Source organism: Falco punctatus, assembly GCF_963210335.1.
Source record: "Falco punctatus genome assembly, chromosome: 3".
Classification (NCBI taxonomy): Eukaryota; Metazoa; Chordata; class Aves; order Falconiformes; family Falconidae; genus Falco; species Falco punctatus.
In genome coordinates this window covers 74,228,789-74,300,877 of record NC_137582.1, presented here as the reverse complement: position 1 = coordinate 74,300,877, position 72,089 = coordinate 74,228,789, and positions in this window count along the sequence as shown.

The following is a 72,089-nucleotide window of genomic DNA, read 5'->3' as shown; positions in this document are numbered from 1 at the left end:
TGTTTTTATTGACCTGAGTGGCACATTCATTGAGAAAGTAAAAAAAAAAAAAAAGGTTTTGTTGATTTTAGTCGAGCAAAGATATGGCCCTTATACAGTTATATTAACAACTATCTCTTGCTTTCGCTAATTTCTTCGGCTGTACTTTAGGTAGGACTTTGTATTAGAGCCATAGAAATGGGTACTGAGAAGAGTGGGACATATAATTAGATGCTATGACTGCATTGTTTGGTGAATGTGTAGTGAAAGGGAGTTACAGCAATTTACATCAGTTTAAAATCTAATCTTTTGCCTGAATTTATATCTATATATATACACACAAACATCCATTTATCCATCCATATGAATAAGACAGAACCTAAATTTATCTACAAATTCAAATTAATGATCCAAAAACAGGGAAAGAAGGAAAAAAAATTATACAATTCAGCATACTTTAAACAACTATGCTAAATCTTCAGGGCTCTGTAAAAAAGTTTATAAATGAAAACCAAACTTCCTTTTAAAGGCAATTCATGTCCCTCACGTCCGCACTATCCTAAGGTGGATGAGAAGCATGAGCAGACTCATGTCCCTTCATTTTAAATAAGTATGAAGTCAAGAGTTTAAGGGTTAACTCAAAGACATGTGTTTCACATAATACAGAGAAGAGGAAGAACAGGAAATTGGCAGCAAGGAGAACAACAAACCCTTAAGTTAATGTTGTGTTTAGAAGATAAATAATAGCAGGACAGAATAGTAGCAGGAAAGTAGTGCTTATACAACTTAAAACAAAGGTTTTAAAGGACTTGACAGCTGCTTCAGTTGCAGCAAATTCTTTTACAAAACTATACCTTTACAGGGTGGTTCCAGAAATATTTTGTTTTGAAGAACACTAACATGTTCATGTATGGCTAATGTAGACATCCTTTGCACATCTAGCGGTATCCAGCTGTCATGTCCATAGGAAAAACAGTCATGCACACTATTGCAAAACTCTAATAAGGGTGTTTTTCCTAAATCTAGACTTTTTTTCTGTGATTGCTTTTGTAATTATCTGATTTTTAGCATTTTATATCAATCCCTAACTAAGCTCAGGACCAAACTATTTTAATATAAACCAGAAATACTGATATACGATTAATCTTACAAATAATTAATTCAACAGATACATATTTGTTTTAATTGACCATAGACTGAGGTTGCAGATTGCTGGAGTTGGAAATGTACCTCTGTAGGCTTGTTCTTGTGTCCTCACGCACAACACCCAAGATATTGCACATAGTCTAATGCTGGTACTTCCCCAAGATACTACTGTTGAAGTCTTAACCCCAAATCGCTTGCAGTAAATTGTCAGTAAACAGAACAAAAATGTTTTGATGTTTATGAAAAGCTATCCTGAACTCTCTGAAGTTATGGTTTTTTCCAGATTGGTTTGGAAGTGTTTCAAATAGATCCTTTCTTGTGGGATTTGACTCTTCAGATTCCATCTCCAGACGCAAACCAGAAGTGGAGAAGATGTTTTAGAGCTTTAAAAATCATGGAAGTCAAAAGAAATTCTAGAAATCAATGCTACCAAAGAGAAGGGAGTTATGTTTTCCAAACTGATTTTTTTCACTCTAGTTTCATTCTGTCTTCCAGTCTTCATACCAACACAGAGGCAGTAATTTTTCCCCTGTCATACAGAGTTCTGAAAGAAACTGATTTCAGCATTTTAAGGCTGACCTGACTATTGGGGAACAGTCATTGGCTGAACTCTTCTCAGCTGGAGGATTGGCAGTTATAAATAGTCAAATGCTGGCTCATTTCCTTATTTTGTATGCTGTGTGGGCCCCCGCTAAATTATATACTGACTGTTTGTTGTGTATTGATTTTTTTGTTAAAATGCTCAGGAGGTTGCATGACTTCATTTCTACAGAGAAATGCTTCATGAAATCTTAATCTACATCAAAGTAGCTGCTACATTGTCAAAAAAAGAACTCACATTTCAATTCTTGCTATTCCAATTAAAATTATTTTAGTTTTCTTCTGCAATTTTTTTTTAATGTTAATTTTTTTCTTTAATCTTTATGTTTGCAAATTTGTCAGTAAATAGCAAGTTCACTGAGAAATCGTTCAATATTTTAATATAGACTGCAAACTCATTGAAAATGGTCTGCCACTGTAAGGGCTCCATTCTTGAACTAGTTTAAGAGTTTGCAAAGACATTGCGTTTCACTAAAGTTGTTCACTCATTCAACACAGATTTCCCTCCAGCATGCCACACAAAAATCTGCCTACTAACAGCAACAAATTAGTCTTCCCACTCACTATTTGATGCTCACATTTCAACAATTATTTTTTATTTGAATATCAGACATTGCTTAAAAGCTAACTGTACAGAGCAGAAAATTGTTCTTTCCTATAGTCTTCTATGATGATGAAAACTACTTTCTATGCAAGTAGCGAAGGTAGCCCCAGTGGTGGATGCATTACTGAAAAATATGAAAAATACATTTTTGTTTTTTTCTTCAGAGCTGTTAAAACATAGAATTATGGTGATGGGAGGGACTGATAGCCTCTCTATTTCCTGATTGTAGTTTGTAGTGAGAGAGAAACTTAGGATACTTCTTATGGGGGTTCATGTCCCCATTGAGAAAGAAGGATTCTGAATCTGAATGTCCTACAACTCCCTTCATAAATATTACACAACAGGAGCTTCCTCTTCCTTCTGAGAAAGAGCTGGTTAGGTGCCTGACTAGAGATGATCAGTCCTTTCTGCAAGCATCAGCAAAAGAGAGCCTCACTCCATGCTATAGTTAGATACTTGACACTAGATAGGACAACTCAAATGATACTGCTCACACCTACCATGAGTTTAGAGGATGCTGATGCCTTTGAAGGTGTTCTTTGCATGGTAGCAGCTGAGTGGGACAAAGCCCTAGAGCCAATACTCCCCCAGTATAAAGGAATCGCTACATTGACCATGTTGGCTTCCCCAGGAACTCCTAGGTAGGTGGGCGCTCTTCATCACTCTACAGGACACAGGCACAGAACATGCATGCTACGAAGGAAGTCCAGCCTATATTGTGTGGGGAATGAGGCAGGAGAAAGCAAAGGGGATGGTGGAAATGAGGAACAAAAATATGGCCTGTAAAGATATTCAGAAAGATGAAGGGATGTGGCAGGTTTGGCAGTAAGACAAGGGATGTTCTACCAGTGATAGTAACTGCACGGCAGGGCACAGAGCCTTGACATGCTTTTCCTTCTCTGGATCCCCAGGTCAGCTCTCAGGTTTATTTTGCAGAGGGGTCTCTAGCTGACAGTAGGACTTCTCTAACACTTCAGTCCCCGTTTACCTCTTTGAAGAGTGACTGATCTACTGAGACAGCCGTAACATCTCCCATTTGTAGGAGTACCATAAATAAAACACAAATTTCAAATTTGCAGTTTTGATTAACTTCAAAATGAAACCAAAGTTCCAGGTGTCAGAAATTCCCCATAGAACAAAACCTCTATTTTCCAACCCAGCTCAGTGAATTCATATGTTCTTATATTTTATTAAGCATAAAAGAAAGTAAGGTCTTCAAAAGTGTGGTGATGATTATTTCATTTCACTAACAATCTAAATTCTACCTCACATTCATGTTAAACTCCACCTAATAATTCAGAAACGCTCAAGCCCTCTTACATACATTTTTAATGTGAAGGAACAGACTTCTGCTCCAGACTTTCCCATTTTTGCTCTCTGTTTTAAAACAAAATGAAAATCCAGATTTTCACACTTTTCAGTCTTTGACTGCATACAGGTATTTAATCTTGGCATAGAACATGAACATTTCCTTTCTTGGGGACTACAGCTGAAGTTTCTAGTATCTTGATCCGCAATGTATTTGTGGATTCTGATTGCCAAATTATGATATATTGTTAAATACACACACTGACAGTGGTCTTACTATTCAGTTTTTGAGATACTGATGGGTGCATGGAATTAGAACTTGCCCTTTGGATTTATACCTAATATTACAGCAAAAAAAAAAAATTAGATTCAAGTTAAATAGTAATTTAAATGTGTATAAATGAAACAGTAACAAATTAATTAAAAAAGAAATAGAGTAATTTTAGAAGAATATTGTTCACCAATCTGTCACGACAAAAAAGGAAAAAGGACAATTGCGGATGCAAGGGAATGAGATGTTATTTAACTGGGAAGGAAAGAAGGGGAGAGAAAAAATGGAAATATTGTACAATCTGAATATATATAATAAAATATTAAGCTGCTAGCAGCACTTTAAATGGAGGGCCTTAATTCTGATTTATATATATAATTACTAAGCTTCCATAGGATCTTTTTTACATTCATTGAATTTCCATTGATTATTAAAAGCCTATTTATGTAAGGTGAGCAACTACACAGATGTTCTGTTTCTATTACATAGTTGTTAAACCTCAGTAAATACCTTTTTAGGAATGATTTGGTGTTTAATTAGCATAGAATAGCTCTCCTCTTAAAACTAAATTAAATCCCTGTTTGAGGCACTTAATTTAAAGTGTTAACAAAACGTGCATACCTGCAAGGTGGTAATTTCAGATTTGTGGTAGCAGTCAAGGTCTAGTAATTCTGCAATGCTGAAGGTCAGAAAGTCTGAACTCAGTTCTCAGCTAGGTGATTTTTAACCTAATTTGCCATGTACTCACACACAAACACAAGACAAAAAGTGATTATGCTGCTGTTATTTTTCATTCTTTAATTAATTTTGAAGTATAATCACTGAAGGAATCAGTAAAAATAACACAAAAATAGTTAGGCATTATTGGTTTTGTTGTTGTTATAATTTGAATGTGTTTCTGAATGTTTAGCCAAAACTAGTATTAGCCGAGGTTTCATTTAGTGTTTGAATGACTTTTTCATCTCAAGAAAATGAAAAATTCTTCAGTATGCCCAATGGGAATTTCCTTATATACTAAGCTTCCTTCTTTACCTTACAATATACACGAAGAGTGCATCAGGTCTGCTGCTATTTTTAAGACTTTCAAGTGTTAGAAACAGAAGTAAGAGCTAGAGAAGATCAGCACAATACAACTATGCACTTGAACTCAGAGCACATCAACCTATTTCTACCTTTATCATTAAACTTAAGGTGTAAGCTTTGATCAAGCCAGGTACTCAGGTGCAGAACTAAAGCTAAAAAGAGAAGGCTGAAGCCTCAAGTAGGTAGAGCTAAGAGAAACCCAAGACCACCCCACAGTGCTGTTGCAGATTGCCAAGTCTATAGGCACAGCGTCCTCTACTATCAGGAGACTGCCTGCCAAAAGGGACAAAACTTGCCAGAAGAGCATTCCTGGACCTAACCCGTAAACAACCATGTCAGCAGGGAAAAATCCCTACCCAGGCTTGCAACAGGTGACCCTGTACCCCCTGGATCCCTCTCTGTGGGAAAGGCTGTCACATAGCCAAAGGAGCAGGCAGTAGTGGCACTATCATACCTTTGGCAGCTCCTCCTAGGCCGCCATGGAGAGTACAGTTGAGCTATTTTCATGGAGAATTGTAGCCTTTTGGAATTTTTGTTTTCCTTCTAACTCAGAAAGTGAGAAAACACAGATTCTTAGAAGACAGAGCTTCCATTTTCCAGTAAGTTTAGTTCATATATGACAAAATATGCCCTATTTTGTTGAGAAAAAAGATTATCAATCAACCATCAAACCCAAACTATCTAGAGCTTCCACATGACATAAATTCATCTTGTGCATAATCATTCAGTCTTTTTAACCTGATCATCATCCTCCTTTGCCACTCCCACACCCACAGTTGTTTCAGGGAGGTAGGATGCAAGGCAGGAGCCTACCAGAGAAGGTACTACTGAGGACCAAGTGCTCCCAGGACTCCCAAGCTCACAAGTAGCTCATACAGAAAGCACCTGAGGTGCTGGGGATTTCCCATCACCCTCTAAAGCCACAAGAGCTTTATGGAGCCCCTTGGTCAGGCTCCTAAATGTAGTTATCCCCCTTTCTATTGCAAAGCAAAATTAGGGGCATTTTCATCTTGAACCACTTGACTTAGGCGGTGTGGGAGATTAAAGCCCAAGTGAGACTTTCTTTTGCCCTGGTAATCCATCTGCTTAGCACCAGGGGCACGGGCCAAACCACTCAAGTGCTGATGGTCTTCTGCAGACTGAATTTACATGAGCAATGCCTTCTGGTGTCCAAAATTAAAAGAGGAAAACCTATTTTTGCTGTTACTTTTAAAATTACATGAAATTAAGGTTGTGGGCAAGGGTATTTCAGAAGTGGAACTGAGCTTGTAAAGACAAAATAAGGTGAAGACTGTGCCTGACTAGCGTTTCTTAGGGTGAGGCATCACTCATAATATAGTGGGGAGAAGCTTTGGCAGAGGCCAAAAGGGAGGTAATCCCACATTTTGCAACATTAAAATGTATGTTGTACATCTGCTTATTTTAAAACATTCATAGTATTTTTTTATTAATAATGAATGCATCAGTTTAACTGATTTGAGACATTGTACTAGCCAAGGTTGTGTTATTGAAAACCAAAAAGAATATCAGGTAAGCTTTCAAAAGTCCAGTGCTGTGAGAACCTGAAGAAGGCAGCAAAAAGTATCACCCATTAATTTATGAATTTTATTTCAAGTTGCAGTGACATAAGTAACACCATCTTTTATTAAGCAGCAAAAGAAATATGTCTAATTATTGAACTGCAGACCATGATTATCATGATTTTTTAGGTCCTTCAAATCCCAAAACATCACCTGATTGATTATGAAAAGCTCACAAGATGTGTCTTATGCACATAACAAATCTTCCTGGATGACGCTTTGCAGAGTACACAAAGAGATCTTAATCCCAGATTTATTTATAAAACAGTCCTGGGAACTGGCTCCTCCAAACTAATTTTCTCAGCTACTTTACTTGGTTAATAAATAAATAAATAAAATGGCCCAAGCATTTTACTACATAACGTTAACAGAAGGAGTTTAAATAGATTTTAAACTAATACATGCTTGGTGTAAATATAAATATCTCTTTGTCACACTGCAGTTTGCTTTTTTGCCTGAGGCAGCTACATAAAAATATTAAGGATAAATGGGCTATTTCCTCAGCATCTGTGTATTTTTTATATAAGTGACAATTATCTGGATTGGAAAATAATTCCTATAAATGTACAGACCAGGCAAAATTTTTCTTTTGAAATGGAGACTGATATTTGCTCTTCAATCATCAATCTGTATTTTCATAAAGATGGGCATAATATCTGCAGCAATGCTAAGACTGGCAGCTCTGGACTACCACCAGTACATACCTTCTCCTCCCCATTGAGGATACACCAGAGAACATAGTAAAGGAGAAGCTAAGGTTATTGTGAGGAGTGGAAGACAAGGATAAAGATGTGTCTATAGGATGTGTCTATAGGCTGCATTGGACCTTTCATTTGTGTCATCCACTTCACATGTCAGTTGTCTAAACATACAGATGTTATTAGAAAAAGAAAACTGTTTGCAATTAGCTTCTTTGTCTGTGTTAGTTCAGAACTGAAGGAGAAACTTAAAAGCACTGTCAGTTTTTATGTCCCACCATTCCTGTAACTTTGTTACAGCTTCCACTTAGAAAAGAAAAAAAAGTTTCTGTAATAAGAAGTAAGAATGAGGGGTAAGATTAGAAATTATTTTTTTTTCCTTCTAAAATCTTGACCAGTGTTAAGCCTGGTGGAAAATTTTTCTTTTATCCTGACAGATTACTTAGAACTGAATCGTGCAAAGTTAAAAAAAAAAAATCTTATATGAGTTGTGAAAACTTCCACTCCTTATTTCCATATGTGTTTATGGTAGTAATAAAAGCCTGTAGTTTTAATAAGAAGCCATAGTAAATTTTTCAAGGCATTGCAAGCAGACCCAGTTCTTAAAGAACTACCCATGCTTTAAAGCTTAGTTATCTGCTTCAGAAATACCAGGGTGGATGACCATGTGTTTAGCTCCATGCTGCTGTGGGACCAAAGCTGCATAGGCTAGAGCCTAGGTAGGAGGGGAGATCTGGCAGTAAGGACCAAAGTCCTAGCCCAGGGGTCCTCAAACTATGGCCTGTGGGCCGGATACGGCCCCTCAGGGTCCTCAATCCAGCCCCCGGTATTTACAGACACCCACCCGCCGGGGGTTGGGGGGGAAAACCAAGCAGCCGCAGATGGCTGCCTGCCACTGCATCCGCGCGCCGGCCCCCTGGTTAAACAGTTTGAGGAGCCCTGGCCTAGACCATGCATGAGAAACACTGGAGTAAAGTATTGCAGCACGATGGTGGGGCTTACAGGAACAGGAGACATAGCAGGGCATGGGGAATAAAGTGAGAAGACAGCCAGCAGAAGATGATGCCTAGACCTAGACATCTGTTAGCAGACCATTACGTTCTCGAGTTATCCTAGGGAACAAAAGTGCAGGTCAACTCCTTACATACAAGGGTGCAGCAAAGTTGGCAAAACATTCAACCTTTCCAAACTAAGGGGTCTACAGCCTGGTTTGAATATGGCAGACTAGGGAGGACAGGCTACAAAATGAGAGGCCAAAACAAGTCCCAGCACAGCAGGACATATTGTTGAAAATGAAAGAAGAAAATGTGCACTTTCAGGTTCTTGGAGCTGACGGAAGGGGTGGAGGGCATTTAGAAGCACCAGAGGCTTGGATCCTGAAAATGTGCTGAGCAAAACAGGACAGGAGAGATGGACTTAGAACACAATGCCATTTGATTTAACCAGATATCAAACCTTTACTAAACAAACCTGATGCTCCTGTCCTTTCTTCAGTCCTGAATTTTTGTCTTTCTTCATTTCCTTCTTCTCTCTGACTTTTTTTTCCAGATTGTTCGTCTCTCTGTCTTAAGAAAAGTATTTTAGTGTGGTGATTTTTTTTTCCAGAGAGGTAAAAAAGCAAAAACAAAGGTGTGAGAAAGTACCAGAGACAGAATTTAAAATCTTTGCAATGTTTTTCTCCCACCTTTTGTGTGAATTTTCTTGTTGTGTCTTAAAGAAAAAGGAAATAAGACCTTCTAAGCCATCTCAACCAATAATTTCCTCTTCAGAACTTGCTCCTATCCTCCAAAAGGTACCATATTTTCATACAATCTAAAAAGCTATTAGAAGAAAAAATTGTCTTTATAAAGGAAAGGGAATAGAGACTAATAAGAAAATTGAGAACTCAGTAATTTTATTTTGTTAGCAGTTTTACTAATTTACTTGTTTTCTCTATGTTTAGTGAAAGGTCAAAGAAACTTTTAAGTCAGTATTTGCAATGAAAATGAGCTAGGTTAGATCTAGAACTTGGAAGCTCTCTCAACTCATCTAAGTCTTTAGTATAATGCAATTATGTTAACACCTTTAACCTGCTGAGCCAATTTGTTCTACCAAAATTAACAAACTTAACTATTAAACCTAACAAAGAAATGGCTGCATGTGAGAGGAATTAGGAAGGGAAAAGCATGTGTTCAGTGTTTCTAACTGTGGTTCACTGCTTGCCAAGAAGTTGCTCTGCAAGAAGACTTGAATGAAGATGTCACCAGATTTTAACTTTAGAGACATTTTACAGAAGCTTTGAAGTATATAAATAGATATACAGTGACCACCACAAGTATTAATAAAGACATTGCTGAATAAGCACTAAAGCCACATAAGTAGGTTTTAAAAACAAGGTCATCTCTTTATTTTTTTCACTGAGTGAAATAACTATTATTCCACTTTGCAGAGTTTATTCTGAGTTCTAGAAAGATCTATAAAACTGTTATTAACACTGGTATATTGATTACAAAATACTTCATCTGTTACTATCACCTGGAACAGATACAGAACAAAGTAAGCCCTGATGAATACTACATGCTCTCATTTTACAACTGATTATAAAATTTAAAAGGAAAAATGTCTATTCTTGTGACTATAGATAAAATTTCATTTCAACTACAACCAAAACATCGTTACTAACATAAGATACTTGAGTTAATCTGCTTTTTTCCACCGTGATCTATCTGACACTGTGTATGTTTAATGCTGTTTCCCAGTTTGTCTCTGAAACATAGCTTGGCTTAACAGCAGACTTTCTTGACTGATGGAATGAAACACGCAGTGGAAATCCTGTGCTGCTGAGCCAAAAGGAGAAAAAAATTTCTTACAGCATGTTTTAGTTTGGTTTCAATCAATCAAACAGAATTGTCAATGGAACAGTTAAATTTATTTATTTCCTTCAAATATTGCCACTAATTTAAGATTTAATCAGAAACTTGAAAGCAGTTTATGTGATATATTAGCAGGATTGTAAATATCATACTGCCTATCTCAAGAAAAACAAGCAAGCCTTTTATGTTAAAGGTTTTATAAATTAATCGGGTCACTGTGGACCTAATTTATAAAATTGTTAATAAGGATGACAGAGAAATTGGTCTTTTTACTTCCATAACTCAAATTCAAAATAACTAGCAAAAAAAGGTTAATGATAAATTAATGATAAAGCCAACTCCAACTCATAAAATAGGTAAATTACCCATTAGCTTATGTAACCTCGCATCTAAGAAATGGTTTTAGGATAAAAGTAAAACACGTACAGAATTCACTCTGTATTGTCAAGTATTCTCAAACAAAATAGGTTCAATAAAATACCTTCATATCATCAGATTCCTCAATAACCATTTTATATATCCAGATAAGTATGGATTCACCACACAAAACTCTCCAGATAGCTTTACCTGGTTCTATTATTGTATTCTGAATCTGATAACAAACCTTTGTTTTATATTTTATTTTATCTTCTAACTTTTCTCTTCGATTCCCATTGAGCATAGAGAACTTGCAAATTTCTGAAATGCCATTAAGTGCTTTGCATTTACTCCATCACAGAAGTAATCAGGTGCTTAAATTATCCAGCTTCCTTTGATTTCCTTTTGCTTCCTTTCTCCAGATACTGTGAAAGCTGCATGCACCCAAATGTTTGATCAAAGTTTCTGCAGAAACTAGTGAAAAATAAGATTGTGTACATTTTTTTTCAATAGAATCCAGGGTTAGCTAACAAATAACATTTTTCACATTGTATTATTACCTTGAAAAGTTTATGAAAATCCTAGGTTTTTTTCTGGCAGTTGTTTTTTCTAGTAGTGAATCCTATAGTTTAGAACAGCCTACCATTTCCATTGCAAAGTATTCTTCTGTTGCTTTTGGGATGTCAAAATTTAGCTGTTTGGATTGCCTTTTCTATGGTAGGTATCTGACTCCAGATACTCTTTTAGAAAAACTCAAGTCTTTCAACAAAAAAGCTTAACACTGTTCGGCTGATATAAGAAAATGCCAACATTCATATCACTGAGCTTTTCAGCATACTATAGCTTAGTTTCAGACCTGCATACATTAGGTAGAGCATCACTTCATTACTTTTTGTGTCAAGGCTATCTTCAGAACTCCAATTCAGCCAAATTAAAAGTATGCAAGTGAATGTACATACTTTCTTCAAACTAGGGAAGACCTTGAACACGCTTTGTCCAAGATGTATGGCATCTCTGGGCTTTCCCTGCTTACTAAGCTGGGTAAGCTGGTAAATAAAGCAATAAGACAAATAGTTTAGCAGAAATCAACTTGCCACTTAAGTAACCAGTGCAAGACTAGAGTGATTTGTAGTCATTACAAAACCAGTAGCTTTTAAGTAGGAGTTTAAATGAGGAAAAAATTAGCACATAGCACCAATGACCTTGAAGGAAAAATGGATAAGCGAGTGATCAAGACACTTGGTCGCAAGAATTTTACCACTGATGAGACTACTTGAGTAAGTGCTCATGGTCATGAACAAAGGATTGCAAAATTTAGCCTGAAGTTTGTAAACATGCACCAAACAAAAATTAGCAGCCTAATCCCTGCCAAAAGAAACATGAGGAAGATAAAAATATTAATTTAAAAGTTGCATTGAAACAATTAATTAATGATGATATTAAAAGATAAATATTAAAATAGAAGATAATAAAATATTTTAATTACATAATAAATGTAGTCATTACTCAATTTTAAAGTCTGTAATGTGCAATGTTATGTTACAGTGTAAAGTGTTTTTTTGTAAATTTTTGTAAATTTGTAATTTGTAAAATGTAAAAATTTGTAAATAATTTGTAAAGTTATTACTCAACCTTATTAAGTGAGGATGAATTAAGTCCTATAAATCATGTATAGGAAGAAAGTATATGTAAGCTTAAAGATAACATTATTGACATATAATGTATCTATTGCAATTGAATGAAAAATTGCATATTAGGAAAAAAAATCCAAACAGAACTCTTGAGTGTACATTAGATTTGCTGTAATTAAATTTTTGACTGTGGCTTATGATCTTCACAGCTAAATGTATATAATTCAGTTAGCTTTTTGAGCCCAGAGTCTGCTAGTTAATTGTTGCTTCAGAGCCAGTGAAGTGTAAAAGAGTTGTCAACATTGTTTGATTCAAGGTTTATATAGCTTAAAGAAGTATTTTGGCATATATAAATGTCAAATGGGAGCATTTTCTTTTGGATGAAGACTTGGCTTTCTTTCTTTCAGGACACAGAAAGTAAATCACCAGTGATATACAACTTAAGAAAAAGTCTCTGTGGGATGGGTGTGCAGGTCCTGCATTGATCCTATATTGTTGCCCAAATCCAAAATACAAATCTTCAAAACTGTTGGAGATGTCACCATCTCCAGAATTATTTCCATTGATATTTTCAGGTGTCTGTTACCATGAATGCCCCAACGTCATTACAAGACTTGCCTTGACTTCACAAACCAGAATTTATGTATTGTACCCAGCAAGACAGATTAGGTCTGATTTTTCAACACACCTTCCTTGGGTCAAGTTTGTTATTAAAGACAGATGGAGTAGTTCTCTGCATTTCATTCACAAACTAATGAACTCCTTGCAGAAGCATAAGATCAAAAATCCAATTATCACCTTTCTGAGGGCACATGAACCTAAATTTTCCCCCTTTAGTCACTTCAAGGCATTATATTCCATGAGTTAACATTCAAATATGTGGGTAGCAAAGGATCTTTAAAAATTCTCCACCCTTTGATGCTCTTCTGTTTTGCATGAGATGCCTCAGTACACATCAGACTTACTAGAAGGCAGGACTCTACATGAGTTAACGTATTGGGAGTTGCAAAAGCTGGAATCCCCTCTGCTAATGAATCCTTAACATCAAATACAGAAACTCTTATTTACATGAGGATGGGAACATAATACTGCAGTCCCTGGTCCTAATATTCTCTCATGAAATGAAGTTTCTTTCTGTATAACTGGGTTTGTGTAAAACTCAGCAAGCTAATATTACACCAACAAGCAAAAGCACCTTGCTTCGCCTCAACAAAATTTCTCCACTTTTTTTTTTTCCACTGAAAGAAACCTGGTGAGATTTCCTGTGTTTCAGTATTAATCCAAACCCAAAAAGGGTATTAATTTTTGTCACTGAGGTACAGAACACTTCAACTGAGCTAATGCTATTATCTACAAGGAATTATTTCAGTGTTCATGGAACTGGGCAGGTGCAAAACACTAGGGTGATATGTTTCAAAAGTTTGTGCTGACAGTACCAATTAATGTATAGGAGGGTACTGACAGCAATTAAGAATAGCCAACCATTATGACAGACATCTTACATTAATAAATTTGAATAAAACTGTACAATACATAATAGGCAAAATCTACAACTGTACTCAGATTCATTTTGTGTCTTATCTATAACTTCAAACATGTTAGAAAATACAGCAAAGATTTGATTAACTTTGAGGCATTAAAAAATATCTTCACACTAGAGTTATTTTTGACCAAGTGGAAAAAATAGTACAGAATCAGTATGAGATGTTAGCAAACAATTCCTCCAAAGAGACTGTAACATAAAAAATTATTATAGTCCTAATATAAATGAATTAAATATTTCAAAAAATATTACAAAGTAGGACGAGAGTACTGTAAATTTTTCCAACCATTTAACAATTGAAAAGGCCAGATAAGAATGAGTTTATGAGCAAAATACTTTGTGACTTCAATGTAAGTCATCACTTACTTGTTGCACATGTCGAACAAATAATATTCTTTCTCTCTGATCTTTCTAGAACTGGCTCTGTAGTAGTAGCACTCATGCAGTCCTGATGCAATGGCCCATGCAGCCATGATTGTAAAGTGATGCAGAGTACATGCCACACTAGCCTTGTCTATTGGAGAGATTAAAATCCCCTTAATGACTTTGTTAAACTGGTGTGAAGTTAGAATCTGAGTTTTAGTTTCCAGCTGATCTCTGGGTATCTTGAAATGAAGCATTTCCCTAGAATGTCTATGAATAAAGAGATTAATTCAGGAAAGAATGAGCTCTAACTGGGCTTAGAGTTTAAAGGGTCATTAAAAGTCAAGAGCCACCACGTGGAAGGCTAAATTACACATTGTGAAAACTAAGTTTCTCTTGAGAACTTCTGCAGGGACATTCAAGTTTTGCAATGTCAGCACAGAATATTTTGTAGAACTTTTTAACAGAAAATGTAACTCAAATATTCAGTTACTTCTAGATTATATACAGATGTATGACATCTCAATTAATTGCGTAATCAGTCCCCTACTTCCTCTTAATGCAAAGATAAGATTTAATATAGTCATAAAGGATGCTAGGTTACCCAATAAAGGCAAAGTGAAAAATGAAAAATGAGGAATATTGAACTACTTTAGAGATTCAGGAGAGAAGCTGAAATGAGCTGATACAGTCAGGGCAACAGTATGAAACCCTCCTGCAAAAATCTCCTGCATGAGGGATAAACAAATGGTCTTCAGAAAAATGTGGTAACTCACAAATTCTCAAACTCACTTACAACATATTGGTGATGGCAAGTATCTTGCCAAGATCCATAAATATAGGCATATATGCAAAGGTCCACATATACCAAATATATGTCTTAGTATATATCTATATATATGAAGATATATATAGATATGTCTATATCATACATATATATCAAGATACCAAGGACCTTGGTATCTTGCCAGGGTCCTACATTCTGTGAGGATAAGAGTCTATTGAATGGAAGTACATTTCTCTAATAATGAATTACTTTATTCAAGAATTATCTCATATTTAAACCATAGTTCTCTATACAAGGTATCATAATCACAAAGTGAATATTGATGTTGATCTAAGGTCTGTTAATGAACAGTTTTGGTTTGTTGCAGCCATCCACAAAAAGCCTTTTAAGGAAATTTAAACTGATAATAAATACCTTCATTTGTTTCAAATAAAAGTCAAAACTGACATGTGATATCCTTCAAACCTGCAAAATATCCATTCCACAAGGGAGAGAAATCTCATATAGGAGAAACAGAAAATATTGAAACAACAGATTCTTATTTAGCGAATGTGTTGCATATGCCAAATTTTACTAAGATCTCTACAAAATTAATATTTTATTAGTACTTAACTGAACAAAGTTTCCCAAGAAACACCTTTATTCTGTTTTCAAGATTTCCATCTTAGTATTTGCCTTCATCAATTTTTTTTATTCATCGAAAAGATGCTGGAAGAATTGATCATGACAAGACTATTCCAATGATAGTTCCACAGTTTTTGTTCCTTTTGGCCAAGCTGTAAATCATTTGGAATAACTACACATTTGGAAGGAGCGACTTAATCATAATATGATTTCTTATGTTTTAAAGCAGTGGAGATGACAGATTTTACAGGGGAAGGAACTACCCAGTGATGTGATTTTCCAAGAACCAGGGTTTCTTCTCATTCCTCCTAATAAACACCCAATCTCAATCTGAAAATGAGATGGAGAGTAGGGAACTACCTATGAGCATGTCAAATCTGGGCAATGTGTGATTGCTAAGAGAAGACATGAAGGCACTTAGAGGTATTTTCAGGTTAGAAGTCTTATGTGTTGTGGAGCTTAGGACATGCAGAATTCACTGCTAGCTAGCAGGAATTTAAAAGAAAAAATACTTTTTATTGTCATATTGTTTGGTTTAAGTCTTGCTTGTGGTCTTACATTGCTTTGTAGGCTGAATTTGTATTTTATACTGGTATCTTGTCACCATTCTCTTTACATGCTAAATAGTTTAAATATTTAATTCTTTCCTTATAATTTTTTCTTTAACAATGTTTAGGGTTTTTTTATTTTCAGGGGTCTCTAATCCTTCAACCTTTTATAGAAATGTGGATTCAATCTATATATTCTGCTGATTCACTATCAACATCATGAATACCTTACCCACAGTCATCATTTCCTATTATTGCTACTCTGCCGAATAATCTAAATGTCAGTTTACCCTCTTTTGATACAGCAACATACTGATGGTTTTTCTGTTATGAACCCTAAATCTTCTTTAACCTGTCCTCCTGGATGAAAACCTGTCTTCTGGCAGCAAATTCTTTTTATGGCATCATAGATGTCTGACTCTAATTTTGGCTGTGTTATAACACATTTTTGTATGAATGGACAAGTAAGCTGAATATGTCCATTTATCATCCAGTAAGCTGAATCTCTTTAAATTATTGTCTGTGATCTACAGTCTACCAATTTATGTCATATGTAAGCTTTATATACATTTTTAACTCATATTTAATTGAAGAGTCTAAAATAAAATACTGGTGAGAATTAATCCCTGAAAAGCCCCAACTGAAAAATCTCACTTTGATTTCCCTAATGACAAGTAAATTTTTTAATCCTTTGTTCCATCATGTTGCATCATTTTATGTTTGCTTTATTGGAGTTATATCATGGTTTTTTTTTCAGAATATCATGTGGTACTAATTCAAAACCTGTTCCTAATTCCACATACATTACATCTTAAGCAGTCATGTTTTCTCAACCAAAATTGTTACTCCTGTTAAAATTACAACAAACCTATCTGAAATCAAACGTTCATAAGACCTATTCATAGTCTATAGAAGGTAACTCAGGTTCTTACAAGGTTATACTTGTCCAATTTATTACTCATATGAAAAAAAAATAAATTCAACTGTATTTTTTACACTAGACATATTTTAACAGTGTAAAGCATTTGGCAATGCCCAATAAAAAGTGGAAACATGGAACAGAGGAGGGTAGCATTAAGCACTCTGCAGTATCTGTACAAAGTGAGGTAGCTCTTAAGTCTATTTCCCTGCATTTCAACTGAGCAGGCTTTCCCCTTGGTTGATCCCTTTTCTCTCCTACAGTTCTGCCACAAATTTACAGTTCTTTAAGTATGTGCTTGTGATGCAATATAACAAATAATTATTATGCCATAGTTTATTGATGATTTTGGTATCCTAAAATAGTATTTCTATGGCACTTCTATTTGTCCATTGTCAATAATAATGTATGAACTAACATAGATGTATCTTCTAGATGATATTAAACCAACTCATTTTTATTACAAAGCCAGATTTTTCTTAAATTTATCAATGTGGTAATGCCGCCAAGCCATAACACTAAACCATTTGACAATATAAATCAAAGTCCCTTTATCTTCCAATCCATCAGTACATTTCTTTGCTCAAAATGTATTGCCCTGGCAGTAGCAAATATGTGGGGAAAGCCAGCTACTGTAAAGATTTCCATCACTAATGTATTTTTTTTCAGGACAAGTAATACAGAAAGAAATACTCTGTGTAGGGGGTTGAGGGGTGTGTGAGAGAGAGATGCACTAAAATAGTTACTTTTTAAAATCAGTTTACTTTTCATTCTCATTTAATTTTAATTTTCATTTTACATATTACTTTGTCTTTAAAATTAATTTTGTTCCTTTTGTTCCTTATTAAAATAAGAAATTTTTCCAGCTTTAAAATTAATGCTGAATATCAACTTAAACCAACTTTATTTCATGTTTAGAAGGATTATTCCAGTCATAACTACCATTGCCAAATTCAGAAGAAACTCGCCAAGATACTAGCCTGAGGATCTAAGGAAGGATGGCAAAACAGGACTAGGCACTGAAGAAAGATGTAATTGCACAGCTTATGGCTATAATCTATGTCTTTTTTATAATAATTCAAAGTACAGAATTTCTCAATGCTGGGTGATCAACAAGACAATTCTTGTATCCTAATTCTAATGTTGTCCTCACTTTTTGTATCTTGGGAAAGAAATTGTTTCCTGCTCTTGGAGGGTAAGGTTCATTGTTAGATGCTTCCCATCAGTTTGTATGAGAAAAAAAACAACCCCTCAGTCTCTATTCATTTAGTTGAGGCTGAATTATTTCTACTGTAGAAGAAAATGCAGGCTTATGATTTTGCAATGTATGATTAATATCTATAGAGGTAGTATACAGGCACCAATTTTTAAGACTAATTAGATGTTGCCACACCCATCATTTCAAGGCTAAGGCAATTTAGGACTTAAAGTTGAGCAAGAAATCTTTTATGTTCCACTGAAGTTTTCAGGATTGCAAAATAATTCAGTTCAACAAACTGAGCTCATAAACTTTGCATTTTTGTGGAAAAATCAAAGACAAAACCCAAGGTCTTATCTCCATGTAACCAAACAGCCAGTATCCCACCCATATCCAAAGTTTCAAGCACTGCTTTCCTTGAATGCATCTAGAGCTTTGAAATTCATTTTCTTTCATAGCAAGTAAGTACCCTAAATGCTAGACAGTTCAACATTCTGGGGTTAGGTTTACTTTGATATGATAATACATATTTATTTCAAACAAATCAACACTGCCTCTAGTAAATGTGGTCCTCTCTTTCACTTGTTATCTATGAATGCCTATCATATCAGTTGCCTCTGAGAACAGGGGCACCCACCACACAAGTGAGCATGGTCTCAGGGTGCTTAGGCCAGTGATGGAACATTCTGATTTTAATACGTAAAATTCACCTCAGCATGAGGAAACCTTTTTTGACAATTTCCCACTCTTTTGCAAGCGATGACCAACAAAATCTGTTTGGTAGCCAGTGTCTAGATGAATTTGTCAGTGAGCAATAGGAATGAGATAGCTCCATGGGAGAATGAGCCAGGACTTGAGGTGACACTAGTGCAGGCAGGGCAGTAACTTCACCCACAGGGCACAGTCCCCCAAGATCTGAGCACAGCAGGTAGTGCAAGGTGTGGGTAAAAGGGTCCATAAACTGACAGCACTGAGTTTATTTCACCAGGGGTGGAAGTAGTGGTGATGCTCATGTTTTCATAAAGAAATAGTGATTATAACTGTAAGCAGATCAGTATGGAAAGATAGTAACTTATGTTTTCACCATTTGCCCAGAGCTCAAGTCACTTTTAGAAGTCCGCCACACTACATAGACAAGTGCATACATGTTGAGAGCTTGTAATGTGTTTCTGCTTGACCTTCCATTTGTGTTCTACCGCAGTTGACAGTCTATCCAGTGATGTCTATTTATCTTGCAGTTTCGTTTAGGCTACAGCCTGTAGTTTGCAACTATTATCTGTAGAAAGAGAAAATCCACTGGGCCAGTAAATCAGACAACTGTGCAGGAACTGCCTACAAAAGCTTGGGTATTTCTACCCTGATAACCTAATGTGGTCACTGGTGGAGTGAGCTGTGCCACATTTCTACCATGATGTAATCATTCATTATTATGAGCTCCACCACTGGGATATTGTCTACAGAGATATATTTCAATCAAATGTAGAAACGTCATGAAAGACAGACGCTACATCTTCTACCATATAGTAGTAGAACAGTTATCTCATGGATGAAGACATGTTCAAATGAAAACACCTTCTGAATCCAGTTCCAGCTCAAAGGAATCTAAGTTTAACAGAGTAATCTTCTATTTCACTCCTTGTCTTAAAAGTTCCCTTAAATTTACTTGTGGAAAATGTCTATAATTAACAAGATTATTCCTACAATGATTATTTGGCTTGTATATTTTTGTTCACTTGCTCTGATCTGAAGTGGCTTCATAACAGTAGAAAAATACTTATTGTCTTCGGGGGGGGGGTGATGTAGTTTACCATGGTAATTTATTTTTTCTTTATTGTATTTTATTTCCTCAATATGTTAAAAATCCATTTTTCAAAACTCTTTGCTGACCATTGCCCTGCCTAGAAAGTTTTGTTGATCATTAGAATTATCCTCATATTTACATGTTTAAATAATTTCACATGCATTTTTTTGCCCTTTCTAGACTGAAATCGAGTGGCATTTCAAGTCCCTTTTTGCAGTATGCAAAAGAACTTTCTGAAAAGAAAACTGATTGTATAATAGTCTTTAATACTTCTTCAGAGGACTTCAGCTGCTTGAGTTAAGGCTTCAAGTGGCACTGGTTTTAACTATAACGTGCTTTGCAGTTAAGCAGACCACATCTTAAAACAGCTTTTTAATCCCTGTGCTTATGCCTTTCTACCAGAAAGAATTGCCATTAAACTGTCTTCTGTTCCTACACATTTCACACTGCACAAATGACAGTATAACTTTCATATAAAAGAGAATGAGAACTAAAATGAAACCTCTAAAACACAGAATTTCATAGATATGTTGAACCATTTCACTGGCGTATCAGAAAGTACATAGTAACAATTGCACTAGTCAGTGGCAAACACTTTCTATAGGGTTCTTGTGATCTCTGGCACAGAAATGAAAGGAATAACATTAATCAAATGTCAGCATTCATCCAAGCAATGTGTTTTGTATTATCCAGAGTATTCTCTCTGTGACAATTATATCCAGGTTATCTTCTGCAATTTTGTACCTCAAGGTGGTGAATGTTTAAAAGGATAATACTAAGTCTCCATGTCTTTTTTTTGCCCCCCCCCCCAAGACCTTGATTTACTAGCAATACAAACTGCAATACAAATATACATATCAAGGGTCTACCAAAATCATTCAACCTCTGCAATGGTACCCCAAAATTGCCTAGATTGCTCTGAGGATAGTTCATCAAGGTCATAATCAAACGTAAGGTATAATCTGCTCAGAAAAAAAATAGAGACAATGGATACATGTGTCAAAAGGCTATAATTGAAGAAGCCTGAATGAGATAAGCTTATCAGGAAGTAGATGTTCAAGACCTTCACAACTCAGCCACCTTAGTCAGGTGCAGTTTTGTAGGTAAGGGAATAGGAGGACATTGACAAATTTGGCCAGGTGGTTTCTTTGTGGCACAGCTGTGTTTGAAGCTGTGCTGTGCTGAACTGAGCACCCAAGGGCTCGAGGCCACACAAATCCATTAGTGAGCTTGGAAAAACTTACCAGCTGTGGGCTTCAGCTTACAGCCACCTTGTACTAGAAGAGACACAGGACTTCTAAAAAAGCTGACTTGACCTTAGCTATCCTTACAGCTATTCTGTAGCTACATTAGCTATATTTTAAAACATGCTCACTTGAAAAATGCCACCCTCAATCATTTTTGTTTGTCTATATACTTCTGAAAACAACTTAGGACCATACTCCTGGCTTGCTTCTTATATCTTGTACAAGATATCTGGATCTTGCAGGATGCAAAAAACTGAAGTGAAAGGTCTCCAAACTTGACAAGGAATACAGTTAATCACTCCTTTTGGGTCTCTGCAGCAGAGAAACAGTCTTTTTTCTTGTTTCCTTACCTACTAACTCATGCAATTTGATGCAAACTGGTGTTTCCTGTACTTTCCTGTACTTCAGTTTATGGGTCGTAAATAAGTTCTGAAACAATTGGGTCACTGAAAATATCAGTCATTCAAGTATTAGGATATACTAGGATGCAAGTACCAAAATTTAAACACCTCCAATTTGTCTCTCAAAACAATCTACTATAATGATGACACACCAAAATCTTATCAGCAGAATATGTAACGTATTACTCCTCTCTATGCTGTGAAAGATACTTTTACTCCTGCATTATGTAGTACATTTACCTCAGATAAGAGGGGAAACTAAAAATGCCAAGGTGTTTGACTCCTTTTAGTCTTGTCCTGTTTCACTTTTTACATCACTACTATAGACCACATGCAGGCAGGACATTATAGCAACATAGCAAATTGATTTTTCAGGCTTCTGAATTCTCTGTGGTTTTCTAGCAGAACATCATAGTCCCAAATCAACTTTGAGGATTCCCTGTGGCAGGAATATTTCTCCACAGCATTGCACAAATGACAGACTTTTCCCAGTCACATACAGGCTTTCAAAGCAGGAGGAAGGAGAAACGGCCTAAGCACACCTATCTCTAGATGATAGATATATCTGAATAACAGCTTAAAAGTGTATTACATTGGTTACAAAAGTAATACAGAGCAATAATAGACTGCATGTCTCTGTATAAGAGAGGTTCTTTTCAGATGAAATACATAATGCAATAGTAAAAACTAAATTACTGTCAGGTTGATAATAAAAACAAGGATGAAACACTACAGAATGTTTTTTGTTATAAGAGATACCCATACACTTAATATTTGGGCAGATTCTGTGGTTTAGTTCCTCTTAAAGAAGGAATTTATGTGGCTTCAAATTGTTCAAGATACTTCTTTTCTTACAGTAATGTTCTATACCCTTGCTAAAATGAAACTCCTCAACTCTGAGGAGCAAACCTTCAATCTATAAGAAGCTACCAGAATATTTGATTCAGTTCACATTTTCTTTGCAAAAGCAGAAGTGGGAGTTCTGACAACATACTGTTCAAACCACGTTCAGCAACCTCAGAAAAGGAGCATAGTGCTCCTCCCTTCATAATGGGGCATAGAGCCTGTAGTGTAGGAGGCCGTATTCTCCTATATCACAGGAAAATATTCCTATGTAACAGAGGCTTCCTGCTGCCTGTGTTCTTGTCCTTGTACCCTTGACACAGAGCAATAGCTTTCCTAATTCTTGCTGGGTCCCAGTGAGGGCCCAGTTCATCAGCTGTTGAACTGGAATAGTCCAGGAGAGACCTGCAGCTGGGTACCTCACAGCTGGTGGTCAGAGCACTGCCCTGGAATGCCTGAGCCTCTGTCTCCAAGCAGATAAGGGAGCCCAAATGTAGGTGTTCTCCATGTCCAAGGGCTCACTAGCTGACTTTGAGACAGGGTTTACAGACAGACATACAGTCCTGAAATTAAACTGGTCATTCTGAAATTCATTGTATATGTAGTTTTGTTCATTCAATTAGATTAATATTCTGGGGAAATATTGGTTTGGTGCTTAGCTCAAAATGATGTCTGCATGCTTGTTTGTCTCAGTGTTCTGATTTCACTAACAAAGTCATAGTGAGAGAAAATTAAAAGGATTTCAGGAACTGGTACTTGCTTACCATTAGCTGTCAGCCAAAAAGTCAGATTTAAGTCCATTATTTTTATCTTTTTTTTGTTAATTTTGAGTTGGTACATCTTAGCACCACTCTACTTAAGTCTTAATCCTACAGAGTTATAAACTATTTTGAACTACCACTGTATAAATGGAAATACTCTATGAAATTTGGGATTTTAGTGTCAGAGTTCTTTATTGTTTAGAAATTAGACTACAGTGTATTATCTCATGTTTTCTCTACTACTAGTTCAACTCGATCAGATTGCTAATACTAGAGATAATACCAGGGGGAGTTATTCTTGGTCTGTTGCATTTCTTTTTTCTCATGCATTAGCTTTGCAAAAGATGTAAAATATGCCATAACAAGTCACCTATCAAAAAAAGGAATGAAGGAATAAAAGCAGGCTTTTATTGAAAAAAGAAAAAACTAAACCCAAAACCCTTCTGAATATGTTTCCTCACAGAATTTCAGTTTCAAAGGTAATGATTAGTACTTCTTTAGATTTTGATTAAAAGAGAGAATTGAGCACTGCATTGTTTCATTTTAGAGAGCATGTAACAACAAAAGTGCTGACACATTTTTCCCTATTCTGTGCCTTCTCACTTCCCCAAGCTTTCTGATGTCTTTCCAGTTTGGAGCTCCTGCTTAGATAAAACAGATGACTTTCTGGGCCTGCTTCTGCTAACAGCAGGCAGGAGCAACGGTGACTGATTGGTTGAAACATGAGGATTAATGGGTATTTATATTTCATTAAATTTTATGCTCACTGGAGAATAATGTATCACTCGCAGATATTGAAACATATGTCAACCCTATCCACTTACATATAATTCAATTTGACTTAAATGCATTGATCAAATTTTATTAAAGTCCAATATATCTTCCAAAAAGGCCTGCTAACACAATATTGCTGCTTCACATTCATCAGATAAAAGGAGGCAATTGTGTTGTAATTCCATTTATACCATTTTTCGGGAAAAGGGAGATTATTGTGAAGCGAACACTCATTACAAGGTGACTGGCACTGGCTGAAGGACTTGAGACTGAGATTATTAAGTGAATTCTCAAGTGGTGCCCTTTAGTTAAAATTACCCCAGGGTGGGTCATGCCTGTTTTCATCCCCAGTGGAAAAGAGAGATCAGCATTGTTAACACTATTATCCAGGAAAGTTTGCCATGCGAGATTTTGGAGTATGCTAAAAATTTATTCTTTTTTTTTCTTTTTTTTTTTTCCTTAAAGCTCAGTTGATGAATCATGTATAGCTGCCTTTTAAAAACTACTTTTCAGTATTTATTCCTCTCTTTTTTTCTCTACACCTCTCCCTTTTATTCATTTTTTGCAATTACTCTTGCTGTAATGATTGAGAAAAATATAAAATGTTAATTTCTTCAGTTCTGCCCAGAAAGGGAGAGTGTTTTATTAAAGGTCCTCTCTCAAAACAACCAGAGAAATAATGGGATGTTTCCCAAGTGTTTGGACTTAGACTCTTGCTTGCAGTTTGTACTGTGCAAAACAGAATTAAGAAGATGAGGTTTTAGCCCTCTTAACGAAAAGAAATAAAGACTATGTAAAGCTACGATCCAGCAGGGTTATTTTGTTCTTACTCTCAAAGTATAAGGGTTGGGGTGGTGGGTTGGTGTAATATGTCTTAGCAAGTTCTTAATTTGTTTCTGGCTCATGCATTGTCAGGGGCTAAACAGCGTGCACTCCCATATACAAGTAAGCATCTCAGCACAGGCCTTTCAAAGAAAAGGTCAATTCTAGTTTGGGAAAGAAAGAGCATTGACCAGGAATGTTCAGGATAAAATAAGGGAGTGTGAAAGTCTAGCTACTCTCAAGAAACCTAAAAAAAACATGCTTACATCATGTGGGACCAAAGCGCATCACCTGGTTAAAATCACTTTAAGATCACTTGGAACCTTACTTCAATAAGTATAATTTTTCTAATGTTAATTACTCTGTAAAGCTTCCCCCAAATAAGGAGAGTCTTACCCCCAACTAATGTTTCCTCCTTTTGCCATACATTTTTATTTCCCATAGGTGTTATCCTGCTCTGCTTTGACTATCAGCCTTCTCTTGTGAACACAGCAAAGATTACTGTACAGGTTTATTACAGTTTTGCCCAAAATAAAAACAATTTCAAAATCAATAGTTTTACTCAACTTATTTTAGAAGATCGGAACATTTCTATAAATAAAGAAGTACTTTATTAGAAGAAGTAAAACGTCTATGAATACTTCCCCAATATATTCGTTTTCTGGTCAGCTTTAATAAAGTTACTGTCCTGGTTTTTACAGATCAAGCAAACTTGAAGATAACTTTTCTCCATTCTTGGAAAAAAATGCATTTGTACAAACAGGATTTCATGCTTCAGAAGAAATTTCAGGTAACATCAAAATACCGGTATCTTCCTATTAGAAGAAAACCCTGCAAACCCATTAAAAATTATGCGAATCACCAGTGAGTCTCTTTTCCTGAAGCTGATGCTTCTGACAAGGCATTTAATCCTACTCTTCCAAACAGATATATTTTGCTTCTCCCCAAACAAAGTGAAGGCATTTTGTTCACTTGTGGAGGAAAGTGATTGCTCCTTTTTTCACTCTCTAAGATGTGCTGGTCAGGTCTGCTCCAAACTTGAAACCTTATAGCAGTTTGTGTATCTGAAAATAATTTTTCCCATTTTAGATAGTGAATGAGACAATTTCTTGACAATTAGTCAGTTCTGTCATCTGTATAACTTTAGGTTGTTTATCATGCAGTCCAAGCATTAGGACTTTCACAGGCACACTGGCAATGGTGGCAACATAGACTCTTTTTACCCTGATAAAATTAGCTGAACGCTTATCAAAAACACCTCCTAGAACTTCACATAGAGAATGGGTTTATGTAGGTCATATAAGCTCATATATTTGTGAACATATGCATTATCTTTAGTATGCCAAATTTTTATAAGCACTTCAGGAATAATGTGGTTTTACAAAAACAAGAGGAAAAAGATGAGTAAAATACTTTCATTTCGAGAGATCCTGAGGGGAATTACCAACAAGAAATGCAATTCACCTCTTTATGCAATTGGATCGATAGACATATGGTCCATGCTTTGTTGGGATTTTTGTAGTCCAGTAACTATTTGCCAGTGCAGCTCTTCAGATACTTCCAGATCAACATATTCTTCTATGTAAATGTTGTTTGAAATATGTTTGCAATATCACTTATATGGCCTCCAGAAGGGAACAAACCAGTGCAAGAGAATCTCCTACAACTGCTTCTGCACTATTGCTTTTGCTGGACCACAGCTTGAAGTTGAGGCACAAAGTTAACATTAAAATTCTTCTCACAGCTTGGAATCGTGGAACAGCCAAGGTGGGAAGGGTCTGTGGGAGATTACATTGTCAAACCTCCTGCTCCAAGAAGAGTCAGCTGTGAGAACAGGTCCGGTTTCTCAGGGCTTTATCTAGTCTGGTCTTGATAATCCCCAAGAATGGAGATTCCGCAGCCTCTTTGGGCAACCTGCTTTCCACAGGCTGCTGAAAACAAGCAAGCAAACATACAGGTATATATTGATAATATGACATACCCTATCAGTCAGATATTGAGGCTTAAAGGCAACATCCAAGGCACATTGCTGTGATTTAGCCTGTTGTGCCTAATAGGAAAACCACTCTGACAGCCCTGCTCCTCTGAAAGTATCAGCATTGCATCATATTGTGATTTAGTTAGAAGATGTGTGAGAAATACGCCTAAATGTGAGCTGCCTCTTCCCCTATTGCTGATAATTTAGTGATAAATATGTAAATGAAGAGCAGCCCCAGACAGCTCTTATATAGACATCCCTTTAAACAAGGATGGTCATTGCTTCTGCAATTCTTTGTACCATGGAGCCTATGCTGTTACTGCATCCAAGATGAGGTGCCTTTTTGGCAGAAGATAATTACATTTGCCTCTCTTTACTTTCACACCTCCTTCCTGAATGTCCATGACTTTTTCTCCTCTCCCAGTCCCCTCTCCCCAGCACAAACTGAGCAAAGCAATAAGTCTGACACAACTTCTGGAGAAAGGAATTTGGTCTTTCAGTTCCTTGGTCTTCCAGTTCCTATGTTTCTTTCTGTTTGGTTTCTGGTCAATGTATATACACATAAATGTCTGCAAGCAGTGAAGGTCACGGTTATGTGTTCTCATAGCCATACTACATAAAGTTCAAACTCACTTATACTAGCATTTCTGTTAGACGTGCTTTTCACTCAGTAAATCAGGAAGCCAAAACAGTAACATGTAGCTCATCTATGAGACTTTATCATGTGACATGCAAAAATACCATTTAAACAATCACATCCCCTCATGGCTTCCAGAGAATGAATATGGAAAGTTACACAGGCACGAAGAATTACCTACATTCATCACATAAATTAGAAGTTTCATTACTCTTTTTAAATAGCATATAAACATCCAAGGAAACTGATCTCCTAGATACTCCACAAAGAACGGGTAGGAAGGCTCTTTTAAAAAAAAAGATATTTATTGTAAAGTATTCACTCAAATCTAACAATATTACAATATTAAGATGTTAATTGAGCTTTACCTGTCTATTAAATTTGGAAATATATTGTTATTACATTTATTGTCATTTTTTTGGTCTTTATTCATTTATTATTATAAGATCCATGAAAAGAAATCACTCCACTGTCTCACCAAAATGACTATAAACTTGTGCTTCACTGTAGCGCTTTCTTTGGTGCATAGCACAATGTGAAAAAACTGCTGTCATGCTTTAGGGCATTTTTTTCCCACATTTTTTGGTAAATTAGACAGATACCTAAAACATCACTGTTGGAAATTCAGTAAAGGGAGAAAATGGCCATCAACATGAAAAACAGTGGAAACTTATGAGAGGCAAGAGGCCAGGTGGTACTCTTTGACACTACAGGCCAGTGGGCAGACTATAATCAGCCAAGAGAGGAGAGGTATAAAGAATTTCATTCAGCTCCAAGTATCCAGTGTTTATCAGAAGTAATTATAAGTCATCTCAGGTTAGCCTTGTGATACTTTGTTTTGTTTGTTTTCAGTTTCCTATGTAAAAAAAAAAAAAAAAAAAAAAAAAGCAAAAAAAAAAAAAACATGAAAACTCATTCACTCTACAAATTGCTATTTTGAATCAACTGCCAAACTCATGCAATATATCTTACAGGGAAGTTAATTATCTGTATGAAGATACAGAAATCCTGGTGCAACATCACTGCTAGTGCCACTATACACAGAACAAAAGAATTACAACATATGATATTGTGTTGCATTGTAGGATTTAAATAGCATGAGTTTGGGATGAATGCACTGCTCATCAAACATGAAGCTATGAAGTTGTTAAGCAGATCATGTCATGATTTATGAAGGACAAACTTTCCTATTTACTTTTCTTTATAAATAAAGAAAAAACATTTCATGCATCATCTTTGACTTATATGCAGACACTTTCTCCAGTAAAAACAATGCCATTCTATGCAAAATATAGCTTTATACTTAAAGTAGGAATATTTTAAATATAAAATTTTTATTTGTACTAGAAGCTTACTATAAGTGAATGATGCGCACTCTAACAGACTTTCAGATATATTAATTTTAATACTATCTTTTATTTTTTTGTTCACTTGCAACCCTGAATCATATACTGTAAGGTTAACATAACATGGAATTCAAGCAAGACGTTTCAGTAATCTTAAAAATATATTTATTTTTATAAGAATAAGAATTCTTAAAAATTTATTCCATGGAAATGTGTACTCATCTAAATCTGTAGTCCCAGACTGTAATTGTGCTGGCTTTTCCTTGGAAGACGTGTGATGAAGACGGACAAAAATGGTGAAAGCTCCATCTTCCAAAAAAGTATTAGCAGTGTCACCAGGTGTGCATAGTTGAAGTGAAATAGAACTTCCAAAGATCTGCTATATGCAGTGAAGCAGGAGGATACTGCTCTGATAGCTGCTACAAGAATTACAATTGCCAGGTTTGGGGAATGTGTATTTCCTGCTAGTGTTTTCCTCTATAAGCATGCAGAGAAAGACAGGCCTTTTCTCCCCTGAAGCCTTTCTAGGGTCACCATTGTTGCTCAAGTCATCTGCTCATTCTTTCAATCTTCTTCAGCTCTTGCAACTGAAAACGTTGTCACTATTTATGTATATATATGAATGTCACTAAAGGTAATAGGATATGTCAACAGAACAAGGTGGCTTCTTTTGTACAGTGCCCATTTTTTATGGTCATTACCCCAACAACGGTTTGGACCAAGAGGTTATACTTGTGGTTATACAAGTGGTGTTTATAATAAAAGCGTGACTTTTGTGGTATTTGGACGTAATTTGTAAGACAAATTACTTATTTATATGAATCCTTGTGTTTTATCTTAATATGCTCCAGCTGAGAAATAGAGCTCATTTTTCTCAAAATCTTTCTACAGACCACATTTACCAAAATAAATTCTAAATGTAACCAGGTTATTGCAGATCTTAAGACCAACTGTTGGTGAATGTTGTCTTTAGATACAGACCCCAAGCAACACTCATCACTCAAGCTTCCTTGAATTACCCTCCAGTCTTCTGTGACTTGACTAATCCACTCACAAAGTCCTATTTCCTACATTAGCTTCTGTTGGTGGGCAGTCATCTTTGTCTTGTGTTCACATCCTGGTTCTTCACAGTTATCTTTTTTCTCCAGCTTCTACCTTAATGCTGGAAACTTCTACTGTTCGTTTCTTGCCTTCTTGATGTTCAAATCACTTTTCTGTTGTTAAGAAGGACTCTTACAGCACCGCATGCTCCAAATTTAACTCTGAATATTGTTGGCCTCAAAGTCACAAGGCCATATCTTTGTGGCAGTGCTTAGTTTTCCTCTTTTTATTTTTTATATATCACTGTTATTCAATAAGGTTGTTGCAGTTTTGGGGGTCATGCTGACATACAGTGAGGACAGAAAAAATACTTATTCAGACACAGGTGCAGACAAACTTCCTTATTGTGAAGCAGCAAAGGACCTCCAGCAGGCCGTGTGCCTTTGCATTGATTCTGTAGTAGCATAATTCCAACCAAATAAGCTATCACTTGCCAGCAAAAAGACCCAGAACTCCCTCCAGTATCACTGAAGTCACCAAATCACTTAGTTCAGTCACAGATTGTTTTCAGGGGTGCAGGGATGATGAAGTCTACCTCTGTTGATATGCATAATGATTACTTACTCAGATACAGAAATGATGTGACCTGGAGACTGGATGTCTACCCACCCCTGCTTACTCCTCTTTCATCAACCCATAAAATTACATGTGGAAGCTGCTTTTTTCTTGACAGGAGGGGTCTGTGTCTCAGTTAGTGCTCTCAAGGGCTGATCTGTAAGGAAGAATTCCAGTAGCCGAAGAAGAGCTGGCAGATGGCAGCAAAGGATGGAAAACAGAGCTGACTTTTAGGCTGGTGCCAGACACACCTTGTCTCCTTTCCATTCCCAGGTTTTTACCTTTGCTGATAGACTATGCAAATGTTTCACAATATTGCTTCTCAAGCTCTTACAGGTACAAACTGTCTGGATATTTAGGTACTATGGTATCTAATAGGATGCTATCAATCTTTTATATTGAAAGAATACATAAATTATAAACAAATATGCCCTTTGGTCTAGTGGAACAGCATAATGATCAAAGACACACAATAGAAATGTATTTGCTTCTACAGTAAGCTTTATTCCCCCAGCACTCAGTCTGTAGTGATGGACAGGCAGTGAGCTGTCAGTTTTTGTTCTGTCTGTCACACTACACTTACCTCCTGTTGTTTTAAGTAATCAATATGGGGGCTGAAATCACCTACCACTACCTCTGCTACCTACTATTTTGTCCACTCATAAATTATGAATCCCTGCACAACATCAAGTCTACAATTTCGATTGCATTTGCTAATCATTGATCAATAATTCAAAAGCCTCTTCTTCTTCAAGGGTCCCTAGTTTCCTGGAACATATGGCATAAGGCTGACAGTGTTCACAAAACTATTCCCGTATCACAAAAAGGAGCCAGGGAAAACAAGTTGTTTAAAGTTGTTTCTTTCTTTCTTTTTTCCAAGGGACTGACTTTGTACCTTTTTTATTATTATTTTCTTGCCTTGCTACAAGTAACGACTGCACAAGCACTTATATGCAGTATCTTCCACGATTATTTTCAGCTTCATACCTTGAGAAGCCACTTATCAGCCAATCTAGGTAGTTCAGTTTTACAATAATAATGATCGCTATGCTTACTTTCACTGGGGCTGGACTATATTTCCTTTTCCAGAAGTCTTATTTTTCATATGAATGTTATCCCGTTTATTCTCTATAAAACATCATGAAAATGAGATAAAAGATAATCTTTATTATGTGTTCCTGTAAATACGTAAACATGATGAACACAATGAGCAATAGTCTTTCACAAATGAATCTAAAGTCCTTAGCCATTACAAGAGAGACACAGAATGCTTGCTGCAGTGTTTCTTTCTATAAGATTGTTTTATTAGCTATTTTACTGCTAGAGTAGGACCATGAATAATAAATATCATCATACAGAACAGTTCTGATTACTTCTCCATGGAAACCTTTTAAAGGCCAGATCCTGAAAACACCTAGAAAAATTCACTTCACGAATAATCTCTGTGACTTAAAGAAGAGACAAGTTCAGGCGTGCTAGTATATTTGACTCTTTTCATGACCAGCCTAAAAAAAACCCTACAATGTTCAAACTTTCTTCAGTCCTTTGTGCTATGAGTTTCATTTTAGAAGAGAAACAAAAAGGCTTATTTAGACTGTGTTGTATAAAAGCCTCCTTTAATAAAATAAACTCATTTTTTTATTTGAGTCCTTATGTTGTTTTATTGTATTTCATTGGTTAAGAAGTTAAATACAAGTCTGTAAATTAAACCAGTATAATATCATGTGATATTCTTTTAAAAAGTTGTATTCCATTATCTATTATAATGTATTGATCTATACCTCTATTTTCCATCACTGTATGTAATAATTAAGGAATTTTTTTAAAAAAAGCAACCTGGGACTTGGGATTTTAAATACCTGCTTAAAAAATTATAACACATAATAAAGCTATGAACATGATCATTATGTTTTTCTAGGAAACAAGACAGTGTATGCTTAGCTTGAGATTAACTGACGTACTTCTACAGTTTGTACTTCCTTACATCATTTTTTTCAGTAGCCACAGATACATAGTAACAGACTGTCCACCTGCTTTATTTTGGTTGTGTCAGATACTTACTGGTCATTTGAAGACAGTACCTTGCAAGGTGGTTTACAAGAAACATTAGTCATCAAGAAATTGCACCTTTACTGCCTAATAAACTTTTATAAAAATAGTATTAACAATAGCCTTTTCTGTTAAAAGAAAATAAAAATCCTACATTCTTCAAAGTTTAACCCTAATTTCAAATTTTGTAACCAGCTTTTGAAACCAGTATCCCTGATATCCTGGTTTGGGATTTTTTTTTTTTCTTTCCAAGTTTGATTTAAATGTCCAAATTATAGTTCTTCTCTGATTTTTAGTACAAACAGGATCAGCATAAGGATCAGTTTTATCTATAACTATTATATATAATACTCAGGATGCACAGAATTCATGTTGCATCATCTTACTTTGTGATTCTCACTGAGTTAAGAAGTCAAAATCAAAGTATTTTCTAGAGGGTAATATGTGTTTATTTCTGAGCCTGGTGTCTTTTGGCCTGTCTGAAAAATAGTGAAAAAAATTCAGCCCTGCATGGTATATACATGCAGTTTCATCATGAATAATCCCATGAGTCAACAGAGGGGAAGAGAACAAAAATAATAACAAGGTGATGCAGGTGCATAGGATAAGAATTTTCCTAATCCAAAAACTTTAAAGATGAACATGTGTCTTGACTAGAACAAATTATTAGAGGGGAAGAAGGTTTAACAGACATCTTGTTATGATCACTCCAGATTTTATTTTGTTTTTCCTATTCTCTTCTACATGAGAAATACATTGTTCTTAATTACAATTCATTTTTCCATTACTTTCTTCCTATGATTTTGGCAAAAATATACTTTCCAATGACAGAGCACATGTTGATATGTGTTATGTAGAAGCAATTGATGTAAACTGCAGTTCTATATGTTACAAGTTTCTATGCCATCTCCTTTGCAATCAACGTTAAGATTTTCTAAAGTACAAATAATCACTTTAGCTAATGGAGATGTGGAAATAATGCTGGACCTGAAAATAAGTCTCAGAATCACCACAGATCTAGTAACTTAAGGAGTCTTCTTTTTATCCTTGTCAGTTAGGATTTTGACATTTTCAGAAGAAATAAAATGTTGGGTATTTTTTCACAGTGAAACTAAATTATATTCACAATATTCAATAAACCCTCAAATTAAAAGATGACAATAGCATTTTGACAAGGGTGTTCAAAGCAGTCTAAAATTATTTTCTGAAATTGGAGAATTAATAACACTCAAGTTATGAATCAGACCTCATATATATAAAGTTTGAAATCTCTTATGAATGGGTCTACTTTCAAGTGCAAACTTTGATCTTTGCCATATTTCACCTCCTACAGGCCCTCTTTTCAGCAGTTGTTCCTCTGCCAACTCTTTTATGTGGATCACTCATGCCAAAATCTGTTTTGTGCAACACTCATTTTGTATTTCTGGCAATAATCTCTATCCTTGTCTAACATATTTTTGATTCTTTGGTATCGGTGGTGGAATGGGCTTGCCACAGAACACAGCTGGAAGATTGGCCAGCACCTAGCAAAGATACTACTGCCTGACAGAATTAAGTATAACAACCAGTTCTTGTTCTGTCCTGTTTGTTCCTTAACACAAGGATAAAGGTTTTTTATAGTGAGGGGAACCGGGCACTCACACAGGTTGCACAGAGAGGTCGTGGGGTGTCCATCACTAGAGATATTCAAAAGCTGCCTGGACATGGTCCTGGGCAACTGGCTGTAGGTGGCCCTGCTTGAGCAGCGGAGTTGGACCAGGTTATCTCTAGAAGTCCCTTCTGACCCCAGCATTTAGATCATTCTAAAACCGTGTTCTTTGTCTCTGCTCAAAGATAATAAAATGCTATTATTTGAGCTGTCTATTACAGCTGTTCAGAACCAAATTTATGGCACTTTTTTATAATGGTAAACATTTTTATGAAATCCTGATTTGTTCAGATCTGTGATCATAAATTATAAAAGCTGCAATTGATTTTTTGACAGTAAATGCATCATCTAATAAAGTCATACTTTTTTTTTTAATTATAAGCTGCCATTTCCTGGTGTGATTACAAGGTATGTTGCAGTGAAATAACACTTCTGAAATAACTGATATCAAGCTAATACTGATCATAACAAGTGGCATAACCTCCCTAGGTGAAATTAGCAGGAACTCACCTAACAAGCATTTTGATTTTTTTAGTCTGTTTGTTTTTCTTTTCTCTCATGGAGAAAAATATTGTAACAGCTATCACATGGAAGTACAGACAGGAAAGCTAAGCATGAAATGCAAGTTGAAATTGCATTACAGAAAAGAAGAGCCTCATGTACTAATTTAAGCCAGTGTTCAATTGATGGGAGCTAATGAACTACAAAAGCTCTAACATCTTTTGCAGCAGACAACCCAGTGTAAACTAATCAACATTAAGTCAATATAATCTAACCCTTCGTTGTTCATTGATCATTTTTACAGGCTACACACTGCCTGGCCATGTGAATGGGTCAGAAATATATATCAGGAAGAGGATAAAGCTGTTACCACAAAGGAGGACTAAATTAAAATTGGCCAGCATGAAAGGAAAATGAAAATTACCTGCTGCATCTCTTCATTCTGGTTTCATAAAATGCCTATATTTTTCATCAATGCCTGGCAAAAAGAGCCAGAGTGGTTCATCCATGCCCGTCTAACTTATCCATTTTCCAGCTGGAGCTATGCAGTAAATCAGTAAAAAACTGAAGTAAGCAAAGGCTGAGTTTTCTCTTAAAAGGAGCTTCCCACCAAGACTTCAAGCTCACTATTTCTTTCACGAAGTTTGAAAGGGGCTTATGAAGATTTGATTTTAACCTATGTATCTCTCAATTGTTTTGAACCAACATTGGAGATATCCAGCATATCCCACAGAAGCACTGCCTTTTCTTGTATCTGTGGATATGCGTGGGGGCATGTCACTAGACAGATAAAGATGTTGCATCTCTTTTAAAACCATTAAGGCCTTTGTAGAAGAGTATAAAAGCCATATTTTCTCCTAAGTGTGTGGCAGACAGAAAACTATGGAGGTTTCATTGTAGGCATGGGAACCAGGTATTTCACCTGGTGGTATGTATTTGTTTTACCAAGACAGAGAAGTTTCTTGGGTGATGAAATGATACTGTTACCCAGAGCCTAGATCAAATGTCTTTTTATGTTTGTAGAAATAAAAATAAAATATTGCTTTAAAATATAAAATAGTATTTGGAACCATTGGTAAGGATAATGTTTATTAAAATCTGGTTTTGAAAAGATTATTTTTTGTATTTATACAGACACCTTGCAAAAATCTGAAAAATTTTAAGTAATTTATTTGCAAAGCTTTTCTACAGCTCTCTGTACTACTACACCTTTCTCTTATTGTGTTTGTTCTTTCTGTTTGGAAATTTCAAAGGACCCTAAAGATGCTAGAGACCAGACCTAAGTGGAGCTTGGCAGCCTGTGACTTTTCCAGGTCTCAGCAAGATGATTCTTGAAACCAAAAGACTTACCAAGATGTATCCAGGATCAAATCCTGGTCAATTGGCTTACAGGGGTTGTCTCAGTAAAGCTAATGGGACAGCTTGTGAGAGTATGCCAAGCAAACCTAGGTCTGCGGAGAAGAAAAATTTCATATTTCTGTGCTAGGAAACAAACAAAAATATTTTTCATGTCTCTCTGAAAAGGTAGTTTACTAGCTTTTACACAAACATAAACAATAGATTTCAGTGTATTCCGGCTTTCAATCATCTTTTTTTACTAGGGTATCCACACTACTTTTTAGGTCCCTTCAGGATCAAATTATGTTAGAATTTATATTTAAAATTTAACTTCTATAGCAGAATTTGAAATTGTATCTCTGCTTGCTATGACAAAATTGGGAGGGCATAGCTGAGGAGTGTGATCACATTAAGGAAATCTCCTGAACGTCCACGGAAGAGAATGTTATTAAGTCATGAAACTACTAGAACACAAGGCAAAAAAGCATGGTGTAACTTCAAACCCAGCTTTTTGGTTTATTCAAATGAAGGACCCTCAAATGGTTTAGTTAGGAATTAAGTTAATTGGGTTTGGTGTAAGGTTGGTCTACTTCCTGCTGGAAAGTTTCCCATATTTCCTCAGTATAAGTAGCGGCTGGACTCCCATGTCACCCTGTTAGCCCAGACTTTAATTAGTTCTGGCATTCGCCTCATAATGATAAATGCTGAGATGATGAATGGAAATGCAAATGAGTGTGAAGTGGCTCAGCCATCAGTGCTGAATATCATTAATACCTTCCTACTGTTAAATCGATCAATGTCATCCCAGGATCCCTCTGTTCAGCGGGTGCAGATGGCTGTCCGCCAGAATGCCTTCCATTATATTGGCAGTGAAAACTTTGTGGGTTTTTCCTCCCCATATGCTTTTATTCAGCTTTTGCTGAATATTTGTTTGGCAACTAGAACTCTAATATATTTCCAGCTGAGATGATAACTATTTAGGGTCAATAAGCGAGTAGCTAATTTAGAGCAAAATAAATATGAATATGGATCTCTTCTCATCAGGAGAGGAGTATCAAGTGCAGATTCAATAAATTGGAGAGGAATCGAATTTTTCATGATGCAAAATTTCATGTGATAGCAACGAAAGACAAAAAAATGGGATGTAAAATGTTTATCCATTTCTCAGGCATGTAGCATCTTTGTATTTTACAAGTTTCTGGGTCTGGCAGCATCTCCACAGGACTAAGTTTTGTAAGAATCAAAGGGTTGAATAACATTCAACTTGGAGTTTTAATATCTGAAACAATTGTGGATATGAAGAATAAACCTTGAAAGTACTGAGAATAATTGTTTAATCAGTTAGGTTGCATATTTGTGCAGTGGGTTTGGAGGTCATCCACAAGGGTGTGCATTAGCCTAGTGGGTTTATTCTTCATAAGGAGGCTTTCCAGTCTATGCAGACACAGATGGTTTTTTGGGGAAGTGTTTCTGCACATCTAAACTTAGGACCTAACTCTGACACTTCCTTTGGGGACCCTTCTCTGCTTAGCACAGAGTACAGGGATTAGAAGTGAAGAATAATCACTTCTCTTTATAGTTCACAACTTTCTAATAACTCAGACGGTAATGAGTCAAGAATTCTTTATTATGTTAAATCAAGAAGACATATGTTTCATCCATAGAAAGTGCAAATAACCACCTCTTATGAAGGTGTCAAGAGGCTACCGAGAGGCTAAATTCACCACAGCGTATCAGCCCGGAGTCTATTCTCCTAATAGCTCATGTTTAGCCATATGTGATAACAGCCAAACCATATCATTTTCACATAGTAATCTGTGTAATCAAATCTCCAATTGTCTATGAATCCGCTCATCTGTGGCTTTGGAAGGACTGAGAAAAAACATTCTGTGGCATGTACACCGTGTACACTGTAATGCCTAGGTGAAAAGTGTACTGGTCCTTCCATCCCCTCTTCTTCTCATAAATAACACAGTATATGTTTTACTTCCCTTCATAAACCCTCATTCCATTCCCTCAGTAGTTGGAAACTCTCCAGTGAATTGAGAACTTACAGGAACTGGTCCAAGCATAAATCACTCATTACCAGGTTCTGTTCTTTATTTAATTTATTTTATAAATTAAACTCTTTTTTTCCTAAATGTCTATATTCCAAAATGTAATTTCTATAAATCACCTTTGCATTTACCCACTGAATTTGTTTAGTAATGGGATTATTCTCTGATCTTGGGATAAATGTTTTCTTGTATTAGTCTAATGAAAATTGAAAAATAAAACCAGACAAAATATTTTGTTACTTTGGAGTCTATTAGAGCTTTGGCATCTATGTTAGAGTAGCACTGGCCGATTTCAGTAACATCAGGAAGGCAAGGAAATAAATTTGACATTTTAATTGTGAGATTATATCACTTGGATAGGATGGGTAAGGAAAAGCCAAAACAAATTCTAATAATGAAATCATAATTTAAACAGAATATATCACACTTCTTTCTGTGTTATTTTTACTGGGTTTTAATGTTTCAAAAGTCATAATAACACCTCATGCAATAAAGCTGCTACACTGACTTGTGAAATGAATATGAACTTTAATGATCCTTTTGCTTACAGCCAACATTTTCACAAAACTTGAGATATAAAGTTAAAAATACTGCTCACTTTGATTTGAAAAATAATAAAACGATTCTGTGGAAAAGAATGGTAATATTTCATATCCATGTTACATACAACCACAAGCAGATTTCAGGAGTTATGTCAATCAATAGCTAGAGAGTTAACTGCAATTCACTTAGTAGCATAGACACGCATTTTTATATCATTCAGTTCTTGCTTATACTGTTAGAAAAAACATTTTATAATAGCAATCCCCTTCTCTTTTTTGAATTACTTATTCTTGTTATATATTATTTTTCTATAATACCATGTGTATATAGTACTTTAAAGAACAGGGGGGGCGGGGCAGGAGGAGGACTGTGCCCAAAAGACACTTAATGTAAAGTGAAATTAAATGGGGTCTGAAGAACAGAGATTAACGTGAGAAGTCCGTGACAGAAATTTCATCAGCAAAGACTGTATCAATAATGTGACTTCAGAAGGGTTTTGGATTCCAGGGCACCCCTGAAGCACTACAGTCACATACAGTCCTCCAGACGTCTGGTTTCATCCAGTCAAAAACATTTAATAAATATTCCTTAAAGTAGCTCTCATATGGCTTGAGCTGAAGGTGGTCCACACATAGCACAATGACCGTACTGGCTTTGCTTGCTTTACTGCCTTTTCTCACACTCATCTTCTCATAAGCCACTTCACACCTCATGTGATGAGAACCTACATTTATTCAGAGCTTGTTGTTTTGAACAGACTTCCTCTCTCTATTTCTTGGATTCTCCACTTCAATGACAGCTCATCTTGAAATGCATCTTTGAGATCCAATTAGATATCTTCAGTTATCTCTTCCTGTGCTATTGCACAAATACGAATTAATTTCTGTAATCATATTATACTATTTAATACATATGTCTTCATTATCTATCTTTATATATGGTAACTAATTTTTACAGAGCATATCCCAACCCAGTCAAATCAGGTGGAGATTTTGCCATTAGCTTGAATGGCTAACAAAATTAGTTTCTGCAATTTTCTTTTTCATTACCATCCATACTGCAAGGCCATTATGTTGGTAGTACCCAATGGCTTGCCCTTGATACTCAGTGGAGGTATGTGCAAAGGGAGATACTATGCAGAATGTATAAACGTGGAGGATCATGTCCCTGAGAAAAGATGTGTCTGTTATACATCAAGTTGATAGCATTATCCTAGTCTGCACTACTTGTCATTATAAAAGGTTGCTTTTAGTTATTTACAGCTTTAGGAAATCTGAACCATTGGGTGCATGTCTACAGCTTCACATGGGCATGTGCGTTTTTGCATGCACACACATGGGTGAAGCTTCACATATAAAGTCAGAAAAAAAATGTTTTCTATCTATAGCCAAAGAAAGCCATCAGGGTCACTGAAAATAAGGACAGGCATTAGGAGACTGAGTAAAGAGAAAGACTGGGGATGAATGAAAACAAAGTACTAAAAGCAGGATTAGGACTGCAGTGAAGGACAGTGAAGTAAAGCATAAGGATTGCTAAAGTCTGAGAAAGTTAGAGATGGAAGAGCTCTGTCTGGCCAGGATAAAGGAGAAGGAAGATTCCCATCAGACACTGGCAAAGAATCAGGGCTCCCAGGGCCTCAGCCACACCTTGAAGGTTAAAAACTGTTCTGCAAAAGCCCTTGAAAAACTACGGGCCTCATTTACGTCTGAGAACATCTCTTGCAAAGGAAAAAACCTTTCTACTGTTGTCACAGTTAACGGTCATTTCAGATATGATAGAGGTTTGTGCAGTTGTCTAAAAGATTTCAGTTCAGCTAATGACAGGTGTAAGATTTAAGTCTAAATTCATTACAAAGACCTAGGAATTATGTCTGAAATATGTGAAACCTAGAAAAGCCAGGCATAAACAGAACCTATGCAAAGTCAAGGTCTCCACGCATGGGCAACCCTACCTGAACCCCACTTTGTGTGATACAGAGTCATTAGTAGATCAGAGAAGATTACAGGAAGTTTTGTGGTTCAAGCAGCCCTGGAGAACTGGATTAAACCTTGTCTCTTGTCATACCTGTCCTTAATGAGGCTGGTCTAGTCATTGCGACCAAACCTTTTGTAGGTGGTTAGTAATTATATACTTTTTGTTTTATGGGTCTCTGATTTGCAAAAATGCTGGGTACTCACATTTACATTGGTAAGAGCTGTGCTCTGACTTAATAGGGAGCTACAGAACAGCAAGCACATACACAGAAACCAGGCCATATGCATACAAACAGACAAACAAAAATCAGAGCATGGGTGTAGCCCAGGTGGACTACCGAGCTGCTGAAGCTTCCATCAGGATGAAAAGGGGTGATTTTTCATAGCTCACTGCTGCTGTCTTTTGCTGATGAGACTGAATATCCACTCTGAAGCTTCACTAACTGGGAAAGAGCTACAAACCTCAGCCTGCAAAATCTGAAGGAAAGTTCAAATTCGTGTCTCTACATCAAGTTTTGGGTAGTCTTCCGACATGTCTCTGAGAATGAACAGTCAGCCTACGCTTCTAGCATTAATATTTCTACAGCTCAGCTTTTTGTGTTAAAGATACACCAAAAAAAGACAATATCCAACAGAAAGAGCTATACTGCACTATTCTGCACTGCTTTTTTGATACTGTTTGCTACATGCTTTTGTATTACAATGACGAGCAGGATACATCATCAAAAAATTACCATTTCTCTCATGTGGGCAAGGTTTAGACAACATGCAGTAAACATGTTATGAGTCTTCATTAAGTAACAAGGGTGAAAAGAAATGCTGAGGAGCTGCTGCTTTTGGTAACATCCGTCCATCTCATGAGTTGAATCACAGAAAAAAAGAATGTGATCATGTAATTAAAGGCTACATCACACCCTGCAAAGAGACAACCACATCTCCAGATTTTTAATCTGTGAAAGCTTGACAACGAACTTAGTGTTCTTCTAATTGTGGCCTTCTGTACATTATGGAGGCTGGAAGGAAGAGACAGTGAGCAGCATTATGTTTTCAAGCACTATTGATAAAATGAAATAAGATTAAATGTTCAGATAACAAAAGCTACTCTACAGGGATCAATTTGTTAATGTCAGATTTACACATTTATACTAGTATAAATCCAGCATGGCTGCACTGAGATCAAAATACTCTTAATTTACATAGGTGTCATTTGTAGTTCGGTTTTGTCCTTAATCTTGCATTTCTTTTTATTCATTGTAATTTTACAGAAGTGTGTCATAACTCAGAGGGAAATTTTTAAGAATAGAATGTCATGCACTGGAATGGTGTTTGCATATACACTGGGAGGTTTAAAATACATATGAAGAACTAATTAATTTGAAACTGAGAATTTTGGCAGCATAATTAAAGTAAAAGACAACTGTGAAGGAAGACTGAAGGAAAGGACAAGGAGAAGGATGGGTTAATGCAAGATTTCACAGGCACAGAAAGGTAGAGGCAGTTGAATTAACAAAGAAATGGGGAAAAAAAACCCTAATCATATACAAAGTGAGGAATACCTATTGCGTTCTCATGGTTACAGACAGATGTCTAAGCTGACTTTCCCTGAATCAACTTTACTCAACACCTGTGAGCATGTGGTTAATTTAACCAGAGTACACAGTGTACATTTCTTTCAGTTAAAAAAAAAAAAAAAAAAAAAAGTTGACCTCTGGTATTGTGAAAGAAAGACAATCACCTAACCTAATAGGCCCTTTATTTGCTAATCAAACCTCTCATTAACAATTAATTGGATCAAAAGTTCGCTGGCCATTATTGCTGTGTCAGTTCGACTCTGAGGGCCTCAGAGGATGAAACTAAATGAGCTGGTCAGGTTATAAATAATTTCCAGTGGCTACTCCTCTTACCTCGAGCTGTTCAGGTAGAGGTCAACGTCCTGCCTACTGCAGGCAGAAAAGACTGTTGCTGTGACAAGCAAGAAGCATTCTTCCTTTTCTAAGACACTCATTTAGGCTTAGTAATTTAAACCTTTTTAAAAAGCCACAGTATAAAAAGCAGCTCTGTACTGCAGTGTTTCTGCATGTACTTGCTTATCATGACTGAATCAAAGCAACATTTCAGATCACTTTAAAGCCTTTCAAAAATGAAAGAAGCCTGCAGTTGCTTTAATCAGGAAATCTGCTTCTTAAAGAAACCCTGCAGAGACACCTTTATGGCAATATAATTATTTGTTTCTATTCTTAACCTAATAATACAGGTAGTGACTGACAGAGTTCAAATACTACTCATCAAATAACATGAAAGGACCTGTCAGAAATGAATGAAGATACAAATGAGAATAAAGTGAACAGGGTTTGGCCCAAAATATGTGCAACGCCACATTTAACAGTTGGTTTCTCTTCATTAAAAAGGGGGGGGTGGGGAAGGAAAAAAAAGAAAAATTCTTCTTTCTGGTTTCCCTTTCGACGAAAAGTGACAAGTGGGTACATCAACTCAACATACACGTATTACAAGTCAATTTTGAGAGTGTGGTCTGGGCAGGTCAAGTCTCAAAGATCCTGTGTGGTGAACTCCAATATGATGACAGGAATCTATGTTCATTATAATTTGACTAAAAGAGCAAAGTAAAGAAGGAAGTGGCATCCATCCAGGGCCAGCCAAAGGATCAGGCAATGAAAAAGAGTGACATAAAATGTACGCACATGGTGGCAGAAGGGAGGAAGGAATTTGGAAAAATGATGTTGAAATGCAGTGCCATGCAAGAATTCATGGGTTTCCAGACAGGATGAGAAAGTTGCAGAAATGTGTGGCTTTTTATATTGGTTAATCAAAAAGAAGAGCTATAGTATTAAAAAGGATAGGGGTGGGGGGGAGGGAAGTGAGCTATTTAAGGGAAGAATCTTATGAAGTGATAAGTGCTTTTAATAGGATAACAGGTTTTAATGTATATAGTAAGGTTATCCAGACCAAATAAGGGAGCTGAATACATAGAGAAGCTGAGCAGTTCTTCACAAAAGCAATACCTAATGGCTCAAGCTGTCACCTAGAATAAAGGAAAAATCTGAAAAAAGAGTGGGACGGGAAAGGACAACAGAAGAGTTATGGTCATTCACCAATTATGTGTAACAGTAACTCCAGATGCTGCGCAAAGCTATGTGTACATAAGTTTTTTTCAGGCAAATGAAGTGATCTCCTAACTGGCCAGAAGGCATGTAGCAGTGGTTAGGTCAGCATGACATTAACATATTTATACAGCTTTGGCAAGGCTTGGGAACAAAAGCAGAGCTCTCGTCTGCTTGGAGCATGGACAGAGGGAGGTCAGAAAAGATTGATAGCTCCGAGTAGCTGAGACTTGGAAGCTTCTAGTGCATAGTAATGTTCTTAGGGACCTCTAGAAACTGGAGACTGTAGTTCCGGATACAACTACTGCTATTGCATGCTCCCACTGCTGCAACAGGTTATGTCCATAGTAAATCTCTAATTCACAGCTCCTGTGTGGAGGGGAAAAAAACTATAAACAAACCTTTCTGTGCCTTCAGACCCAGGAATGCTCAGTTGCTGGCTGAACTACATACCACTTGTAACTGGCTTTAAGAAAACTGAAGAAGTACAGGGAGAAGAGGGTGACTCAGTACCTTGAGAATGGGATCCCAAGTCTGGAGAAGAGCCAGGAGAAGGAAACATTGACCCTGGAGTCACCCCTCCTTATGAATTTTGCAGTTTAGTGAAAGATGCACTGGCCAGGCAGGATTTGGCTAACTCTGACAGAATTAAATATACATGACTCCACTTCAGTGACAGGCTGTTTGTTGTCAGGCATATGTATCAACTATGACGTAGCTGTATTTGGAGATATTTTATCCATTTAGTAATGCATATTATTATATATATACATATTTCCCTTCTGATTACTTATTTTCAATACATTAGCAAAGATGTTTCCCAAAGGGCTGGAAAGGGGGCCTGGGAACCGGATAAGACCATTCTCCAGGCTTAAATTTTTAATATTAAAATGCATTGAGATTTGCTATACACTTGCTCAAGATGTATTGCCCCAAGCAAAACAGTGTTTTATAGATGGACATGAAATTTTGTTGCTTTCAGCGGAGGGTCACATTTGTTTTAGTGGCTTTGGGATGTGTAAAATATTGAATGACAAGTATAAAGCATTCTATCTTTGAAAAAAAATTTAGAATGGACGTCTTTTTTATAAGTATGCATATATGCTCAAACACACATACAGACACCCTTTTATGATTAAATAGATTTTGAAGAAACATAATTCAGGTAAAAAGAAATACTATACTGTTATTTTTATTATACAAGACTGCGTCTTAGATACTCTGGGTAAATCCAGCCACTTACTTTCCACTGACAAAGCACAATATTCTTAATCTAAATCATGCCAAGAGTAAACCTTAACTCTCCTGCTCTCCTGCAAAGAAGAAACATCTGTTTTAGCTGGAGCATAGCTGAAGTGAGTGTAAGAGGAAGTTACATTAGATCACTTCTGTCTTCCTAATTTTAAATGACACTGGTATTTGAACCATATTTCATTAAATATTCCTGAACACGTTCTGTCTCTACAACCCACTTTCATCAAGACATGCAGGGAAACTCATGTGAAAATCTTTCTCTTTGAATACATAATGTAAGTTTGCTAATCATGCATTAATCTCATGTATTGATTTTGCATTATTCCTAAGAGGGAAAGAAAAGTGATTCTAACAGTTCTGTTGGTTTGATAAATATTTTAGCTAAGGTTATGCTGTGATTACTGTAAAGCCAACTTAATTCACATTAAAAGCCCATTTCATCTCACGCATCTCTGTATAAAAAAAAAATCTGTTTTAGTGATGTATCAGTACATTTGCTTCAGTATGAAAATTACTTCTTTGTAGTTTGTAGGAAATTCTTTTTCCAAACTTGAGTGACTAGGGTTTTTTTCAGTTATCGGCAGGAAAATAATGTTGAAAGGAGATGGTGGTAAAATAGTGAGAATTTAGCCAAGGTGAGCATCCTAACTGCAGACAGAGTTATTCTAAATGCTAAATTAACATTTACAAAATTTTACACCACTACTTAGGAAAAAATATAATTTCTCCTCCATGATAGGGAGCTAATCTATTGTATACATAAATAAGTCAAAGCAAATTCTCCTGTTTATGAGTTATTGCCTTGAGCTGGGTTTAAGCAGATAAAGTGTGGTTACTAGAAAGGTATAAATGAAAGCATGCATCTGTAGGTGAGTTAGTTTCAGAACTAATTTGAAGCAAGAGTTAGAGCAAGTGCAGCTGCACTGACCTTTATCTAATGTTTCTGGCAAACGCAGAATTTGGAAATTTTGTTCACTTGCCCCCTTTTCCTTGGTCATACTCATTGTTCTGGTGATCAGGTGGGATGATACTGGTTTTGCTACAGTAGCCCTACACTGCTTGAGGACATTGTCAGGCTAAGTTATCCAGCTTTAAAAGAGCACTGCATTACTGGTGTGAAAAAAAGAAGGAATGTCACAGGGTCAGAATGCTATCTGTGTGATTTGTTGTCAACTCCACAATAACAGGCTGTAGCTCTTGGCATTATACATTGAAGGGTACTTCCTCAAATGATGTAAATCAGTGACGATTTAGCAAAGGCAAGTGATCCATACTCATTTAGAACCTCTAAAAAGCTAGATGTCGATATGCAAAGTTAATATCAAGTTTCTTTTTTCCTAAAACATAGGCAAACATTTTCCAATTTAGATGAAGATTTTAGCTGTCTTAAATGTTGAGAAGCTGTAACTTGATGCTTTCCCCAGATCTTCTGTTAAGTAGAACCTCTAGCTGAAACACATGTTGCAACCTTGATAACATTAGCATTGTTGTACATGCTATTAATTGAAGTATTCCCAGACCAAAGAAGATAAATACAACTTGAAAAATCGAGATATTTATTAAGTTTATGTGGTTATGTGTTCATTTATGGTTTTACTTCATTCAGTCTTGCCAATAATAGGTACTTAACAGGAAAATACCGGTATTTACGCAAAAGTGCATTGCCATTTCCTCTGGAATGCAGAGATTTCACAAGGCATGCTCCCATATCAGCATGCACTGGTTATGTAGGTAGGTATATTCAATAGCAGGCTCCTCCCTCAATCACCATAAACATATTTCAACTTAGCTACACATCTTTCTATCTGTTCTGTTAATAGTAAAGTGACAGTGGCTTGCTCTAAGGAAATATTTTCCCTTTAGAAGTAATGTATTAATTTATGAAGTCTATGTTAAAAACAAATAAGAAATCCTACCAAATCACTAAGACTACATAATGAGAGGTGAAATGGAATGAACTTTTCAGTCCTGTTTGGCCCTGTCATTCTAGAAATCTACATCTGATTAATCATTCACTAGCTGCAGAAGGGAGAAGTGCGGCAGAACTGTAATTTAGTAGGAGTGGTTTGTAATTAATTCATATTTATTTTTTATCTTGCTGTTTTTTTCTGCTTCAAATGGCAACAGAATAAAGTGTTAGAAATATAAGTGGGTCTGAAGACAAGGGATGTTGCTTTCATTTAGGTTGAGGGCCTCTTTAAGATATCTTTTCATCCATCTTCTGCCTTAGAACTGATATCATTTCATTAGTGTCTTCTTTTTTGCAGAAGTTAGAGAAGGAGAGAGACCAGGATTTCTAAGCATTTTTCAGTGCACATTAAGTAAAATTTCCTTGATATCATCAGACAGCTAGAGCATTAGGAAACCCTGTTCAAAAGGGAAAAAAGGAACACATTTACAAAATTCAGGATCATATCAATGGCAAATGTTTTGGAATTCATTTCTGTGTAAAGACATTTGGGGTGCTCATGCCTAGAGGCTTCCTTAAGTTAAGAGATAAAGAAGTCTTGGATACCTGCCCAGGCAGACTGTGCCAAAGTCATCTCCGGCAGTCCTTACAGTGGAGATTACAGTTAAATGTGAACTGAGTCACATTACTTTCTATTTTCCAGTTCTGACAGATGGAAACAGATACCAAAGAAGAGTCCAAATCTCTCCACATGTTGATCCATCTCACTCATCGTGCTCAATATACTGCATTCAAAGTGGAGAGCTATTCTACAGGTATCAATTTGGGAAAAATGTTATGCTAGAAAGGAAATAAAATCAAGTACACACAAGATACTGCCAGTGAGATCTGTGCTCTGGTCTTGATCTAGTGAAAGCAACAAGATGTAAATCTGCAGGTTTTTAACAAGACAACTTATTCAGACCAAGTTGAAGGAAAGTTAGATTAATACTATGGGTGCTTTGTTTGGACATGGCTGCTTTGTTGGGACATGGCCTTTGGTAGGTTTCTATAACAAAAAATCAAGTGTAACTGTCTCTATTGGGGTACTTGAAATGTAATGCTGTTGTGGAGGCTTTGTTGCTTGCATGCTGCTTCTGCGCTTTTTACATGGGGACCATTACAGAAGCATGGTTTGGAAACCTGCATGCAGAATCAGATGCAGCCAGAGCTCCACTGCTGATGGGCACTACAGGATGAAGTAGGATGAATGGAGCCTGAAATTCATGACACCTTCCAGTGTGTTGCTTGGATTCATGACACTGCTTTTTTAATTTCTTATTTCATTCTGACAATGAAGTTACTAGGGCTTGTCAGAGTCTAGAAGCTAAAGCAAGAAAAGTAGCATCAACACGACAAACATTTGTTTTCTTCAGGGGTTCTGTTAAAAAGCAACAGACAAATAAGAGGTCTCTCAAAATCTAGAAACCAGAAATAACTCACGTGTAGAAAAAAGAGGGTGAACATTAAAAACATGTTGTTTTTTTTCATGTTGGTTTCTTAAGAAGATAAAGCTTATGTTTGATCATTATAATCTGCCTCCCTTCCCCTGTTACCTGTTTTAGTCACTGAGAAACAGATAGGTATCTCAGAGATACTGTGTTTGGACAAGTTTCATGAAAATCTGTCACAAAACATGGGGGAAATATTCAAGGGAAGATCCTGCCAAAGGAAAGGCAGAATCCTGAGTTCAGCATTACTTGTTCTTCAGCAATCCAGCAGCCAGGGTGCACACACAGGCTGGGTAGCCAGCACACCCACAGTTTGGCACCAGCTAAACCACCAGCCACCAGCATACGCTGCCCCTTTTGCAGCTGCTGGTTATTGTCAGGGAGAGAGACCTGGGGTTTCAGTGCAGGCTTTGGTGGGAGGCAATTAGAGACATCTCAGGGAATAATGATGGGCAGCATGGGACACAAATCTGTGAAAGTGAGGTTTTACTACCTCTGTTGTTGGAGTAACAACTTACTAAATGTGTATGCAAAAGCTGTAGAAGGAATATTATGGCAACAATACCGAAGATGGCCATTCAAAAGTCTGCAGTATTTTCCCACTATGATGGGGTGAGAGGTTCTTTCTTCCACTCTGAAAGAATCACATTTCTCTCAATAATAGGATGCAAGAGATTAGAAAGGACTGTTTGAATTACTTAAAAGTAGAGTGCACTTTTTAAGAGCGTGTTATGTAAATGCAGTTAATTTCACTTTGAAACTCAAAAGGAAGGTAGAGGTATATTTGAATGTGAGGGTGGTGCTATTCATGATCTGAATTTTAATAACATTCCCTTGAAGCTCTCAGGAATTGTTTTCCATTAGGGATGAGAAATTCAGAAATAAGGGAGTGGCTGACAAATATTTTGTTCACAAACAATGCTCTCTAATAGTGGCAGTAGTAATCATATTAAGCGTTTCAAATCCAGAGACTCAAGAGAACTGTCTAGCACAAGAGAGCTTTTCAGACTGTGAATCAGGCAGAGAATGGAGCGACCAAGAAAGATTGCCATCAGTATATCAAAAACGGAAAAACCTGGCTGGAGAGATTTGGGTTGTTTAATCAACTGGTATCAAATTTTCAAAAACAGTCTAAATGATAGGAATGGAGAGAAGAGAGGACACGCAGCTTGTAGTTGCTCTCCTCTAATCTGAATGCTGCACCAGTTGTGTGGATATGAACAGTACCACCAGAATATATTTATGCATAAGACTTCCATTGTGGCATAAACTGTGCTCAGAAATGACAATGGAAATTAAGCTTTTAAAAAATGAAAACTGAAACTGAAAACCTCAGTTGGAGAATGATGGATTTTTATTTTGCCTGTTTGTTTTCATATATTTGGTTTGAAGAAATGAAGAATGAAAAATACATAATTTCACATCAGGACGGAATTTATACTTCAGGGGTTTTTAAGGTCAGCTCAGTTCTCTTAAATAAATTAGAAAAACAGTTTTAACTGTTCACCTTTTTAGGTATGTCTTTTCTTTGGTCTGAAAACTTAAAAAGTAAAAATGTTGTCTTGAATTAGAAAAAAAAATCATTCCATTAAAAGAGTCAAAATAAAATATCTCAGATATTTTATCTCCTCTCTTATTTTCTTAACCAGAACTCAGTTATTTGGACTGCAATTCATGAGCATTTCAATTTCTGCCAAATTGCATTTTGTAACAGCTAATTCACTTAGGGATATTCAGACATTTTGGTATATCATAACACAGAGATGCCCTGTCAGATTAACCCATTACTTTTTGGTTATGATAATGTTTCTAAAATTTTGTCTACCCCTAACCAGATGTCTTGTGATTTATGTCTCTCCACAAGACTATATGCAATAGGAGATAAATGGTACGCTAATGTTCCATATGTGGCTAATATAAAAATAAATAATGCAGCTGAGGGAACAGAAAGTTATGCAGATTCTGTAATACATGTAATTACTGAAGAAATGCACTGTTTAATGCAAAAAAAAGTTTGAAAAATTAAATTATGAGACACTCATGTTGTACTGAAAAATTGTAACCAAGGGGACATAAAGATTTTTGGAATCATGCATAAAATACAAGGCTGGATATTTGCTGCCACCATTAGTTACAACAGAAGGAAATGATTCTTTACTAATAGATGTATACTGGTTTAACATGGTAAGGCTGGAGATGGAGCACAGTATACCGTGTGTTAGAACCATTTTCTATACTAAAAAATACCAAATATAATCTCAACACATCATTGTGGTTGAGTATAATAAAAAAACTAAAAAAAAAAATGTAAAATTATTAAGAAAAAAATTTAAGAGAGGCTTTTTGCACTCTAAAATCTCTTAGAATTCATTTAGAAGAACAGTGAGAGAACACCATAATTTCTCCAGTAGAAGCAAAGAGCATGCACTGCACCAGTTGTGTGAGTGATGATTACTGACAGATATAAGGCCACTGATCTTTCAGTTTGAAACAGATAATTACCCAAAGCTGGAAATTCCATACACATACTTTAAATCAGTAGGAATGGTAAAAGGTTTAAAATTGCCTTCTTATCGTGAACCAGTATTCAAAACAGATTGCAAAGTATTTTTTATGTAGTCAAGTCTGAAAGACAACAAAAACAAGGTAACTAGTGACCTTGTTGTACTCCAAGGAAAAAATGGGTCTGTTTTTATAAATGTTTGACAGCTGCTGTTCAGATCTTACAGTTAATCTTAATTTTGAGATTTAAAAAAACATGATTTTGAACAGATGCAGTAATACAGTTATAAGAGGAGTTAAGCTGACACAGTGTTGCAATCCACCAACATCAACAGTAAAAAGCGAAAATGTACTTTAACGTTCATACACCCACTGTGTAATTGATTAAGGTTTTAAAAGACTACCCATAAACTTAATTCTGAAGAACTTCAAACCTAAAGAATTTTTCTTTTTGCCTCGTTATAAGGAGGTATGCATGATTTAGTGACGAAGGTTGCTTTTTATACTGATTTTTTTATATTGTTTTGCTTAAGAGTTTCAAAATTGTTCACAAATGTTGACTTAAAACATAGAATTGGGGGGGGGGGGGGGGGGGGGGTTAGTTAGTCTTTTCACATAGTTCAGACCATCCAAGACTAACTCATATGAAACACAAAATATAATTACATCGTGCAAGGTACACATACTAAATAATGAAAGAGATGAAAAAACATTAGTGCCATCCTCTTTATTTGAGAGAAAAGGAAAAAACGATGCTTTTCCTGAAGCCAATCATAGTGATCATGGTCCGAAAACAAGGAGGAAAGAGCAAAAGAGATCGTGAGTAGAAGACAGCATGAGTCAAGAAGTCCAGCTTTTCAAGTGAAGGAGACCCCATACCTCTTAAGAAAAAGCTTGAGAATTGTTACTATTTCATCAGAGTGGCCACACATCTATCCCATGTGCAGTATTGACTTAGCTCCATGTTCTGTGAGACAAGAGACTGTGTGTCTGAATCAGATCTTAGATCTGGAGGTACAGCTGCTCTTCTCTGAGCTGCAAGACCTAGGTGCACATGCCCATATTGCTGAGACTTGATAGGGGAGTTGTAAGGAAAGAAAGCAGGAGGTAACAGGCCACAGCCTCACAGAATAGTTCTGGCAGCAATGTACAACCCACAGGTCACTGGCAGGCCAACCATGTTCTAAATCATTGAAAATAAGAATACTGACTACAGTAACTTCTCAACAGGTGAGCAGTATAGATGAAGGTCAACCAGCCAAAAATGACCCTCCAGCTATCTTTGGAAAAGTAGATATCAAAAGCAACTGTGAAGAGCAGGTAAAGGCCAATACCGACAAACCCAGATCTTCAAGTTTCTCCTAAGGTGCTCACAAGTCTACAACAGTTCAACTCTGCCTTGATATTACTTCATTTCTATTGATTTTGCTCTTCACCAGTTATTGCATGCCATGTGTTAGGATATCAGATCCAATCATGTGGAGCAATGCAATCATGTGTTTAGGTTTCAAAGAGCTGATATCCCTCTCTGTCTTGTTCATAGAATTGCATCATTTTTTATCATGACCAATTTTTGACAGTGCTTATGGATGTCTGTTTGCTGGTACTTTGCAGTAAAATAATTAAAACTTGTCCAGTACAAGGAGAGAGGCTGGACGATCTTCAGTATTCTGAGAATTTTTTTGCTGAGTTGCCTTACAGGAATCTAGCAAGTGGCTGAAAGGTTGCCCTTGACCTGGTTCATAGTTACATCCTGATACCTGTAAGAGTGATACCTGCTCTGAACACACTTTCTGAAGCAGACTTAATTATTTTGTGTTATATCAGGAAGCAGTCTAACTCCTGAGGAAAAAAACTCTGGCCAAAAACCTGAGAAAATCCACAAGGCAAGTAAAGCACCTGACATTGTTATCTAGTGCTTGCTTTTTCAATACCCAGTCCACTATAGAAGCCTGCACTGCTTCTCAGAAGTGGATTTAACTTTCTCCATTCTGCTATAGGATGTTGTTTTCCAAGCATTTATGCAGTAGTTTAGTAAAGAGGAAGAAAATGTGTGGCTACTCTTGCTGTTGATGAAGGGTATAGTGACAAACTGGCTTAATCAGAGGTTCATACACGTCTGAGACCAGATGTACATTTCACCTTCACAGCTATCTCCCAGTGTCTTGGTCACTCCAACAAACAGCTCTGGCACTGCCTTTTGGCAAAGAGGAACTAAATCAGCATCATTCACCTTGGAACAGCAGCAAACACCTTGAATCTCAAGTGGTTTTTTTCTCTGAAATTCAGGGAGCAGGTCCCCTGGCAGTAGGACACAGAATGTGATCAATAACAGTATGCCATTCCTTGTCTGTGCTTTCAGCTGCGACACAGTTGGTGCAGTAAGCAGGGTGACCTTGCGATTTGTTCCTCATCCCACACTGCAGTCATGACACAGTATTGTGATAGTTCTCCTACACAGGCTTCTTCAAACCTAGGATATCTAAGGTTGCTGTTTCAGTTGATTTAGCAACTCACCGCTGCTGAAGAGGGTAATTCACATTCCTCCTTCTCATCTCTTGCTCCCAAGTACAAGCTTTGGAATCATAACTTCTGTGAGTGCTTGCCACATTTATTTGTTGACCAATTTAACACATTAAATTCCAGAAAACAAACTAAACAAAACATTTTATTGGACTAAGACAGCACACAGACATGTACAGTGAGCACAAGGCGGAAGTTAGGTCCACACAGGTAGCAAGAAGATAGTAAAGTGAGAAAAGGGTGGGGAGAAAGGACAAGGGAAGGAAAGGACAGGAAAGGAGGAAAGGTGAAGAAATACTTTGCCCATTGAAATGGCAGGAGGTAATTTGAAACACCCAGCTGTCCCTTATCTAGGTGTGCAGGTCATAATCAAAGTTGATCTGAACTCCAGTATTGCCACTAGTCCTTTGGTAGGCAGCAGACCCAGAGACATGGGTTCAGCACAGCTGAACTAGTGCAGTAACGGGGCAGGTAGAACTCAGACAGAATCTCCACCTCCAGTGAAATCCAGTGTCTCAGAACAGTTCTCATCCTGGCTCAGGAGGAAAGTGTCACACAATTTTTTTCATGCATCTGGCAGAGACATGGCTTTTCCCCCTGAATGTCCTCACATAGGGTTGCTTGAATTGCTAGTGTAGCTGTCTATCACGTCTCTTCCACCCATGCAGAGTAGGGCAACATAGGCAGGACATAGATGGGACCATCATTCCAAACCAAGCGAAGGTCAGGAATGGCTGTACTAGAAATGCTGCTGTGTCAGGGAGCAATGAAGCAAGCAGTGTGGCGCAGATGAACCTCAAATCACTGGTTGTGCATGTTGAAAAAACGCAGCTGTATTTTCTGCTGTCTATACTTCCCTGCATGGAGATACGCTGGCATTTCCAAAGCCTTTTGGAAGCACAATGTGGAGTGGAAAGTCATGGTGGGGGGTCCACAGCGTGGCCTTGTGGAAGAGGTCTTATGGGACTCCATGGGTAGCCTCTGTGAGCCACAATGGCCTGGAGCCTGGTGGCAAGGCTGGATACTCCTGTGACATAATGCTTGGGAAGATCTCGAGAGTCTTCCCAGAGAAATAGATAGCTATTGAGCCTGTCAGCAAGGGCATCACAGGGAAAGACTGTGACTGGTCGCATATCCTCTGTGGATCCAGTGAGTTAAGCATGTAGATCTTGCATTTTGTTCCAGATATCTTCCTCTAAATTTAGCTTTTCTGTTGTCCTTTAAACAGCAAATTCCATTGTACAAGAAATTTTAAAGAGTTCAACAACAACCTCATAAACATTATGTGGCATTAGAAATGGGCAGTATTACAGACAAAATACCTTGAAACTGAGAAATCAGGGAAGAAGGGGAAAGTAGATGGAGATTCTAAAGACTGTTGAAAAAGTCTGTGTTTTCAGAAACGTGTGAACAACTAGAAGACTGTGATTTCTTCAAGAAAGCAAGTGAAGCCGTAAAGGAAAAAATTGTGTGTACATGTTAAATATATCTTCTGATCCCATTGAGGTTTGCTTTCAGGTAGTACAAAAACAGAATAGTTACCAGACAATGCCACTTAAGTCAGGAGCAATTAACTCCCAGCAGTATGTGTTTTACAGGAAACAGTGAGAAGGCAAAGAAATTTTTGAAGGATATATTTGGCTACTGAGTTAAGTAGGCAACTGTAAATAGATTATTTCCATTAAATAACTACTTTAAGACCAGACCTTGGAAGACTTCACAGAGTCAAAAATGAGAAACTGACCACAAGTGAATTAAATTTACATTTGGAAGAACTGGAAGAACAGCTAAAAACAGCTAAGTCTAAAGACCAGGTGACAAGTTTGGGTGAGTGGATGGTGACAACAAAGAAAGCATGGAGTGGGTCTTCAAGCTGCATACAGAGACATCATGCAATGAATTTTCAAAATAGAAGTAAAATGACATTGCAAAAAAGTGAAAATACTCACAGCACATAAACACAAGCTTTTGGACATGGCCAGCATCACTTGCAAGAAATAAATTCTTTTTAAAAAGCATTCCAACAATGATAAAAAGTACCTGTGGAGAAATAAAGCATAGACATTCTTAACAAAGAATATGACACCACTAATGTTCCACACAGAAATGAAATTGTCCAGAATAAAGAGGATTTCAGCAGAGAGGATTTCATCTACTGTAAAAAAAAAAGAAGAAATAACACAAATGAAGGGGACTTGTTTATGGGATCTGCTCAAGAGAAACCATGTCTGGTTTCTACATTACAGCTGGAATACTACATTAAACAGAAAAGAAACATGTTTAATATAAATTGGACATGGCTGCACAAGTGAATTTGAGATCTGAAAGTATAGCAAATGGTTTGAAGAGAAAAATCTAGTGACACAGAACGTAGACAGCAAATTTTATCTCTCATTCTGGAAAGGTAATTCCTAACAGGAGTATACATGAACTATATATAAAGATAAAACAAAAAATCCTGACAGGTTAATTATTGGAATTATGTCATAACCAGGATATCTATATTGAAATGAAAACATAACAGATTGCAAGTTCCAGTGAAAGAATTGATACTGTAGAACAGTGAAACATGAAAATGGAACTGGAAAGAAAAAAACATATAAAAAGAAAACAGATGTGTAGAAGTGGCAAAGGAACATCCAATTCATAATAAGCATCAAAATGCTATGAAGAAAATTATAAGTGAAATAATATGGATACTTTTAATAATGTGGGTACTTAAAAATAAATAGATGACAGAAAGAAATATGCTACGACATATGAAACGAAAAAAGAATGTGTACAGGAGTCTGGTGACATGCATACAAATATACATAGATTATTTTCTTATGCCAGGAAAATGTGTATATTGTTTACTGAAATTATCCAGAAAGGGCACTATTAGAAATTATGACTGCAAAGTCTGAAATTAAACATGCAAAATTTATATTTACTAGACATTGGACAATGACAGTGGCAGACAATGAACAACAATGTCATTACCACAAGTTAAAAATTATATTAATGGAAACCAATGCTACAATTGTGAAAAAAGAAGTTACAATATCACTGACCAAATGAAGAGAAAGCATCCACATAAGTAATAAAAAATGAAGTCAGATGAATATTCAACCCTAATCCGAAACTGTATATAAAGCCAAAAGCCTCCAAGTAACCTGTCAGAGCTATGCTAATCCACACTGTCAGTGCTGGGGTGATAACCATCTGCTAAAGAACCCAGCACTAAATGCAGTGAAGAGTCATCCCGAGGCAACCTTCTTCACAGACACTGCACACATGTAAGGTGCCTTCTCAGATCATGCAGATCTCTTTCACCTGTACCAGTCAAGTAATAATGTACTAATATTTCCAAAGTTTAAAGGTCATGCCTCAGGTGACATCTGTAATTGACTTTAGACCATTAATCCAGCTTCTGCTCTCTCTGGCTCATGGGACACAGTCCTGGACAGCCATACACACTCACATCCAGAATAGCCAGCATTTAATTCAGAGAACAAAAGGTTTCTCCTTCACACATGTTGCAAGAAATACATGAGCGATGTACCCACTGTTTATCATCAACCCTTCCATTCCTGACTAAATTTATGGTGGAGCCAGGAAAAAAAAACATCTACAAGGTCACTTGGGTGATGCAGAAACTGTATATTTGAGACTACACAGACTTAGGTCATCTCACTGAGTAGAAGCAGCTTTAGTGTTTTGTTAGATGATTGCTGCCTGTCAGTGCTTAGGTGTAAGATATCCATTCTCATCATCTGGAGTGACTGGCTTCACCAGCAGCAGATAATGGGGCATTTCCTTGCAGAGGTTCTGGAGGCAAGCTGAATGGATTAGGATTTACATCCTTCCTGGCAGGACATACCCAATACAGGTATGGGAAAACACTCCTCTATGACTCAGTCCCTCATTTATCAGTCCCACATTCTTCCTCCACATCTATTCGGTGGCTGTTTGCAGCAGCAAGAAATACTCAGACAACACAGGTCACAGAGGCAGCAGTATTTACATGATACAAACTTTGCCTTCCCCTTCAATGCCTAGGATGGCCTAGTGTTTGGAGAAAGTCAGGTCATGAATGACAGTTTACTGAAGCTGAATCTAGATGAAGTAGAGATAATGTTGATGGCCAGGGGAAAATCACTTTGAGAACTGGTGTTTATCACACAGTTTCTTTTGGCAGAATGTGTGTGTGTGTGTGTGTATATGTATATATATATAATATAATATATTCTTCCTCAGATCATTTTGTAACTTTGTCCATGCTGAGTTCCATGTTACCATAACTCTGTCGTAGTTCTTAAAAAAACATTATGTACCTGTACATAACATTTTTTATAGTCAGCAGAGCAGTTCCTATAGCAGTATGGACCAGCATAAATGCCATCTTTCATCCCTGATGCTAGGTGAGTTTCTCTTAAATTATATTGGACATGACAAGTACCAAGGCATGGATATCTTTCCAAAACAAACTGAAACGAATAAAAATCTAGTCAAAAGAAAACGTTATATACCATGTGCCACAGGAGGAACAAACAAGACATGATGGATGTTAGTCATATGCTAGAAAGTTCTCAGTATAACAACAGCAACTGAATAGAATCTGACACTTGAAATCCACTGAAAACTGCAAAATGCTTTTGGCTTCATGTAAATGAAATACCTTCTTTCTGCTTCCAGTCCAGCCCTTCAATAGAAGAAATGATGGAAATCGTTACTTATATTGCAATACAGTAAAGAATCAGGCCCTTAACCCTACTGCTCAAAACGGTAGGTATTCATATTTTCTGCACATATCTCAAGACTGTGAAAAGACAAGGTTTTATTTCTTTCTCTGCATACATAAAAATGGATTTTATTTCTATATGACTTAATAAACTTGTGTATAAAAAGTTTATATGCCTTTTTATTGCTTAATGTTTTACTTTCCAGATTATTTGGCCAGTGGTTAATAGCAGACTTATATACAGAGCTACTAAATGAGCTGTTTAGTAAGGTTTAAGAAGTTTATTAGTCTCCTCAGTATTAAAACTTTTGCTTAAATTTCAAGGTATGATGACTTCCAACATTTAAGTAACAAGTAAGGTGTCCAGTCTTTCTAGACAAGCAATGTGGTAGCTCTGTAATCCACTGAAACACATATATCATTGCTAGGCAAACAATATTGAAAAGAAAAAGTAGCAAATAAGCTTTTTGCATGTGGAAGTTAATATTTAATAGCGTTAAGTTGTCTTTGCTAAAAGAAAATTAACAACCAACATAGAAAAATGTAGTAAGAATTTCCTGATGTATACAATTGTATAATATTCACCTTATTCTTTTTATCTTACGCAGAACAGTAGCTAACCATATCTTAGCCTTGGCATATATTATTTCTATTAATGTAATTTAAAAAATGTAATAAAAATAGCTATAATGTTTCACTCTCTCTTTTTCATGTATTCCCTACAATGCACCACTGGTGGGCAGCAGCCAAGTGCAATGTGGGTGACAGGGACTGCAAGATCAAAATGAAACTTTACCAATCAGTACAAAAACTTACATAAAACAGAGAGATCACATTGTAGGGTAAGGGAGTTCCTGCTCTCACATGTTCTGCTTCAAAAATTCTTCGTACTACTGTCTAAATGTCAGGCTGGCCACTGAAGTAATTCAGAAATTAATATCACAAACATCAGGAAAAGACACTGAAGCAATAAAATTTAGAGTAAAGTAGCAATTATTTTAGTCACTTCAGATGGCACATTGCTTTCCATTTTTAAAGGTATATTCACAAAAAAAGTAGGTCCCATGCGTTGGCACCAAATTATTGCAACAGTGGTCTGAACTTGCTGTCAAGTCTTAAAAAATTTAGATGTGCAGGAGAAATCAGAAAAGGAAAAGTATTTTAAAGTTGTATGAATTCAAGGAAAAATGGTAAGAGGAAAAATGCACTGGCATATCAGGCATTGCTCTCAAAAAAGGTGAGGAAAACTCATTTTGCCACTGATGTATGACATCAGAGAGCATTCGTCCTGCATATTTAAATTGAAATCTCCCTGGAACCCTGAGAGCTTTTACTTGCTCAGCACAGAGGGATCCTGTACTTGAAAGGGACTGAAAGGCACCACAGTAATGTCCAAAACTGACAGTAGAAACTACATTATCTACCTCATATTATAATTTTTAAATCTGAGTAACTCTTGATGTGGGTATGCTGACTCTGACCATTTTTTCTTTAAAAGAATAAAAATCCTTCTCTACGATCTACCAGTATCATTTGGATGTTAGGAAAAATTTCTTCACCAAAAGGGTTGTCAAGCATTGGAAGAGGCTGCCCAGGGAAGTGGTTGAGGCACCCTCCCTGGAGGTAGCTGAAAGACATGTAGATGTGACACTTAGGGACATGGTTTAGTGGTGGACTCAGCTGTGCTAGGTTATTGGTTGGACTCCATGATCTTAAAGGTCTTTCCCAACCTAAATGATTTGATGGTTCTATGATTCTATGATTAGCAATGCTTTTAAAACATATTCATTTCTCAAAGTTAAACAAAAATCTGTTATAACTGTGTGATAACAGTCCCTTCTGCAGCTATCTTGTTATGCAGTTATTTTTCACTCTCGATCGTCTGTCCTTAGATCACATGCAAAGGGGATTTTCCTCTCTACCTCAATTTACACATAAAGCTATTCCTGATGTCCTTCTCCCCTCTTGCAGTGGCTGTGAATGGAATTTCCTCCTTTTGTCTTACACATGTGAAGGTACACTCTCAAGTCTCAGTAAGCTTGCTTGGAACAGTCCAAGACTTATGAAGGCTTTCTGCTTAAGGATTGGGTTGCGTTGATTGACATTAGTATCTGCAAGTTACTGTTAGCTTCAGCTGATGCTTTTTCTCTGTGTCTCTGGACAAGGGAGAATTAACATAACACCTTCTTTCACTGTCTGGGTATTCAATAGTATCTCTGTCTTCTGATCTCATGAAGCTTAGAGGAAGTTAGTCACATTTGGTTAAAATCAGCAGAAGAATTCAAAATTTGTGGAGATAGAGGGGAGATAAATAGGCAGACAGACACATATCAAATCACCTAGGAAACTCATAAAGCTTGAAAACATGTGTGTACCAAGAAAATTTCATAGTGCAGTGATGAATGCTTCCATTGTGGAAACTGAAGACATGGGAAGGTCCTGCTAAATGCACTTTCTGGAGACTATTCCTTCTTGGCTCTCTCTCTGGTTCCCACAAAGCTAGATCCAATTCCAGGTCTAGTTCTTGCACTCATACAGGAAGGTTTTCTGGTTTTTAAGAGCAGTTGAAAGAATCCGAACCATCTCTCATTCCACTGGGAAATCTCCTGGCCGTGTAGTACTTTAAAAATCATAGGAGAGTATACAGTGAGCAAACCTCTGAAGCTATGTGCTAGATCTGGAGATTACAGTGCAGAAATATTCTTTTTCTTCTGCCACATCTGCTCTATGTTCTGATGCTTCTGATGTTCCCAGTACAACACACTGCTGCCTTTTTGATAGCAGCATTAGCCTCAGCATATTGAGTGACTGTGCCAAACTGCCAAAATTTTCCTGCGGTGCACAAGTGAGAAAAATTTCAGCACCTGCCTCCGCCAAAAACTGCAAGTAAGATTTCATGGGGAAAAGGTTTTTCTTAGCCCTTGAAGGATTTCTTCTAAATCTAGTATCAGTCCTCCTGTGAAAATAATGGAGGGATGAAAACTGCTTGAGGAAAAAGAAAAGCCAGGGCATCGTTTTAAGAAAAAAGACAGGAAATCTAAAGTAGAAGTGTTATTGCTATTCTCTCCCATAAACAGGAATTTAAGAAGACCACATGTTTGAAGCAGACATACATGAATACTTTTTGGGGGAGCAGTATAATTTATAAACTTTCCCACCACCTGCTCCCCATTTTTAGCTCATAACACACATGCCTGTTATTCAGGTTCTTCTTCCAGACATGGAATTATTAGATCTCTTATATGACCAGGGAGCTTTGGCCCAGTTGTATTTGCCTCTTCTGGGTTCTTCAAGATGGGGCATTTCTATTTCACTTTTTACAAAGGTCACTTTTTACAGCTGAAATGAGTATGTGTTCCTTTGTTCCCCCTATTTATCTTAATAACAGTGTGGGTTATGGCCTGCTTATTCCTAATGGACAGCTATACCTCTTTAACCCTCCATATTAGCATTTTCTTGTCTGGTATAAGTTATGTCAGACTGGTCTGACACTGGGAATGGCTTTCAGATACAGATAAAGAAAGAAACAAAACAAAAAAAAATTACAAAAAAACAACAACAACAATCCAAACACACAAAAAAACCACCTAAACTTGAATACATACACAAAATAAGGCCTATTATAAAACAAACAAACAAAAACAAACCACAAAAAAAAAAAAAAAAAAAAAAAAAACACACAGAGGAAAATAACCACCCAAGCCATAGCCATTTCTTCTGACTAGAAGCTTCCACACTTCCAGGTTTTGTCTGTGCCCATAGCTGACACATCACAGGATCAAAACACTGAGGACACCTCAGCAGACTCAGAGTGCCTGAGTTTCTCCAGGAAACAAAATGTGCCCACCCAAGGCTAACAGTTCACAGTGGCATGGCCTGTGGGCTCACACCATCCTCTCCACATCATCTCAGTAGATGCTTTTTGCCTACACTGGGGCACAAGGAGGGACCTGCTGACTCATGTGCATAGGACGGAACACTAAACAAAGCTGAAAGAAGTTCATTAAAGAGGGAGTTATAGCTCTGCCAGATGTGCTACCCTAGCTCATCCCTGCTGTATATCTGAGATGTTCTTTCTTGAGTTTATAATCAATGTAATTCCTGTATTAAGGGATTCGATGTCTGCTTAGCAATTTCACAAGTTTTTGCTACTGAAACTCTTGATTATATCCACTACAAATAAACTACTGGAATTTCACATTATTTTTTTGCCTTGTGTCAGCATTAGGTATAATAGATGCATTAAATGTGATTTCCCACAAACAAGGATAAAAATTACAATAGTTAATGTTGAACTATAGTGAGCCAAAAGTTAATCATGAGCGACTCTGCCAAAACTGAGAGAGTATGTGAGTTATTACTACTCAGTAACAGCGATTTCTTTTGTTAAGAAATCCCTTTTACTTAAATAGAATGGTTAAAATAATCTCCATATTGCAAGGATAAATTCATACTGCAATTACTAATTCTCCATTAAAATAAATCTGTACCCTTCACTTTGCATGGAAAAAGACAGCTACCTCCATTTTGTTACTACAAAACACAGGTAAACTACATCTGAAATAGTTACAATGGGTGAAGTTTCCTCTTTTATACACCATAACATATATCTGCCATTTAGGTTTTCACAGACTTTCGTAGTATGGGAGCCAAATTAAAGCAAATAACATGATTTAATCCTTTGGCCGTGTAGAAAGAAATATGTTAATAAAATGCTTACCACCATAGACTTATATATTAAAATGTATATAAAATAATATTTTAAAACCCCTACAGGGGTAATAATAGTTTATAGTTGTACAGTGGTATGGTATTCTTCATTCTAAAGATATCAAAACCACCATTACAATCAGCATGTGAAAAGCGATGAAATGAAACTACTTGTAGGTTTCAGGATGCTACTTCAGCATATACAGCAGTATTTACAATACACTTGCAATGACAAGAACAGAAAGAATGAAAGGAAAGGTTTGAGAAAAAAAAGCAGCAAGTGGGGACAAAAATACTTAGTGAAGATAAATGTAGAGATGTAATTAAGAAAAGTTAATGACTAAGTGGTAACCTTCCTCATATCCCCCTAAAAAAAGAAAACCCAAGAATTTGATAAGAACAAGAAATTAAAGAGTAATAATAGTTTCATGCAAAACGTTGGATTAAAATGAGTAATTTTCACACTTAGCAATGTATATATACATACATAGATATATATATATACAACCCCAACAAATTTTCACTGTAAACAGACAAGACAAATGTTGGATGCAATTGATACAAGTGGAATTTAAAACACGATGGTCTCCAGTTGCAGTTTTGCAAAAGCTGGATATAAAGGAGTTATGCTATTCACAGCAAAAGAAGGAATGCTGTACAAATCTGTATTTGCTGCTGTCTCCATAGATCACAAGGCTGCTATCCAGATAGACTTCTTGGGTGTCAGGAACCAGCATCCTTTACGCAGCACAGATCAATGACCCATCTAGGCTTGGGCGGACCTCTGACCTTGTTTCTGGAGTGCAGTATTCTTTATTTACTGCTTATGATCATCTGAGCTATCTAATGCTACTTCTGCTCCTGGACTGAAATCCCTCACAAACTTAATAAGAGATGCAATGATCCATGGTACAAATGCTTCTAAAATGTGATGTCAATTAATTTGAGCTATTAGCTTCAAGTATTAGAAATCACAGCTCCATATATGCAATAATACACAAAATTGTATTTTTACTAAATAGGAGCATGGCATATAGCAGATATCCTGTGAGGCAGATGTAAGTAGGTTCCACTGATTATTTTAATATAATTAAGAAGAACATTTAAAATAAAACTATGATGCTTTAGGACCTTGAGTTACCTTCTTTGAGTCTTTACTATTAGACTTTGAGTCTAATATTACTGTTTCAAGTATCTTGGTATGATTAAAATGGCAACATTGTTACAATTGTAAAACTACCTGTGCTGAAAGTACAGAAAAGGAAGAGAACAGATCATGTTATGAAGGGCTCATATTATGTGTGGTGCTCAGCCTGGTGCCATTTGTGGATGATGCTCAGAAGAATGTCAGCACCTGTTCCATCTCCTGATCCCTAGGAAAAAGCTAGAGGAAGGAAAAGCCACAGGGAATACTTTGCAGAGCTCACTGGTGTATTTATGCATGTACAATTTTTCCCCAGATCAGCATTTTGCAAGTGACATTCAGACTCAGAAAGCAGTCATTACTGAATCACTTTTTATCACTTTTCTTTACAGTAAGCTTGGAAATGGTCTCCTTTGCAAATTTCACAGGGCTCTGAGCCCGGAGACCTTAAGCATCTGTGTGCTTTACCCATATACTGGACCGTAGTTGTTGTGTGGGAGCAGGCCTCAGGAGCCTGGCAAAGCACATACCATCATATTTCTAACATCAGTAACTAGTGACATCTCAAATAGCTGGAGTTTAGTTTGTGGGCAAAAGCTGGGATGATACCACTGCTTTCATCATCTCACCTCAGACTCCAGCCCTCATGAGCATATGGCCTGGAGAACAGCTTTGGCTTTCTCTCCCAGAGTAGCTCTATGAGTCAGGGGTGCTTTTCATATAGAAGAGAGAGATAAACTGCAGAAAAAAAAAACAAAAAGCAAAACAAAAAAACCCCCAACCTTTTTCCTCTTCCTTGTTTTGGGGTTTTCTGTTGTTGATGTTTTTGATGGGGGTGGGGGGGTGAGGTGTTAAATGGAAAAAAAGGTGAGGTAAAGTACTCACATACTTACCTAGCTCACTGGGTTATGTTTTGCATCAGCATTTTGCTGTGGCTGCAAGATCAAGATTAAGAAATTGTGCATGTAGTTAAATTTGGCACCAGCTGATAAAATCCCACTTAGCTGTGAATGTATGGTTTTTCTATTCCGTTTGGTCAATAAATGCCAGCTGTATAGAGCACGGTGGACCAAACTGCGATTATGACATCATGAGTACTAAATATAGAAATACTAACTTCTGTACCTCCATTTAGGTAAAGTGCATTTTCTAACAAATTAACTTGGATATAAATAATTTCTTCAGGTAAAATAAACTGAAATTTTCTCACATTTAATGCAAATATTCTGTAATGATGTACAATTTAATAGTAAGCCACTTCCACCCGAATCATCCTCTTCTCTCTAAAGATGCCATTTTTAACTCACTTAACACCTAATTAAATAATATGGCCTAGCTTGACAAAAGACTAATGCAAAGAATATTTTGCAAGAGATCTCTTATGGTAATGAGATCTGGAAGTGAATAATTTAGAGACATACATAAACATTTCCAGCTTATCACAAACTATCATGCTACTGTATACAGATTAAGAAAATTACAGCAAATTTGCATTACAAGTGCAATCCTGTATATCGTAGCTGTTACCGTTGAGTTTTTCTGGGGTGTGAAAGAAGAGATACTACAACCTTTTTCTTGCCAGTATCTGGCTAGACATTTATCTATACTCCTACTAACACATTTGTTACACTATATTAAACCAAATCAGTGAAATATCTGAACTGGAATAATTCAACTTCCTCATCAAGCCAGATTTCCATGTTAATACAGAAAGAAAAGATATATTTGCCTTTTTTCAGAGATTACATTTTGTTTGCATATTATGAATTTATTTTGTACATGGATAACAATGATGCAAAAAATCTTGTACAGTCTGATGAATCACAAAGTTAAAAATGCTGTTGCAACACTGAATGCTGTGTACTTTTTACATCTAGTACTATTATTTTCCAAGCTGCATACAAAGGAAACACCTCATCTTGGGAATTAACTTATTCTCTAGTTTCCATCTCAGCTAGAGCCTTATGTGTCATAATTATCTAAGGCTCACCCATGTTAGGTGCAGATCTGCTGAACAAAAGAATCTGTGCTGAAGACACGACCTACACGCTGTGTCCTACATACATTTTGTGGTCATTTCTTTAGATAAGGTCTATGACTGCTGAATGACTCATAGAGTATTAGTGGTGGCAGCTCCTGAGATACACTCCTGGAGGACCTTCTGGTTTAGTTTTATCCAATATCTAGAGTCCATGTGTTTTGAGATATGTGTCAAAGCATGGTAAGTGATTATGATGTTAAGATTCACTTCAGATCTACAGTAAAAGTTTAGTTTGATATAACTTAAGTCATAAAAAGCCTTAAGGAACAGTAAAGATGAGTGTAAAACACCTATCCATAAAAAGATGTGTATCCTTTTCTCATTTTATCACAAGTAAGATATTTTTGTGGGAAATCAAGAATACAAATAAATATATTATATATTATATATATAATTCAAATACTTGTAATGATCACATGATTGGCTATTTGTTACTGACCTGAGGTCTGTGTTCTTCAAAAGTAATATTTAAATAAATATTTGCTCCTTAGAAAGAAAAATTGAGTTAATCTGAAGACATTTCATTAAGTATTCTAAGCTTAACAATACATATATTTACTCCTAAAAAATCACCAGATGTTAGGAAAATTCAGCCAGCTGAATCCTTACCGTATGCATGCTCAGTACTGCTAGAAGTCTTCATTAAGGAAAAAATATACTGATAAGAGTTGTTAACTGAGTATTTAAACCTGGCAGTGATGACCTGTTAAACTGTAGCTTATATATGCATCTGTTAAGCAAAGTAATTCTTACTCTTCACCTATGATCTATGCTGAAGAATTAATGTATAAAAAATCACAAATTCTCCTGTCTATTATGTTTGTGTGCATGTTTCCCCTCCCTGAGGAGCACAATGTCTCAAACTAGGCTTCTATAATGGCTTTTCTTGCATCCTGTGCTAACAGGGAAACACTTAGCAATGTGACAAGGAAAATATTGCTAAAAGCACCTAGCAGCCTAGTAAATGAGGAATACCATTCTGAAGATCTTAAGATGTCATGATGTTTTCAGAATCACTACCACTGCTCTGTTTCTGCTGATAGCTACAGAAACTTCCACGGGGAGAGGCCTCTGTAAGTCCCCAGCACTGCCTTCCACTCAAAATGTGATGAACAACCAACAGAGCAGATCAGCCATAGCTTTGTATAGCTATGTCTTGCAAACTTCTTAGGAGGGAACCTCTACAGTTGCTCAGGATGCCCTGTCCCAGTGCTACGCTAGTCTCCCAGTGTCTAAAGACAGTCATTTTTTCTGTGCCCACCCTCCACACCATCCCAATAACATCCTGTGGATGATGTGATGGCATCTTTGTCAGTGCTTGGCAAGGCTTGCTCTGACTGCTTTCGCCTATCCGTACAGTATCTTCAGCTGTATTGATTACACCTTAGTCCTTCACCTCCCTGCCTTTATCATTTCTGGTACTGCATTGCCTATTGCATTGTTGCTTCTCTAAAGTTAGTGCTCTGTCTCTTACCTGAAAGGTGGTGAGGGAAACTCATTTAATTTCCACCACCTTTTATTAGAATATGAGCTTTTATGCAGTTGGATCTACTACTGCAATTACTGAATCGTGGCCAGGGTTCTGGTGTTACCAGAAACTGTAACCAGGAAAACTCTCCAAATCAAATGGTAATTTAAGAAGCCAACATTGGTTTATTGCAGCACTGGGTGCATGGGGGATCTTTCCTCCTAACATGCACACCAAGTTACTCAAGGGTACACATTATATACAGTAGAGTACTTGCATATTCATAGTACATTACAAATTCATTTTCATTGACATACAGGATTAGTTACAAGTTTCTTCCTTCTAGTGTAAATTAATGTGTATCTTCAGTTAGCACTACTGAAGTTTTTTTACAAACTTCGCATGCTCCCGAAGTGGGTGTTTGCCCTTTTAAGGGGGGTGGGCTATTTGAGTTGGAGGTCATGATCTCCCATTACCACAATTACCTTTGTCCTACTTTCAACCAAGTTTCTGTGGGTTGCAACAGCTTGTCACATCTTGTGACCAGAACTTTCTCATTTGAGGCTTCTTGCATAATTTACATAACAGTGTTCTTATAATGTTCTGTTCTGTTTCCCAAGGTTGACTTCTTTGATTAGATGTCCTTTCATTCATCAGTTTTGCTGACTTGAGAGGGTGGGTCAGCTTGACCTAAACTTTGTGCACATACTTGTTTAACATATAGTTAATTTGGGAGTTTAGGCAACACTGGGAGCACGCTTTAGAGACTTTAAGTAATTGAGTACTGCCACAGATTGAGAAGGGCTCCTCAGACAATTAATTACCTTTACTATAAAAAAAAAAGGACTTTTAATTCTAACTTCAATTTGTCTAGTTTCAGTTTCTAATGACTATGACTTGTTACACATTTTTCACACAGAATTGAAACAGAAAGAACTGAAAATCTTTCCTGTATACATGTCCCAAGGTTACTTCCCATCTCCATCTTTGGAAGAACACAATAGACTGAGATTTCAGGTCTTGAGTCATTCTCCTTCATGTATAAGGGCTGTCCCTTGCAAGGCAACTGCATATTCTAACATTCCTCTCACTATCCTTGTTGAAAGCAAAAAGTTAGTGGTAGCCAACATTCCTATGGCTAGTCTCAACACCCAAAAGGCATTAGAATAATCAAAAGTCTTTGTAAAGACTTTACAAAAAGGTTTATAAAATACATTCCTGCTAGAAAAACAAAGGTGTCTCCTCCTTTCTCCAGCAGTACAGGCACGTTTTCCGTGAAGTGACTGGCAGAGGGATTTAAGCAGAGCTATCCAAGTATTGGTTTCTGGCCTGAATGGTGTACTAGTAAGTTTTGGAAGAGTCTTAGGAGCTTGGCTACAGAAGGCTTAGGAATCACAGGGGCCTTTTGGCTTTACATCTATGAATTACAAAAGTACATAAAATCAACTGTGAAAGACATTCCATTTCTGTGATATAAATGAAATAGCAAGAAGGAAAATAATAAAACTTCTTCCTTTCCCACAAAAACTATAAGGCTTGATGCCAAAAGGCTATAAGGATTTTATTGCTTAAATACTAAATGGCTGCAGGGAGTCTGCAACATGTTTATTTTGATGCAAAGCCAACAACGTTTTTTCTGAAAAACTAGGAGAAACTCATCTTTCTCCTGTTGAAGCAGTTAACTATCCTCTGCCTAGAATGGTCATTAAATGGTAATTAACACAAGGTCATGAGAAAGCAGAAGAGCAGAGCCCTGTGGGCTTCCGTATCACACCAATGAGAACAATCCAGTCTCTTCCCTAAACCAAGCAGCCTCATCCCTAAATGTCACTTAGGCTTGATTTGTTCCAACACATGCATGAGGTTTGTGGATTTGATCCTGACTGCATCCTTGCTAACGTGTTTGCAGTCTCAAGAAAATGTTTGCATTTACATCCTTAACATCAAAGTACGAGGTTTATAAACAATTTTTAAAATGGAAACTTAAACATCATCCAAGATTCTGGAGGTAGTGTCTTAGGTATAAGTTTTTGCCTTCACCTAGCCAAACTCCAGAGTAAACCCAAAAACTTCCATAAAGAATGATGCCAATCAAGCAGATACCGCTGGCATTTTGTCAAGGTTGTCTGGTCATATTTTAAGCAGCCATACAGTCTCGCCCACAAAACCTGTTCTGTATGTCAGGTCACTTCAGCTTTTCAAGCAGCTGCACCTCAGCTTGTAGATGGAATTTGGCACAGTGCCCTTACCTATTTTCTTTCAATAAAAATCCCACAGGGAGGAAAACCTGATCCAGGAGAAAACAGGCATAGAGGGACCTTATTACTGATGCACTTTTCTGAATAGAATTCCGCAGGCTGGCAACATTCAAAGTTAAGCAAACACCCTTTCAAGTCAGGTTGTGTTTGACTGCTTCTGGCTTTGGATGCCAGTCACAATCCACCTTTAGCTCCTGTTTGTGCAGGGAATGTCTTTTAGCCCACAAGATACTCATCAAAGTAAGTGACCTGGAGATCTCTACACTCTGAAGTGGTTCTACTGGTTGAAACTTAAAGCCACTGTCTGGTCATACTGTTGTTTCTGAAAAAGCTAAGCAGTCATTTATCTGTCCTAAACTGCTCCTGCCATGAAAGACCAAGTCTTTGAAGTCATAGCTCAGGCATTTCCACTATCCTGTGTTGTTATCTATATATCTATACATCTTTATCCCGGGTTACAGTAACAGGACTATAGCCAGAAGGCCAAGGGCCATTTTTCCTCTTCACTCAGCAATTATTTGTCCCATCTAGAATACTCTAGTCCAGTTTTGGGCTCAGAAAATAAAAATGTTGATCAAATGAAACAGGTACAACATGAGGACCAGCAAGACGGTCAGAAGTTGGAGCACTTGCCCTTTAAGGAGAGGGTGAGGCAAGAGACTTTCTTTAGTTGAGGGAAGCGACAGCTTTGAGAAGACTCAATACCAGCTTGAGCTCCAGCACCTAAGAGGAGATTTTTTGAGGAGATAAAGCCAGACTCTTCTCAGCAGTGCATGGTGGGAGGATGAGAGCCAAAGTCATGAGCTGTGAGAGGTTCAGTCAAGTAAAAGCTGTACAAGTCTAATCCTTGAGCATTTCAAGGTTTTCAAGACCAGATAAAGCTCTGAGCAGCTACGTCTGACCTCATAGCTGAACCTGCTTTGAGCAGTAGATTGGAGTAGAGCCCTTCAGAGGTCTCTTCCTACCTGCATTATCCTATGGGTCCACATCCTGTGTTGTGATTCAGCTGTATCTTTCACAGCTTCATCTTAATACCTCTTATCTGGACATAAATGGAATAATTACATGTGACACTGTAGTCTGATCCGTAATTGTTACAGCTACTTGTTCACAAAGGGTTTCTTCATCAGACTAAATTTAGTTTCTGGGGAAAAAAAAAAAATCCAGTGGTTAAAGATGTAAGATGCTATATTCTGTTTATTATTCAGACTTAATTCCAGCTTTGACCAACTTTTCTATTACCAGACATAACTGAATTCCTGTTTTACATGTCAAGAGTTGCACAGAAAACTCAAACATCACCACAGATGGTGGATATCTTTCTGTGACCATTTGTAATTTGATAGTTTGTGGGTCACTCCACAATAAATGGGCATCTGGAATGGCCATTAAGGTTTGTCAAAATTATTGCACATCTTCAAATGGTGGTGGGGATGGGTGGGTTAGATCTTGGCATCAGTAATAAGATCCATCCATAATTAGCAGACTGTAACAGTACCCAAGCTGCACCAAACCAAGAGCAAGGAAATTCTACAGTGCCAAAAGAAAACAAGCTTGCTGAGGATCTGCTCTCAGAGGAGGAAGCCCTGAATCAGGCAGGCAGGATGTGAAGGAAACTGAGTAGCTTTAGCAGAATAAAAAACATCTTTTCACAGGTAATATCTGGCTAAGAGACGTGACAGAGAAAGTAGGAATATATGGTCAGTTTTCAACATGGAGACAAGTGATCTGTTTAGTTCAAAAGGGTCAGTACTGGGACTACGCTGATCAGTCCGTTCAGATTTGACCTAGAACAGAGGGTAAGCCCTGAAGTGACTGGTGGTTTGCTGGTGCCTGCTGTCTTACGGGAAGCAGGTGACAGTAGCCCTTCTCCCCCTCCTGGCCACTGCCAGAAGACAAGATTCTGGCACCAATGCTCCGGTCTTATCCAATCAGGTTCTTTTGAAATATCACATAAATGTACAAACCATAGGAGACAAAAACAATCTTAAACTCATGCAGACCCAGACTAGAAGAGCAATAAAATGGAAAAGATGGTCAGGTGGGCATGCTTCTGCACAGTAGTATTTTAATACATGCTTCTTCACACTATCAGGCAACCTTTCTATATCAGCTACGCAAAATGGCTTCTGTTGGCAGTAAGTACAAAATAATAGAATCCCAGAACACAACAACCATTGAAAAAATATAATTAAAAAAAAAAAAAAAAAACCAAAAAAACCTCAAAGAACCAGAATTGTAATCAAACACCATCAAGTTAACAGACAGATTGCAGAAGATAGTTGCTTACTGTGAAGACTAGATAGGTGTCTCCATCTTCTGATATGCTTGGGACAGCAAAGAGAAAAACGAGATAAAGGTGGTAGCAAAGGAGGTTGCAAATAACATTCTAAGGGGTGAAAAGTACCATCAAGTTGGTGTTGAGACACAAGAGAAGAATTTCTGTCAGCGCTGTTATGCCATTTCCTTGAATTTCTTAAGT